At 38.3% G+C, this 72,089-nt stretch overlaps 1 pseudogene; it reads left to right on the plus strand.

Annotated features, from left to right (window-relative positions):
- Positions 1-4,014: 4,014 nt before the first annotated feature.
- Positions 4,015-32,081, plus strand: LOC122003602 (annotated as a pseudogene).
- The last annotated feature ends 40,008 nt before the right edge of the window (positions 32,082-72,089 follow it).

Consider the following 72,089-nt stretch of genomic DNA (forward strand, 5'->3'; position numbering starts at 1 on the left):
ACAGTCGTGCCCAGACTCGGGTCTGGTATGGTCCACGGCCGGTCATTACCACACGGCCCCGACTAGCTCCCTCTCGGGTAAGGCTACACGGTCGGTCAGGGCCACACAATCCAGACCTTCTAGCAGCTCTAGACTTTATCTAAGCTCTGCTTCGCTCCAAAACATGACTTAACAGTCGAAACAAATTAAGAATAGGTTTTTGGTTCGAGCAATGTGCATATAACAAAGTCTTTAGAAGCTATGAAAAGAGTAATGTATGTGCCTTAGGTTAGGGTTAAGAAGGGTGGTCGCTACATTAGTAGCACGAAATAATTCAACTTGATAAATATTCTCCTTTCTATTACCTATTAGCATGGAAGTGTTTAAGTTCACTATGCTTAATTAAACATTGAGATGAGTTTAAATTTAACTCTATATCTCCAATCATATAGTTGACTAACACTTTTAAGATTGAAGATCATTCCTTGTAACTAGTAAAACATTTTTAATCACAAATTATTAAGAAATTTTGATATATCCTATACCTATAACCTTAAAGTTCACCACTATTATCAAAAGAAATGATACTTTATTTTGCTCTTAAGTGATGAGAATTTTGATGAGTCTCCAATCATGTGCTTAGAGCATCCATTGTGGAGATATCTAAATTCTTTTCGATCCTTCATTTTCTTCTTTGGGCATTTTGTGTGGTAGTGTCCCATCTCACCACATGCGAAGCATCTAATGTGCTTTTTCTCCTTCTTCTTCCTACAACTCAAATTAGATTCTAAAGGAATTGAATTGAGTTTAGGAGTTATCTCTTTCTTACCCAATGGACACCTACTCTTGTAGTGCCTCTTCTCATTGCACCCGAAGTAAGTGATGTGATCCTTTGACTTCACTTAGGTGGAGGTGCTCGCAAGGTTGACTTCCAAGACTTCCTCTTCACTTGTCTTGGACTCTTCTTCAACCCTTGAGGATGTTGATGATACTTCCTTATCCTCCTTCTCCTCCTCTCCTTGAGTAATTGAACCCATTTCTTTGGGCTCTTCTTCTTCTTGTGTAGGCATAAGTTCTTCCCAAGGAACCTTCTTTATCTTGCTCCATAATTCGTTTGTGTTCTTGTATTCATCTACACAACTCATCACATTAGAAGGCAACATATCTATTAAGATTGATATTACCTTTGAATTTGCCTTTGCCTGTGACATTTGCTCTTCCATCCAATATCGCGGTTGGAGTTTCTTCCCTTTCTTATCTTTTGGGACTTCAAATGGTTCCTTGACGATTAGCATGGTGTCCTAATCTGTCTTGAAGAAATTCTTCATTTTCACCATATAAAAGGTGATGTCCCATAAGCTTCCTCCTTTATACTTCGACGGTTCAATCAAGTCAGCCATCTTCTTATAGTTGTTCTTCTTGGCGATTAGTTCGGTGAAGTGCGACCTTGGCTCTGATACCACTTGTTGGGGATCTTGTATATGGCCGGCTAAAAGGGAGGTTGAATAGATGACGCCCCCAAATCAATCGTTTCCTAGGTATTCATTAGTTACGTAGTGGAATAATACAAAAACAAATACTAATACAAAAGCTAAAGACAATAAGGGAAGAATAAGCAAACCAATACACGTCGATGTAACGTGGCTCGGAGATTAGAACTCCTACTCTATGACTGTCTGTAAGGTGGACGATCCCTTAATCCGTCAGTGGATTAATCCCCGACAAACTCCAGCTAACTCAAGTCTCCTTGTGGGTGGAGAAACCTCACCACAACACTCACCAAGACCTCTTGGATTATAAAGAACTCTTGAGCACATGTTGACTACTAATTAGGGTTAACCACCACTAATTTCGTCAACCTTAACCAAGCTTCCAAGCCTTGGTTATATAGGCCACGAGTTGGAAAACTCTGTCTACCAGTCAATTGGTGAAAGTGCTAGTCGACTGCCCTCTGTGGAGATTGGACTGTTACAACCCAACGGCTTAATACTAGTCGGCTGGTGAAAGTACCAGTCGACTGCTGTACACTGGTCGAGCAAACAGAAGCATTCTGTTCGCTCCCAGTCGACTGCCCAGTGGACTATACCAGTCGACTGCCCAGTCGACTATACCAGTCGACTGCCATTCAGTTGACTGGTACCTCGAGTACAGTCTCTCAGTACTTGGACCCTCACCCTTACAGCTCACTTGATTCTTCATTGCTACCTTGACCTCTTGCCTTCAAGCCTACTTCCTTTGGCTCTCATCCCTCGGATGCATTCAAGCCCGCGGCTCATCCCCAATGCCATCCTTCACGTATGCCTCGAAGTCGCTTCCCTTAGCCATTATCCTTGCTACTTTATCCATGGTCCCTCGGATGTTCCATCCTTCACCGGACCCGAAGCCATCAACCTGAGTCATATATGTATTATGCAAATATGCACAACTCAAATACACATATCAAATATAAGGGTGAACCTAGCTTAAACCTTTTACCCAAACACGAAAACATATGGTTGCACAGACCATTGGGATTGCTCTAATAGTATGTACATTCATGTTTGTTGTGTGTGCATGTGTGTCTGGTGCTATAGAGGTATCACGTTGATTAGACTTATGTTGTGTGTGCATATGAGTTTGGTGTGTACTATTAGAGATATCAGGTCGATTATACCTGTGTTATGTGTACGCTGGGTGTATACTGTTGGAGGTATTATATTGATTATGTTAGAGTAATCCCAATGGTCCATGCGACCATGTATTTTGGTGTTTGGGAAAAAGGTTTAAGTTAGGTTTACCCTTGTATTTGATATGTGTATATGAGTGTGCAGGTTTGCAAGGACAGTGAAGGATGAAGCATCTGAGGGACTATGGACAAGATAGCAAGGACAAGGGCCGAGGGAAGCGACTTCAAGACATATGTGAAGGATGACATTAGGGATGAGCCGCGAGCTTGAATGCATCTGAGGGATGAGAGCCAAAGGAAGTAGGCTTGAAGGCAAGAGGTCAAAGTTAAGAAGAAGAGTTAAGTGAGTATTGAGGGTCTGAGTGTGAGAGAAATGTACTCGGGAAGGGAAACCCTAAGTTTAGAGTTGTGCCAGTCGACTGGGGTGAGCACAAAGAGTTTTTATGCTCGAACGATAGGGACCAGTCGACTGGTGCAAGAACTAGTCGACTGGTAAAGAGTCGTTAGCCATGCACCAGTCGACTGGTGCAATGACCAATCGACTAGTAACAGTAAACAACCTTGTTGTTTCTTCCCAAGCTCTATAAGATGGAGCTTGGGATGGTTGGCCAAGGTGACGAAATTATACTTGGTTAAAACCTAGTAGTCAACTAGTTCTCAAGTACTTGTGTAATCCAAGAGGTCTTGTATGTGTTGTGGTGAGATTTCTCCACCTACAAGGAGACTTGAGAAAACTAAAGTTTGTCGAGGGCTAATCCACTGAAGGATTGAGGGATCGTCCACCTTACGGATAGCCGTGGAGTAGGAGCCCTAATTTTCAAACCAAGTTAAAGGAAACGTGTTAGCGGTTTGCTTGTTCTTTATTATTATCTTTAGCTTAGCTTTCATATTCATATTTGTATTCTTTGCATTCCGCTATGCTAATGAATACATATGGAGCAATCAATTGGGGGCACTGTCTATCCAACCCCCTTCTAGCCGGCCACAAGATCCCCAACAAGTGGTATCAGAGCCAAGGTCACACTTCACCGGACTAACCATCGAGAAGAGCAACACTTAAGAAGATGAACGACTTGATAGGACCGCCAAAGTATGAAGGAGGCTTATGGGACATCACCTTATGGGTGGTGAAAATGAAGAACTTCTTCGAGACAGATTGGGACACCATGATGGTAGTCGAGGAACCATTTGAAGTCCCAAAAGACAAGAAAGGGAAGAAACTCCGACCACACTATTGGATGGAAGAGCAAACCTCACGATTAAAGGCAAATGATAAGGTAATATCAATTTTGATAGATATTTTATCTTCTAATGTGATAAGTCATGTAAGTGAATACAAGAATGCCCATGAGTTATGAAGCAAGGTAAAGATGGTTTTAGGTGAAGAACTCAAGCCTACACACGAAGAGGAGAAATCTGAAGAAAGGAATGAAGTGGCTCAAATGGAGGAGGAGCAACCAGAAGATCACGTGTGTTCAACTTCCGAAGAGAAGAAGGATGAAGAAATGCCATCCACAAGTGTGGAAGAGGAAACATCCTCAAAGGTTGAAGAAGAAGCCAAGATGGATGAAGAAGAGGTCTTGGAAGCAGTCAACCTAGTGAGCATCTCCACCGAAGACAAGTCGAAAGACCACATCATTTGCTTCAGTTGCAATGAGAAGGAATACTACAAGAGTATGTGTCCATTGGGTAAGAAGAAGGTAACTCCTAAACTCATTCAAGTTAATTTAAACACTAATATGGGTTGTAGGAATGAAGAAGCCCAAAAGAGGAGGATGCATATTAGATGCTTTACATGTGGTAAGAAAGGACACTACCACAAAAAATGCCCAAGTAAGGGAGAGCTCAAAAAGTTGGAGCATTTGAAGAAATGGGAGAAGAAAAAGAGCTCAAGTCAAGGGGGAGCTTTAAGGGTAAGGGAGGTGTACCCTAATTTAAATAATAATTCAAATGTTTATTCTCCCATGCATGCTAAAAATAATTTTCATTATTTACCCATGTAAAATTTTGATTTTAGATATCATGATAGGAGTAGGGTAAATGTAAATCATAACCCTAGGAGACCTATGTATGATAGACCTAGACAAGTTAAATTCTCATTACCTAAGGAGAAGAAGGTAATGAAGAACCAAGGCATTAATTCCATGAAGGGGAGACACATGCCTAGGAAGGGTAAGTCTAGGAATGTCCAAGGTGGATATGTTGACTCTAGGTTTAAGAACCTAAAAAAGGAAAATCAAGCTTTGAAGGCAAAGCTTGATAAGTTAGAAAAATTTCTTAAGAGATTCAATGTTGGAACTAAGGGATTAGGTATGGTGCTGGGTTAGTCAAAGACCCTAGAATGATAGATCAGGTTTGGGATATTAATCTAGTTCCTCCAAGGCCAAGGAGAAATCATATGCTAGGGTGGTAAATGATAATGGCAAAGGAGAGTCATCCAAGGCCAAGGAAAAGAAATATGCTAGGGTTGCATATAAATATGAGAAGGATGTTATATCCAAGGTCAAGAAGATAAGAAAATATTCTAAGGGGTATAATTGTGGTTTAGCCACAATAGATGGGTCACCTAGGGAGGTGACTAAGGATAAAAGCTCTAGGGGGAGCTCAAAGAGCCAATTTGGGACCCATGACCAATGGATCTCAAGTGGGTATTGCTTGGGAGTCTAGAAGAGCCATGGAATGTGCCAAAGTGGTTTAGAGAAGGATTTGAGTCTCAAACCTAGGGGTTTGGCACACATGAGTTGTGTTTCATGCTTGGAAATATGACATTGGGGTCATATTGCATGATGATTAGTTTTGGATGTATAGATTGTTGGTCCCTTGGTGGCCGACAAGAGGGGAGGGGTGAATTACCCTGCAAAAACAAACTCAACCCTTTCTCGACTTATAGCTTAATGAAGAACACTTGTAATAAAAAGCTAAGAGACTAATTTCCGAGACAGAAACAAAAGGAGACTTACTTGATTTGTAATTAGAAGATTGCTAATCCAAGGAAAATGAAGCGCACTTTATGACGATCTCCTTTGGGTAGAGTAGCCTCTTACAACATTAACAGCTCACAAATGAAAGTAGAACAGAAAGAAATGAATTACAAGTTGTTGTATGAACTACTAAAATCATAGCTATATTTATAGCACTGTTTCGGACGCCTGGAAGGGTTCCAGGCGCCTAGAGTGGGATAGAATTCTATCCCCAACACGTCGATCAACGTACACGTCGATTCTGTTAAGAGTTGAGTTCTGGGCACCCGGACTCCGGGCGCCCGGACCCACAAAAGTCAACACAATTAACTTTTTTAGTCCAGGCACTCTGCTCCGGTTCTGCTCACCTCGACTTGGGTCTTCCACTCTGGTTCCGCTCACTTGAGTGATCTCGGCCATCCTGAATGGGGCTCACTCAAACCTAATTTCTGGCCTTCTCCTCGAGTAACCTTCCTCCTCGGCTTCTCGTCCCTCGAACGTCGCATACGTTCTTCTCATCCACCAGTATACTTTTCCGCGACACCTCGCCCCTTGGACGCACCGAGCTCGTCGGCTCTCTCTCATGTCATCCTTCTCACTAGCCGCGTCTTCCGCTCGACTTCTTATACTCCTAAGCTCCTGGACACTTAGATACATGGATTAAACTAAACATGACATAACTTAATTTGTTTGATCACATCAAAACAACCTTGGGGTTCCAACAATCTCCCCCTTTTTGATGTGAGCAACTCAAGTTAAGCTAGGGTAAACAAATATAATGTAAAAATAAATAATTTTGCAAATTAGTGCAAAAAAGATTTTACAATTTGAAATTTGAATAATTCCTCCCCCTAGACTTAATAATTCCTTCTCCCCCTTTGATCACATTAAAAAAATGGGGTATCACAATAGGTCTAAGGGTAATTCTGATGTTTGTGCAGAAAAATTTCAAGCAGAAAAAATTTTCTAAGTTTAAAGATAGAAGTTTTGTGCACTGTATAAAATAACTTAAAAAAAATTTAATTTTAACAGAAAAGAAATAAGTTTTAACAAAAATAATTTAAAATTTGAAAAAGTTTTTAAGTGAAGTTAAAAAATTTCAAGCAGAAAAAAAATTTCTAAGTTTAAAGATAGAATTTTTATGCACCGTATAAAATAACTTTAAAAAAAATTTAAGTTAAATAGAAAAAATAAGTTTTAACAAAAATAATTTAAATGAAGTTTGCAATTAAAGAAAAATTTCTAAGTGAAATTTGAAAAAGTTTTTAAATTTTTTTAACACATGTTAAACCTTTGACAAATATTGAAAGCATTGAATTTAATTAACTATTTCATGCTTATCAGTTTGTCAATTAAATATTTAATTCAGAAATTGACTTCCAGGCTGTGGCGAGGCACTAGACCTTCTTGGTTATTGGATCATCAACCATTTCTAGACAAAGTCTTTTAATGAATTCAAATATTTAATCTTCTATCTGAAAGCTCTAAGTCTAATTTCACTTTTTAATTTAAACAAATTTTTGGAACCCAATATAGGTTCCTTCCTACAGGGTTAATCAGGTATTTTCTAGGGATATAGGATTTTGTTACTTTTTTTATCTGACCTTTGTGAAATCTATAGTACCAGTTTAATCCTCTATAGTTTCTAAAAATAGAAATATTTGAACATGCATAATTTTTCAAGTTTTCTATTTCTTCTTTTAATTTAACATTTTCAAGTTTTACTTTTTCAAAATCTTCTAGCAGGCATTATTTTGCTAAAATTCTTTTTATTTCTAAGTTTTCAATTTTTAATTTATCATTTTTATTTTTTAACTTGTACATAGATTTTTCCATAAACTTAATACCAAAATAGAGTTGATCAGGAGGCTAGAGGCATACCTCACTTACGATATCATACTTGAAGCCTGACTCTCCCCCTGCTTCGCTGCATTCATCTGAAGTCGCTCCCCCTTCATCGATGCTGGCTTCTGAGGAGCTTTGCTCTTCATGACTTGCCATCAGTGTTAGTCCGACATATTCTTTTATTTTTGATTCTGATGATGAGCTGTCGTCCCAAGTAGCAGTTAGAGTCTTGTGCTTGTTTTTCTTGGACATCTTGCCTTTTTCCTTTTTGAGTTCTAGGCAGCCCTCTTTTAAGTGTCCTTCCTTTTAACACTAGTAGCATCGAACTCTTCTTTTATTTCTTGGATTTTTCCTATTTTGCATTTCTTTAAATTGGTTAGATCTAAAGAATTTTCTGAAATTCCTTACCATGTAAGCTTCTTGACCTTCTTCTGAGTCTGACTCGAGTTCATCCTTCTTGGTTGCATTTAGTGCCATAATCTAGGTTGATTCTTTTGTTGTACCTACACATCTAGTTTCATGTAATTCTAGAGTAGAAAAGAGTTCCTTTAGGGTACTTACCTCCAGGTCCTTTGAGATGTAGTAGGCGTCGATTATCGAGGTCCATTCTGGAGTCCTGGGAAAGGCTTGAGTGCGTAGCAAATTGAGTCCCGGTTGGTTACCATTTCACTGAGATTTTTGAGTCCGGTGATTAGTTCTTTGACCTTCACGTGTAGATCGGCTACCTTCTCACCTTTTTCCAGATGGATATTCGTCAGTTTATTCTGAAGTATGTCTTGTCTTGTGAGCTTGGCTTCGGATGCACCTTTGTAGAGTTTCAGGAATTTTTCCTAGAGTTCTTTGGCCGACGAGTAGCTCCTGATGCAGTTGACTTCTTGAGGCAGCAACACGCTCAGCAAGTGATATTCTGCTTGATTATTTACTACAGAATCATTTTATTCTTTCTTCATCCAAAGACTCTTCCTTCTCCTCTCCATTTTGATTCATAGGAGCTACAAAAACATACTTGATTATTAAACGAATCTCAAAGTCAGTTTTTAGAAATACCTCCATTTAGCATTTCTAGTGTGTGAAGTCTCTCTCGAATTTTGGTGGAACGATGCTTAGTCCGGCCATTGGTTTCTTTGCTTCGGTCGGTAGTTAGTCCTTTTGAAGTGTTCTTGCTCTAATACCACTTGTTGGTCCCTTGGTGGCCAAGAAGAGGGGAGGCGTGAATTACCCTGCAAAAACAAACTCAACCCTTTCTCGACTTATAGCTTAATGAAGAACACTTGTAATAAAAAACTAAGAGACTAATTTCAGAGACAGAAACACAAGGAGACTTACTTGATTTGTAATCAGAAGATTGCTAATCCAAGAAAAATGAAGCGCACTTTATGACGATCTCCTTCGAGCAGAGTAGCCTCTTACTACGTTAACAACTCACAAATGAAAGTAGAACAGAAAGAAATGAATTACAAGTTGTTGTCTAAACTACTGAAATCAGAGCTATATTTATAGCACTATTTTGGGCACCTGGAAGGGTTCTGGGCACCTGGAGTGGTATAGAATTCTATCCCCGTCACGTCGGTCAACGTATACGTCGATTCTGATAAGAGTTGAGTTCTGGGCGCCTGGAAGGGTTCCGGGAGCCACCCTTCCAAGCGCCCGAAATGGCTCCGAGTGCTCGGACCCACAAAAGTCAACATGGTTGACTTTTTTTATCCGGGCCCTTTGCTCCGGTTCTGCTTGTCTCGGTCTGGGTCTTTCACTCTGGTTCCACTCGCTTGGGTGATCTCGGCCATCCAGAATGGGGCTCACCCGAACCTAATTTTCGGTATTCTCCTCGAGCAGCCTTCCTCATCGAATTCTCATCCCTCGAACATCACATATGCTCTTCTCATCCACTGGTGTACTCTTCCGCAACACCTCATCCCTCGGACGCACCGAGCCTGTCGGCTATCTCCCGTGACGTCCTTCTCGCTAGCCGCGTCTTCCGCTCGACTTCCTGTGCTCCTAAGCTCCTGCACACTTAGACATAGGGATTAAACATAATAGGACCTAACTTAACTTATTTGATCACATCAAAATAATCTTGGGGTTCCAACATAGATGACATATAAACCAATGCCAGGGATGTATTGCGGTTTAGTATGGGCAAATACTTCAAGAGAAAGTTAAAACTAGGCCTTTAGGTCAAGGTTCAATTGAACCATTTAGATAGTTTTGGATTTTGTGTCAATCTTGGGATTTGAGATATATATATTTTTAAATGTATTTTTTCTAAGTAGGCATGGGCAAAACAGACCTCTATACAAAATTTGAGAATGTTTGGATGTCTGTGGAATTATTGGTGTATTTCTGAAATCAGATTCAGAATACTGAATTAGGCTAGAAATGGGTACCGGTCGACTGGTAACAGTGCTTTTCAACCACATAATGCTTTTGTGAGGTTGTATCGAAGAGGACATTCAACTGATGTTAGGGGTAGTCGACTGATACCAGACTTATACTATTTTTCAGCACTAATTTTGACCAGGTCAACTCTTATAGATGTATGAGATCCATGGCAGATAAATACATGAGTTTAGGGTCAGTTTGATGATCAAGATTTTGACAATTGGGATATTGTTGGAATTTTTTTTAATGTTAGGAAAAGGGGAAGAAGTAAGGTTTAGTTGGGAAAATCTTAAGTACTTTTGTGTAAAGGGAGCCTTGAGATAGGCTCTTAAATATCCCTATGGTAATATTCCTAGCTCAATGGGGAGTTTAGTGTTAGGATGTATACTAAAAGCCTAGCTTTTGGTATAAACATTTATCTAGAAATAAGAATCACATTGGTCAAATGTCTATATTTATGATAAATGTAGTTGTTCAATTAATTTATATTGTAGATAACATGGTGTGTGGTGTCACACACAGAAGATCAAGTTATCAGTACCTTATAAATTATAAACAGTAGCTCACGACCAAGATGGAAAGGAACAAACCATTAGAAGGTCGTAGTGTAATTAGGTATTAGTTTATCTTAACTATATAATTACACTAGTACACTTAGGGGGCGTTTGGTTCTCTCCTAGGAATCAGAATGGGAATGGGTATCATAGTATTATGGAATGAGAATAAGTATGAGCTTGGGTATCATTCTTAAAAATGATGTTTGGTTAGTTAAATATTTTCAATCGGAATGAACCTAAATTTCCTTTTTTACCCTTACAGGAAAATAAGAGAAAAAATTAGATGGGAGAGAAAGTTGAATGTGAGAGAAACCTATGATGAGAGAAAATGATGAGAGAGAAAGTGTGATGAGAGAGAAAGTGTGTTGGGAAAAAATAAAGAGGGAGAAAGTATGATCAGAGAAAATGAGGAGAGAGTACATGATAGGAGGGATTGAGAAGAGAAAAAATATGATGAGAGAGAAAGTGTGCTGAGAGAGAAAAAGTTATGGGAAAAATGAAGAGGGAGAAAGTATTATAAGAGAAAATGAAAGAGTGAGGAGAGAGAAAGTATGATGAGAGAGAAAGTGGGTTAAGAGAGAAAGAGTGATGAGAAAAAATGAAGAGAGAGAAAGTATGATGAGAGGAAATGAGATACTGAGGAGAGAGAAAGTATGTTGAGAGAGAAAGAGTGATGGAAAAAATGAAGAGAGAGAAAGTATTATGAGAGAAAATGAAAAGGCGAGGAGAGAGAAAGTGGGTTGAGAGAAAGAATGATGGAAAAAAATGAAGAGAGAGAAAGTGTGATGAGAGAAAATGTGAGACTGGGGAGAGAGAAAATATGATGAGAGAGAAAGTGTGCTGAGAGAAAAAGTGTGATTAGAGAAAATAAAAAGAGAGTGTGTGATGAGAGAGAATAAAGAGAGAGAAAGTGTGATGAGAGAAAATAAGGAGAGAGAGTATGCTAAGAGAGATTGAGAAGAGAGAAAGTATGATGAGAGAGAAAGTACGATGAGAGAGAAAGTATGATGAAAAATAAATAGAAAGTGTGTAATGGGAGAGAAAGTGTGATAGAAGAGAATGAAGAGAGAGAAAATAAGGAGAGAGAGTGTATGATGGGAGAGAATATAGAGAAAGAAAGTATCTTGAGAGAGAAAATGTGATGATAAAATAAGGAGAGAGAAAATATGATGAGAGAGAGTGTGTGAAATTAAAAAAAAATGAACAAATATACTAAGAGTATTTTTGTCTAAAACTTAATTCACATTCCTATTCCATCAAAACCCAAGGGAGGGGGTGAGTTTCATCCATATCCAAATTTTTGGGTTTCATTCCAAAATCTTGATTCCATTCCCATTAACCAAACACAAGGTTTGGGAATGAATCCATTCCCTCATTCCCAAACCCATAAACCAAACGCCACCTTAGAGTGTATTGAGTAGGACCATTAGAGGTCGTTTCTTTTATACTGACTTTATTATAAATGTAGTTGTTCAATTAATTTATATTGTAGATAACATAGTGTGTGGTGTCACACACAGAAGATCATGTTATCAGTACCTTATAAATTATAAACAGTAGCTCACGACCAAGATGGAAAGGAACAAACCATTAGAAGGTCGTAGTGTAATTAGGTATTGGTTTATCTTAACTATATAATTACACTAGTACACTTAGAGTGTATTGAGTAGGACCATTAGAGGTCGTTTCTTTTATACTGACTTTATAAAGGAACAAAGACCTCAGTTATTATGGAAGTGTGTGCTCTTAATCCTAATATAATAACAAGCACATATATTTGATATTTATTTCTTTAATTTATCAATGGGTGAGATTTAGTTCGATAAATCAATAAGCCCGATAAGTTGGGAAATGATATCACTTATAGTGTGTGTTGTTGATTATAGAAGGAAACTGTGTCCTAGTAATCTAGGTTGATAATGTCCCCAAGAGGAGCTCATAAAGATTGTCATGTTAAACCCTGCAGGTGGATTTAGTCCGACATGACGATAAGGTTGAGTGATACTACTCTTGGACTAAGATATTAATTAAGTGAGTTGTCAGTAACTCATTTAATTAGTGGACATTCGACATCTTAAACACAGGGGGACTAACACACTCATAATAAAAAGGAGCCCAAAATGTAATTTGGGATTGGTGCGGTAGTTCAATAATAGTTATTTAGTGGAATGAATTATTATTGATGAAATTAAGTTGTGTATTCGGGGCGAACACGGGAAGCTTAATTTCATCGGGAGACCAAAACCAATTCCTCCTCTCGGTCCCTATCGTAGCCTCTTGTATATAGAGATTTATACCCACCACATACCCACCTTCTTACCCATCCAATGGGGCCGGCCAAGCTAGCTTGGAACCCAAGTAGGGCCGGCCAAGACCAAATGGATGAGCCAAGTTGGTGGCCGGCCAAAGCTTGGGTCCCAAGCTTAGGTGGCCGACCACTAGAATATTAAAAAGGATTTTTATTAAAATTATTTCTTATGTGGATATCATGGTATTAAAAGAGAGTTTAAAAATAAAAAATTTCCTTTTATAGCTTTCTACAAAAGATTAAGAGAAGAGATTAATCTCTTTCCTTATTTGTAGATTAAAAGGATGGTTTTAATTTTTGGTAAAAACTTTCCTTATTTGTAAATCATCCACATGTTTAAAAGAGAGTTTAAAATTTGAAATCTTTCCTTATTTGTTGATTAAAAGGTGGATTTTATATTTTAAGAAAACTTTCCTTTTTAACCATGTTCATGATTTAAAAGAGAGTTTAAAAAATTAAATATTCTCTTTTATAAGTTTCTTCAAAAGATTAAGAAAAGATTTGATATCTTTCTTTATTTGTAGATTAAAAGAGGTTTTAATTTTTAGAGATAACTTTCTTTTTATCCACATGTTTAAAAGAAAGATTTTAATTTATAAAATTTCCTTTTTACTAACCATGAAGGGATTAAAAATTATTGGAGAAATTTTTATAAATTTCTGGAAATAAATTAGGAAGTTTTAATTCTTGTTTAATTAAAACTCTCCTTGATTTGGGGAAATAAGTGGCCGACCATGTTATAATGGAAAGAAAAATTATTTTTAATTAAATAAATTTTTTCTTTTCATGGTAAAAAGAATTAAGGAAGTTTTTATTTAAATTTCCTTATTTGCCAAGATCAAGGATTATAATGTTGGTGCAATATTCCCTAGGTCAAGGTTGACCTGGTTAACCAAGCCTGAGTCTTGGTTTGGGTTTCGATGTTTGACAATATATTGGGTTTAGATGATATGGACAATGCAGGTGCAGTTGTTCATTTGGGGAGATTGTTGATACAATTCCCGTTTGGTCAAAGTTGACCAGTTAAGATTGTGAAGGAAAGTCAAGTAGGTCAAGGTTGACTGGATACTTGACTGAAAGTCCTGGTGAGTGAAGCCAGGCAGAAGGAAGTCCTGGTGAGTGAAGCTAGGCGGGAGGAAAGTCCTAGTGAGTGAAGCTAGGCAATAGGGAAAATCCTGTTGAGTGAAGCCAGGTGAAAGACCTAGTGAGTGAAGCTAGGCAGGAGGAAAATCCTGGTGAGTGAAGCCAGGTGAAAGACCTAGTGAGTGAAGCTAGGCAATTGGGAAAGTCCTGGTGAGTGAAGCCAGGCAGGAGAAATCCAGAGGGGTCAAGGTTGACCAGACATCTAGTGAGAGTCCAAGTAGGTCAAAGGGATTGACCGGATACTTGGCACGAGAAAGAAAAGTCCAAGTAGGTCTTAGGGAGTGACCGGATACTTGGCAAGAAGAGAAAAGTCCAAGTGGGTCAAAGGGATTGACCAGATACTTGGTGAGAGAGTCCTAGCTGGTCAAGGGTGACCGGATGCTAGGTCTTATGTACCAACAAGTCATGGTTGACTAGATGTTGGTTTAGAGGGCTTTGGACTTGGTTTTGGGCAAAAACCAAGATCTGGATTGATCAGCCAATTGATCCAGCAGATCTGGATCGATCAGTGGATCGATCCAGAAGATCTGGATCGATCGGCCGATCGATCCGGTGAGTCCCCGCGAACAGAACCCCTCTGGATCGATCGGTGGATCGATCCAGAGGTCCCAATCGATCAGTGGATCGATTGGGACGCTGCTGCTTTGCGCGATAAGCGCTGGATCGATCCAGACATTTTTCCAGAGCACAGAGGTGCTCTGGATCGATCCGTGGATCGATCCAAAGCCTCCCCGATTGATTGGGAGCATTCCAATCGATCGGGATTCGACCATTAGCGTCGATTTAAGCCGCAGGCGTTCATTTCCTTCCCTAGAACTTCACGATTTCATCTCAGATCAACACAACGACTTCTCCACACTTCTCTCAAGCTCAGATCGCCAGTTCTTGAAGGTTCTTGGAGGTTTCCCAAGTCAAGAGGCGGATCAAAAGCAAGAAGAAGAAGTTAAGGTTAGGATTTTTATTGAACATCTTGTAAGCTTTTGCTTATTTTGTATTTCCCTTTCTTCTTCTTGTATTGAGAGTGTTGTAGGGCTTCTCCGCCTTTGGTAGTTACCATAAAGGAGTGTTATTCATAGTGGAGGGTGCGTGAGTAGGTGTGGATCCTTGGACTAGTCACCTCTTGTAAGGTGGATACCAAGTAAACCATCCGTGTTAGCGTTGTATGCTTTTGTTTCTTATATTTCCACTGCATATCTCTGAAGAAACGAGCAACACCGACGACGAGCACGCGAAGAGCTATTCACCCCCCCCTCTAGCTACTTTTCGGTCCTAACATATAAAAGAGGGGGTAGAGGTGTCTTCATGTGCGAACGACTCTATTATTCTTTTCCTCCCTCTCTCCTTGGTGGTCGGCCTCTTCCTCTTCTCTCTTCTCCTTCTTGTGGCCAAACCATCTTGTTCTCTTGGAGTCCTTGTGGTGGCCAGATCTAGCTTGGAGAAAAGGAGAGAAAGGAGGCTTCGCTCTTGCATCCCTTGGACCTTGGTGGTGGTGGTCGAACCTCATCCTTCCTTTGAGTCATGTGGTGGCCGAACCTTGCAAAGAAGAAGAAGGTGCCTTGGTGGTTCTCGTCTCCGAAGATCGTTGCCCACACAACGTCCGAGATTAGAAGAGGAATATGGTAGAAGATCAAGAGGTCATTATCTACTAAGTAAGGTATAACTAATATAGTTTTCCGCATCATGTTAGTTTTATCTTCATATAAAATACCAAATACAAGAGGCATGCGATTCTAGTATTTCGAATTAGTTTTCGATGTTGTGTTCTTTTATTTTTCTTTTCCTTGTGATTTGATTGTTCCTTTTGGTTGACCTAAAGTTATTTAAGGAAATTAAATATTAGCTTTCCTTAAAAGGTTTTGTCTAGGCGGTGGTGGTTGTTCTCATATCCAAGAAGGCCATGTGCCTCGCCATACAGTCCTGGAAGCTAATTTTGGAAATTAATATTTAATGGAATTAATAACCTAAGTGATTTGGATCGAACGTGTTAAGTTCCGCAGGAGATCCAAGTCTAAACCTAAAAGAACAAATAAATTAAACTTAGGATCAAACGTGTTAAGTTCCGCAGGCGATCCGAGTTTAATTTAAAAGAACACATGGTAGCTAGGAAAAGGTTCAGACCTTTGTACAAAATTTTTGTACAGTGGAACCATTAGGTTTTTTGAGTAGCAACCAACATTTAGGTGTAGGGGAGCTTTGGGATAGGTTTCAATGCATGTTTGCATTTTCCATTCGACGGTGTAAGTCCAAGCTGTACATCCTTGGCAACGTAAGTTCATTTGGCGGTGTAAGTCTAAGTTATGTAACCTTGGCAATATAAGTCCATTCGGTGATATAAGTCCAAGTTGTGTAGCCTTAGCAACATAAGTCCATTCGGCGGTGTAAGTCCAAGTGTGCAGCCTTGACAACATAAGTCCATTTATTTTTAGCATGTTTATTTGCTATTGTATTTTTCCTAACTTAAATGTATTGCCAAACATCAAAAAGGAGGAGATTGTTGAAACAATCTCAATGGTCCATATGATCATGTGTTTTAGTGTTTGGAAAAAGGGTTTAAGTTAGGTTCACCCTTGTATTTGATATGTATTTATGAGTGTGCAGGTTTGCAGGATACACATATGACTTAACTTGATGTCTTCGGATTCAGTGAAGGATGGAGCATCTGAGGGACCGTGGAGAAGGCAACAAGGACAAGAGCCGAGGGAAGCGACTTCGAGGCATACGCGAAGGATGACATTAGGGATGAGCCGCGGGCTTGAATGAATCTGAGGGACGAGGCAAGAGGTCAAAGCTGCAAAGAAGAGTCAAGTGAGTCGTGAGGGTCCGAGTGTGAGAGAAATGCATTCAAGAAGGAAAACCCTAGGTTTAGGGTTGTGCCAGTCGACTAGAACTGGGACCAGTCGACTGAGGGTGGGCACAGAGAGTTTCTGTGCCTAAAAGGCAGGGACCAGTCGACTGGTACAAGGACTAGTCGATTGGTAAAGAGTCATTGGCTAGGTACCAGTCGACTGGTGCAAAGACCAGTCGACTGGTAACGGTAAACAACCTTTCTGTTTCTTCCGAAGCTCTTTAAGATGGAGCTTGGGATAGCTGGCTAAGGTAACAAAATTAAACTTAGTTAAAGCCTAATTAGTAGTCAACTAGTTCTTAAGTGCTTGTGTAATCGAAGAGGTCTTAGTGAGTTTTGTGGTGAGGTTTCTCCACGAACAAGGAGACTTGAGATGGCCGGAGTTTGCTGGGTGCTAATCCACCAAAGGATTGAGGAATCGTTCACTTTACGGGTAGCCGTGGAGTAGGAGCCCTAATCTTTGAACCATGTTAAAGGAAATGTGTTAGTGGTTTGCTTGTTCTTTCTTATTGTCTTTAGTTTAGTTTTTGTATTCGTATTTGTATTCTTTGTATTCTACTGTGCTAATGAATACATAGGGAGCAATCGATTGGGGGCACCGTTTATCCAACCCCTTCTAGCCGGCCACAAGATCCCCAATAGATTATACCTGTGTTGTGTGTGCACATGTGTCTGGTGTTCTATTGGAGGTAATAAGTTGATTATACTCGTGTGGGGTGTGTACACATGTCTGGAATGTACCATTGGAGGAATCTAGTCAATTATGCCTATGTTGAGTGCTCACACAGGTCTAGTGTATACTATTGGAGGATCATGTTGATTATATTGTACTTATGTTAAGGGAGTTGTTGCATTGATGATCATTGTATCAGTGTCATGATTATTTACATCATGTTCATCATTGTACTAGTTGAATGTTGACAACTATTGCTCCCTTGTGGTATGAGCTAGTTTGATGACCATTGCTCCCATGTGGTACGAGCTACTTTGACGACCATTCCTCCCTCATAGTCGGAGCCAGTTGATAGTGATTGTTATACATTTGGACTTGTATATATCCTATCGACTAGGGCTCCCTCCCATTGTGGATTGAAGTAAGAGTTAGTCGACAGTGGTTGTTATACCCTAGGCTGCCCACGGATTATCTGTGGTAGAGTGTTCTTGCGTAGCCCGTAGTTAGATAGCTACAGCTTGTCTTCCCACGGGTTTTATGTGGTAAAGTGTTCTCATTCAGACAGGGACCCTGACATTTTAGACTGCTCACGGGTTAGCTGTGGTAGAGTGTTCTCGCGTAGTTCCTAGCTAGATAACTAAATGTCTTAGTTATTTGTATTTGCCTTTGGTGGAGCGTTGCTCCCACATATGTTGTATTGCTTGTGGTAGAGCATTGCTCCCACATATGTTGTATTGCTTGTGGTAAAGCGTTGCTTCCACATATATTGTATATCTTGTGGTGGAGCATTGCTCCCACATACAATGGATTGCTAGTTGTGGAGCGTTGCTCCCACATATGACGTATTCTTGTGATGGAGCGATGCTCTCACATTTGATGATCTATTACTGTTTATCATATATGGTTACATTGTCATATATATATATATATATATATATATATAGTCTAGGTGTTTTGAGCAGGGTTGTTGTTGATATCTAGTGAGATACTGATCATTATACTATTTGTGTTAGACCGGTACGGGTATGTACATTTGTTATGCCATAGATATATGATCATATTCTTATTTCCTACTGAGATTGTATATCTTTGATCGCCTTACACTTTTATCCATGTACTACTATATTCTTATTGCCCACTGAGTGATCCGCACTCACCACCCCTTGTACTAGTTTTTCTTTCGCCGGGTAATAAGTAGATGTTGGAGAAGTTGATTGGAGGATCCTGACTGTCAGTCCCACGTCACATCCGAGATCCATTTTTTGGTTATTTTACACTGTGCTATTTTGACTTTGTTTTTTGGACTTGGTGTGTAGTGATTCGACTTGCCTTTGGATTTGAGCCTTGTGGCCCCATTTATTCATTTTGAGTTTGTATTGTGATATAAGTCATGTCGACATACAGTTAGTGTTTTATCTTATGTAGTTTGTGTTTATACCAATCATATAGGCTATGTAGTTTTATTATCTTTCGCTGTATTTTCTATTTCAACTGTGTGGGTTGCCTATATAACTGTGTGGTTATGTTCTTTTTATTTTTAGTACAGCTGTGTAGGATGCTGAGTATATAATTGCATGGTTGTGTATGTTCCAGCTGTGTGGAATGTTGATTATTTCTTATGTGGCCTTGTGGTCTTGTATTCATGATTTATTTATCATTGCTATAGGGGAGATGCTGTCCGATTTTCGTCAGACAACCTTACCCTTAGGACGTGATAATTTATTAGTATCAGAGTCACAGGTTTACAAAGCCTGCTTTTCATGTTTTGGATTTTGTGATTTATTTTCTTAATGTGACATTTCGAGTTTTGGCACCAGGCAGCGGCAGGACATTTCCAAGCTATAAGAGATAAGGTTGTTCTAGTTGTTATCATACTAGTTATGTTCATTACCTTGTTTAGTTATGTTAGATTGTATAGTTATTTCTATACCTATCTGTTAGGTATCTATTTACCTGGTGTTGACATAGTGACACTTAGTGAGTCAGTCTTATTTTTAGTCATGGTCGATGATGACTACGAACACGATTAGTTGACACTTTGGAATTCGAACTTGATGCAGAGAATGTAGAATTTTCTGGGACACCAACTGATACCGAGTTGGGAAACAGGGGTCGGGTCTATCAATAAAATTATTGAAGATCAAAGTTTACAGTCTCAAGGGATTTCCCCTACCATATCACCAATATTACTAGCTTCTGCTATTATTAGTTGGGTGAGAGTTAGAGTTACATACTCTTGTTGGTTCAGTCAGTAGAGGATTGATTTACCCTTGTTGACTTGGACAGTAGAGGATTAATTTACTTATAATAGTTCGGTCTGTATAGGACCGACTTACTCTTTTTGGTTCGGTCAATAAAGGATCAACTTAGTCTATTTCATAGAGATTCCAAACCTTGGGTTCCTCGTGCTTGTTTAGATAACCTAGAAGGCACATTCGAGTACATTACTTGTACAGATGTAGGTAAGGATGATTTAACTCCATACCATCCATAGGGTTCGATCGTTACTTGGTGGACAATGCAGGGGATGACTTTCGAGGAAACAAAGTATCTGTTGTTGATGATTTCAAGATGCTCTAGAGAGATATAGATAGTATTTCTTTACCTCTTTCTGTATAGCTCATCATCAGGTGTTCTTAAACCTGAGAAGGAGGAATCAAAGTATAATGGTTAACATGGCGATGGTTTAACAAATCGCCTAACGTTGTTCCTTGGGAGATCTTGACTCATGGACCGATTGGATATGGTTAAATTTCCTCGATGGTGTATTGAGATATATAATCTGCAATGATGTGGAGAAGACAGAGTTATTTACTTATCACTTGTGAGATCATGACATTTCTTAGTGATAAGGTATAGAAGATGATTTTTGAGAGGCAAAGCATATTTGGTGTTGCTTTTTGAGATGCTATGGAGAGCTAGTATTTCTTTGCCTCCTTTTCTATTGCTCATTGCTAGAGGTTCCCGAACCTTAAGTAGAGTAATAGAAGTATAATGGGTTACAAGGCAATGGTTAGTCGACTCAACTAACATTATTTCCATCAAAAAGCTCCAGAACTTGACCATATGTTTATTTATCCAAGATCTTGAAGTCTATATGTCTGATCATAGTGTTTGACCTTTTGTCAACGTCTATTAGGGGATATTTAAGGGCATGATTATGAGAATTGTGGCGATACCTTCTTTATGGGTAGACTCTCATTCAAGAGGTTAAGTGACCATTTGGACTTTGTTATGGGATTATCTAGGACATGAAGAGGACATGATGTGATTTGGGTAATTATTTATCGGTTAACAAATCTACTCAGTTTCTACTGATCCATAGGATAGATTCTTTGGATTGAATAACATCTCTAAACTTCATGGTGTAGCTCTGAGTATCATACCGGATAGAGATCCATGATTCACATCACGGTTCTAGCAGAGTTTATAGCAGGCCATGAGTATAGAGCTCTATTTTGATACAGCTTTCTACTCTCGGCTAGATGGACAGTTTGAGTGCACTATACAGATGTTAGAGGATCTACTGATAATGTGCATTATGGACTTTGGAGGTAGTTGGTTTACCCACAATTAGCTAGGCAACTATGTGGGAGTAGTGGAAGTTGGGTGAACTCATAACCCACAGGGTCATCACTATCTACTTGGGAGTAGATCATCATGTAATTTTATAAGGGAACCTTAATCCCTTACGGTTGGAGATTTGTTTACAATATTAGGATGGAGTAGTCTTTAAGGGTGCTGCTTAGTTGTTACCCTCAGATGAGGATCCTTGAGTTAGATTAGTAAATTTAGGGACCAAATTTTTATTAGTGGGGGAGAATGTGATATATGTCAAATTAAATAATAAGTGTTATTGGAGAAATAAACTTATTGGATTTTTCAAGATTTTTTAGATTTTTTTCGGGATTTAAACAGAGTCTGTATACTTCATTTAAGGGGGTGAATCGAATAGGCTTAGAGAAAGCCCGTTTGAAATATTAATTAAGTTGGGAGTTGATTAATTCCATTAACCTAAAGTTTGGTTTAATTAACCTAGGTATTTAAATAGAAACCTAAGTCCTCCCCTTCATTATTGCTGATTCCCCCTTTCCCCTCCCGATCTCCGCCCCTAAGCCACCTCCGCCGGCTTCACTGCCATCGCCCGATCGTCGATCGGCCAGTATCGCCCGACACCGACCAGTGCCTGATCACTCGACACGAGCTTTTGAGAGAGCCTTCGATCTCCCGTGCCCTAGCCTCTCCTCGTTGGCCAATTTCCGTCTTCCTTTGTCACTATGCCGACGTGGCTCGCACTCGCGTGCGTCATCGACCATTGGGCGACGACGTCAACACCCACAAGGGTTGGACACCTCTGGCACAACTAACATGTCCATCGATGTGGGACACGATTGCACCAGGAGCGACAGGCAGCCCTCCTGCGGCCTGCTTGCACCACCACTGCTCCACAGCTAAGTGTTGGCACTGCTCGATCGATCTGTCATCCACAGCCGACCGTCTTCTTCTCATCATCGTCACCACCGGTTCCTTGTTAGCCACGAGCGTCGCCGCTGACTACAGTGAGGGCAACCATTTGTTTCCCTTTTCGGCTGGGTCAAGCTGTAGAACGAACCAGTCACTACTCCATCTCTTTGGTTCTTAATCCAATCGAGTCACTTCATCTTTGCTCCGGTCACAAGGCAACTCACCGTCGATCGCCTTAACCCTTGACCTAGAAGGTTGTTTGTTATTGCTATGCATCACTACTGAAGAAGAAGGGAAAGTCGGTGCTAGGGTAATGCACCCTTTTGACCTATTAGCTCTGCTCATTTAGTTTTGTTATGTTGCTATTAGATTTGAGGAACATTATAGAGGAGTTAGATCATCGATAATGATATTAATCTCGATTTGGTGGATTAGGTTGATCGGTTATGGTTGGAAGTTGATTTTTCCATGTTCATAGGATTAATTGGATTTGATTGATGATTCAGATGATTCAATTATGGTTTCTAATTGGACTTAGATTTAGGATAGCTATTTGGACGCATGATAGGATTTCTAACTTGTACTTTGTGTTATAGGACTTTGTTACAATACAAGCGTCTTGATGTGGGCATTGTTTATATCGATCTACGAAAAATGTGGGCACTTCTTTATTGGCCTCTATAGTTCTTTGAACTTAGTGTAGGATTGAAAAGCACTAGAGGGGGGGGGGGGTGAATAGCGCTCGTGACTTTTCCACTTGTTTCGACAGTTCGAGTAAAAACGCAGTGGAAATAAGAAATAAAGTTGAACAAAAACAAGCGCTAACACTTTTCTTTTACATGGTTCGGAGCCTGTGGTGACTCCTACTCCAAGCCCCACACTCGTTAAGTGTTTACTTTGGGCAATTTACTATCAATTCGAAAATTACAAGTATAATAATTGAAAGTATACCAACAACTACGAATAAGGAATTTCAAGCATCTGGTTGTCGGAGTTGTGTTACAGCTTCGTCAGATCATCTTTTGAGAAGCGCACAGTAGGAAGATTATGAAGGAGAAGTGTTTTTCAGCACCTGCTTGAGACTGGCTTAAATAGCCTGCTGAAGGCGCCTTCAGCCTCCATGGAAGGCGCCTCCAGCTGGGATATTTATCCCTTCCGTGTCGGAGACGAAAGCTTCCGAAGCCTACCTTATTTATCCATCCGAAGGCACCTTCAAGCTCCATAGAAGGTGCCTTCCATCCGTCATCCAAGGTTCCTTCAAGCTCCTTGAAGGCTCTTTCGCGTCTTGCTACCCAGAGCCTTCGCCTAAAGCACCCGAGGCACCTCCAACAGCCCCGGAGGCGCCTCAGACACTGTTCATCCGAGCCTTTTAAGTCCTTTTCGCTCCCTGAAAGATACGTTAGTCCAAAATACTAAACATACCCTGGAAAATAGAGTTAGCACAATAAAATATGAAATAATAAATTATTTTGACAGTCTTCGGACTGTCCGATTCTGACTTTGAGTTTCGTTGAAACTCTAGGTCGAATTGACGTCTACTGTTCCCTCATCGGGGAACGTGTCATCAGCTACTCCTCTTAGGAGGGTTTACCTTTTGCCAGATCAAATCTCTAGACCGACTGGACTTTTGCTTAGCGTCTGAGTCTTCAGGACTTTTCTGCTGGGCATCCGATCCCCGACCCGTCTAGTCTTCCACTTAGTTCGCGACCACCAGGATTTTCACCTAGAGTCCCCGACTCTAGACTTTCACCCAAAGTGCTCGACTTGCCAAGACTTTCCACCTAGGGTTACCGCCTCCTAGAGTTTTCCACCTGTCTAGAATCACTAAGATTTTTTCCTAAATACACTTAGGACTTTCCTGCACACTTGCTTCAACACATGTTAGATCACAAGACAACTTAACTTTAAACCTTTTGCCATTATCAAAACACAGGTTTGATCGTCTGATGCTATTCGCACCAACAATCTCCCTCTTTTTAATTATGGCAACACAATTCAAAGTTAAGTAAAATATATAGCAATAAGTATGAAAGAAAATGCATCTAGAGCAAGTTAATTTATTTGTTAGCTCCTCCTTATGTTTCTCCTTAATTTGTTCTTAGCTCTCCCTTAATTTTCTCTTTTTCTTAACTTTAGCTTCTCTCTCCTTTGGACATATATCAAAATATACTTTCGAGAGAGTTGGAAATACTTTTAAACAGACTAAGATTTTGAAAGTTTTGAAAAACACTGAGTTTGAAGAATAAAACACTTAGTCTATATTAAGCTTTATAACGCTTAGCTTAAAGAGATTTTGATAAAAGCTTAGTTAAGTACTTAGCTTTAGAAAGATAGAGAAGCTTAGTTTGAACTTTTAATAGAAGAGAGAAACGATTTTGAAATAAAACTTTAACTTTTCAAAGAAAAGAGCTTAACTTTAAAAAACTTTTAACTTTTCAAAGAAAAGAGCTTAACTTTAAAAAACTTTAACTTTTCAAAGAAAAGATTTTTTTTTACTTTTATTTTTTTTTTAATTTTTACTCCCCCTGGATTAATGAAAAAAAAAAATTAGTGTTCTAAAGTCTAAGAATGAGTGTTTTTAAAAAAACTTCAACATTAATATCTAACCTTTACCTACTAGCTGTTTTACTATGAGGTAGTAGCTTTCACTTGGTTAGTCAAATTAAGTAGGTATTCTAGTTAGTTTGACTAAGCTTGGATAACTTAATTTAATTAATTTGATTTTGGTATTTATTACCTAGACTTATGTCGATGCACAAACATAAGCATTCCGAAGTCCAGACAATACCCTATGCATCTTACACCATTCTAAGTATTTTTCATACACAAGCAAGGTAATCCTAGTGTGCTTGTGAGATGCTCTAGCTGAAACCTGGGGGTACATGTTTTCTAAGGGGAAAGTCCTAAACTATTTCCAAACTTTGAAAATACTAATAAAACTGGGAGTTTTGAAAATAATTTTCCTAGAATTTTAAAAGATGGTTTTGAAAAAACTTAATAAAAGGAGTGATTTTGACAAACTTTAAAATATATTCTATTGTACACATACCTAATTATCTTCTAAGTGTACTGAACTCAAGTTCAGGTAAGGGTTTTGTGAAAATGTCTGTTAGGTTTGATTTAGACTCAACATAGTCAAGTACAGTATCACCCCTAGCTGCATGCTCTCTTACAAAGTGATACTTAACTTTTATGTGTTTAGTCCTTGAGTGGTGTATTGGAATTTTAGTTAAGTTTATTGAACTTATGTTATCAATTAAGATTTTTATATTTTTATATTCTAGTTGATAATATTTTAAAGTATGTATCATCTATAATAGTTGAGATGCACATTCCCCCATGGTTATGTATTCTGCTTCAGTAGTGGATAAGGTAACATAATGTTGCTTTCTACTGGACTAACTTACTAGGCACTAACCTAGAAGTTGGCAGCTACCACTTGCACTTTTTCTATCTAGTTTGTATCAAGCATAGTCTGAATCAAAATACCCAACTAGGTCAGACGTGCTAGTCCTAGGTACCAAAGTCCTACCTTTAGGGTTCCCTTAATGTATCTGAGTATTCTTTTTATATTGGTTAAGTGTGATTCTTTTGCACATGATTGATACCTAGCATATATACCTACTGCAAATAAAATATCAGGTTAACTTGCAGTTAGGTATAATAGACTTTCTATTGCACTCCTATAATTTTTCAAATCTACAGGTTTTCTTTTAAGTCAGAGTCAATTTTAATATTAGTTTCCATTGGGGTATTTATATTTTTGAAATTTTCCATTTCAAACTTTTTAATTAATTCCTTAGCATATTTTATTTGAAAAATATAGATTCTCTCTTTTGTTTGTTTTATTTGTAAGCCTAAGAAAAAGTTAAGTTCTCCTACTAGGCTCATTTTCAAATTCATTTTCCATTATTTTATAAACTCTTTTAAAAAATTAGTATTGGTTGAGCAAACAATTATATCATCTATATAAATTTGAGCTATAAAAATACCTTTTTCTAAGGTTTTAACAAATAGTGTTTGGTCTATTTGTCCTTGGTTAAATCCCTTAGATATTAGGTATGTTGATAGACGTTCATACCAAGCCCTAGATGCTTGTTTCAGTCCATATAAGACTTTCTTTAACCTAAAGACATGGTTTGGGTGGTCTAACTCTTCAAATCCTCGGGGTTGATTTATATAAACTTCTTCTTTGATGAATCCATTTAAGAATGCAGATTTTACATCCATTTAGTATAACTTGAATCCTTTATATGCTGCATAGGCTAGCAACATCCTGATGGATTGAAGTCTAGACACAGGTACATAGGTTTCATTATAATCTAATCCTTCTATTTGGCCGAACCCCTTAGCTACTAATCTAGTCTTATTTCTTACTATTTCAGCTTTATCATCTAGTTTATTTCTGAATACCCACTTAGTTTCAATTATAGATTTATTTGTAGATTTAGGTACAAGTTCTCAGACTTGGTTTCTTTCAAATTGAGCTAGTTCTTCTTGCATTGCAATTATCTAGTTAGGGGTCAGGTAGGGCTTCTTCTATAGTTTTGGGTTCAATTTTAAAAATAAGGGATATTTGGCTTAGGTTTCTATATGATGATCTAGTTCGTACTCCTAGGGTTGGGTCACCCAAAATTTGGTCAGCTCGGTGATTAGATCTTATCCTAGATGGTCTTGTGTTAGGGTCAACACTTGGTTCTTCTGATTCACTAGGTTTAGGTCTAAATTGATTATCTTCTTCATCATCTATTTTTCTTATATTTTGATGATTACTTTCATTGATTAAATATGGCAAGTCATTTTCTTCATCAAAAATTACGTTGGTTGTTTCTTCAATTTTTTGGATATTTTTGTTATAGACTCTATAGGCTCTACTAGTTGTGGAGTACCCTAAAAATACACCAATTGTAGATTTTGATGTAAATTTACCTAAATAGTCTTTAGTGTTTAATATGTGTACTTTACATCACTTTTAGATAGTTTAGATTGGGTATTTTGTTATAATATATTTCATAAGGGGTTTTATTGTAAAATTTATTAATTAATATTCTGTTTTGAACATAACATGCTATATTTATTACTTCAGCCCAAAATTGGTTGCTTAGATTATATTCATTTAACATGGTTCTAGCAGCTTCTTGTAATGTTCTATTTTTTCATTCTACTAGTCCATTTTGTTGGGGAGTCCTAGGGCATGAAAACTCATGATTATATTCATTAATTTTACAAAATTCAGTAAATTTATTATTTTTAAATTCTCCTATATTGTCACTTCTAATTCTTTTAATTTTGGTATCTTTTTCATTTTATATTAATTTACAAAAATTATTAAAGATTTCAAAAGTTTCATCTTTAAATTTTAGAAATTCCACCTAAGTAAATCTTGAGTAATCATCAATTATTACCAAGCATTATTGGTTTCTTCTTAGTGATTTGGCTCCGTGTGAATCAAATAAGTCTAAATGTAGGAGCTCAAGTATTGAGTTGGTTCGATTTAACTTTGTTGGTTTGTGGGTTGACTTAGTTTGTTTACCTTGTTGATGATGTGCGTAGATTGTATACACTTGTTTAGCATATTTTGACGCACATTTGCATACTTTGTACATGCTTTGTCTACGTATTTTCATACTTTCAACTCTCCTTTTAGCATATTTACTCTTTCTGTTCGGAGATATGCTTTTGTGCATTTTCTGTACACAGGAGTCGAATTTGGTGAAGGTTTCATGTTCAAGGCCAAATCTGCAAGCGAAGCAAAGGAGGAAGGCACCATTCTTGTACCCCACACGACCCTGCCATGAGGGGTTACCCAGGCCGTGTGGAGATCCTTGGCCGTGTAGCTGCAACAGGAAAGGAAGATGGCTTGGCCATGTGAACCTCACACGGCCGTGTCAAGATTTGAAGCCAAATGGAGCTAGGTCGTGTACACCACACGACCATGTAAGATTTCCAGAGACTAGGGAGGCCCTGGCCGTGTACACCACACGACCGTGTAGGGTTTCCAGTGAGCAAGAAGGCTCTGGCCGTGTACACCATACGACCGTGCCAGGTTTCCAGAGGCGAAGGCAGTGCAGGCCGTGTAGATCTACACGACCGTGCAAGGGGAGTATTGGCAAAAGCAAGACACCACCGTGTCTCACACACGGCAGTGTGAGACAGGCAGAGAGGGGAGTGAGCCAGGCCGTGTCCCACACACGGCCAAGTCCTGGGGCCATGTGGCGCCCGAATTTCCCCCTCTATATAAAGGTTTCTTCTTCATTTCAAAGGGGATCTTTTCCCCTTTTGGGGGGAAACAAGATTTGGGGTGTTCCTTACCATTCTTGGAGGGATTTCCGGCGATCTAAGGGCAGATCTTCACCGAATCGACTCTAGGAAAGCAAGGATTGGATTCGAAGACGTTCTTCTTTGTAGATAAGTTTTCTTTCTCTCTTTTCTTGGATTTGAGGGATAAGAATGCTTGTAATCTTCTTTTCTTGGGGTTTTTTTCCTTGTTTTATGGAGTAGATTTCTTGTTCTAGGATGGAGGCACTACAAGAAAAACCCTCATAGACATCGGTGGAACAACAACAGTTTTGAGCAAAAACCGATGTCTTTTAATATTTTACACCAGTTTTTCCAAAAACCGGTGTCTATGAGAGCAGATTTTCGCTCATAGACATCGGTTTTTTAGCCGATGTCTATGAGCACCTTTTTTTTTGTTAATAGACATCGGTTTTAACACCAGTTTTTAAAATCCGGTGTTAATGAACCAAAAATAATAATTTAATTTTTCCACCAGCCAAAATTTACAACACTTGACAAAATTCCCTCCAAACCTAAATTAATATCGCGCCGCTTCTCTCAGTCTAAACCTAAACCTCCTGACCATCTCTCTCAGCCTCATTTCCCTCTTCCCCTTACTGCATCTCTTCCCCTTCTTGGATCTTGGATCGATGAGGAAGATCAAAACCACCTGCTTCTTCTCCACGCTCGCCGGCACGATTTGGCCGGGCCAGTCCGGCGGCTCCGGCCTCACCGGCACGGGGGCTCGGTTGAAGGCTCTTGCTTGCTCAACGACGGCGGCGAGCTCGTGTTGAGGCAAAAGGAAGCAGAAAACTCTGAGGAGCTCAATTCGACCTAAACTCTTTGCTTTCCCCGCCGTTAATAGGGCAGTTCCCTTCCTTAGTCGCCCGAGATTCCACTACGGAGGTGTTACTTGTTAGGGTTCCATTTCAATGTCTCCGTGGATCTGTTAGTTGATTTCTTCATTTGTCTTATTTGTTTATAATTTTCCTGGATTTTTGTTTCTGGCTCCTAATTTCCTGTGAATCTACCTTCATCTCATTTTGCAAACTCCTGGATTTTTTCATTTCGCCAGTTGATATGGTTGCTCGAACAGGAATGTAGGTTGATTCCTCTCGGCGGCGGCGACGACATGGCTGAAGGGAGTGATGCGAGGGCGTGGGAGGAGCTGATCCCCGATGCCCTGGGCCTCATCTTCCGCAACCTCCCTCTCCAAGAGATCCTCACCGTTATTCCTAGGGTCTGCAAATCGTGGTCGCGGGTAGTGTTGGGCCCCTACTGCTGGCAGGAAATCGACATCGACGAGTGGAGCCAGCACTGCAAGCCAGAGTAACTCGATAAAATGCTTCACATGCTCATAGATCGCAGCTGTGGCTCCTTCCGCAGGCTCAGTGTTTCCGGCCTCCATACCAAGTCCATGTTCACCTTAATTGCAGACCAGTATGTAGATCTCATCTCATCTCATTCAAGCTGATTAATACCCTTGAATTTAATAGCTTGCATCTGCTTAATGCATGGAGATAGCTTCGTTAAATGATGACTTAATTAGTATGCTTGTCGCTGTCACTCTCAATTATACAAATTGTTGATAAACAAACCAAGCTCGTGGTACAAAATGACAAAAGTTCTCATGAAGTTGTGCTTTATCTGGAGTCTTCCCTGTATCACCATGCAGAGTAACAGGGAGACGAACTGTTGGTAACAGTCGCCAGTGAAAATATTGAGTTTCTGGTCGCCTTCGTTTTGGAAATTTCATCTTTTTAATGAAGGTCTATTTTAGATTTGTCTTTGCCAACTACATACATCATGGTACCTTCATGTAGGAGTAACAACTAGAGGTGCAAAGGATAATCCACTTTTTATGCTTCCCTCGTACTGTTTTTTTTTTTAAAAGTTTGTTGATAAATTCCTCTCGCCAATTACCACACTGTAACTTACCATTCTAGATGACATCTCTCTGGTAAATTTGTTCTTTGTTTTGTTTGGAGGATAACACATTCATTCCTTGTTAGTAGGTCAATTTGAGTTTGGTGAGAACTTAGTCCTCTAAAAGATTTGGGTGAACTTTTGTTTCGATGACTGATCGTCACTATTGCTGTTCTTCTATCTGTCTAGTGCAGGTTCCCTTCAGAGGTTGGAGCTTCCAAGAAGTGAAATGAACGATGCCATTGTCAAACTTGTTGCACCAAGATTGTGCAATTTGACTTACTTGGATGTCAGCTACTGCTCAAAGATAGGTGCTTGTGCGATTGAAGCGTTTGGATCTCTCTCTTTCCGATCCCGATCACTACGCCCTCATCGCTTCCAATTCCTTCGTCAAGGTAAAAGCATCGCACTCTCGGTTCCGGTTCCGGTTCCTTCAGCGATGCGGCTGTGGAGCTGGGCTGTGAACTGGTACTCCCTCCCTCGAAGACGAATTAACTTCTACAACTTCATCTTCAATCAAGACATCATGAAACAAATATGTTGATTATTTCATGTGTTTGTAGGTGAAGAAGAGAATCGATTTAGTTTATGGAGGTGGAAGCGTGGGATTAATGGGGCTGATTTCTCAGACAGTTTATGATGGTGGATGCCATGTTCTTGGGTACTACTTACTTTTTTGTTTTTCATCTTCTTTTCTTCTCTTGCGCAGTTGTTAGAAGAAAATTCTAATTTGGCGTGCGCAGGGTGATTCCTAAAGCTCTTGTTCCAATTGAGGTATGGTTTTTAGCCTTCTTTCTCCCATCTTTTGTCCATAGACTATGTTTAATCTGCTATTCCTTCATGAATATATGCTTTCAAATGACTTAACTTGTTGAACTTTGTTGTTTCTTTTGTATTTTAGAGTAAGTTTTTCCAGAAGGCCTTTCAACAGTAAATGAATTTTGTGATCAGTTCATGAGTATATAAGCCTCTTTAGATGTACTTTTGCATCTATCTATATGTATATATATAATGGTAGGAACAAATAAAAAAAAACTCGAGTAGGATTTCATTGTGTAGAAAATTATGCTAAGTTAATTTACAGGTTTCATTTTATCAAAGGAATGATAATTTGTGGTATTTTCTATCCTGTTTTTGTTTCAGATTTCAGGGGAAACAGTAGGTGAGGTAAAGGTAGTTTCTAATATGCATGAGAGAAAAGCTGTGATGGCTAGACAAGCTGATGCATTCATTGCACTTCCTGGTAAGTGTTAAATAATTTCTCTTGTCATGTTTGCTTTTCTAACATCTACCTAGTTCCCGAAAATAATTCGCAATGTTATTGTAGGAGGATATGGAACAATGGAAGAGGTGATGGAGATGATAACATGGTCACAACTCGGAATTCATAATAAACCAGTGAGTTTGCATCTTTTTCACAAAACTTCTGGAAAATGTCTGTTCATGTAAACATTTCTTCCTTTTTTGACACAGGTTGGTTTGTTAAATGTTGATGGCTACTACAATTCCTTGCTCGAACTATTTGACAATGGTGTGAGAGAAGGTTTTATTAAGCCGGCTTCTAGGCACATCGTTATTTATTCTCCGAATGCAACTGAATTGCTTGCGAAAATGGAGGTTAGTTGTCTACTTGTCTCTATAATCTCAACCTTATTTTGTGGATGCGACTATAGTCACATTTTCCATCTGGTATTGAACAAAAACCATTATCTATTGGATATATGCTTGGTCGAGATTTAAACTCTTCACTGAAAATCTAACAGATGTTGTGAAGTGATACTTGAATGCAAAAGTTGACATCTATCAAAATTAAACATTGAAGAAACTATGGAGCACAAGCTTAGATGTTTTCCCCTACTAAGAAAAAGTTAATTTATTTTCTAAAATTTTGATTGCGAAACTTGAACTTGTCCATTGTTTCAAGTTGCAACTATACACTCCCTTGCACCAAGAGGTTGTTCCGAGGTAGAGCTGGGAGGTTGTGAATTTATGACTATATCTAGGGATCAAATTCGTTTGCTGTTGTTTTCAATAAGTTTCAGTATCACATATTATTCTTTCCTTCAGTCTGTTTCTGGGGAACCTCATGGCTCTAAAAATTTTTCATCAAGAATTGCAATCCCTTGTGACATTCTCAGTAAATGCAATATCAGTGTCTTATTATTATTGCAAGAAATGATCAAAATTTGTTTCTCCATTTGATCTTGTCCTCATGGATAGGGTGTTCTAAATTGGATAAAACTATGATGCTTTTGGAAAAGCAGTCTATAAAGCAACAGTGGATGTGTAAACATGTTTCCCTTCTAACTTTTGATGATCTGAAGAGTTAAAATTGAACAGCTCTACTGGAGACTACATCTTAAAAACTAAAACAAGAAAGAAATATTGCAACTAATTTAACAGTAGAAGGTTCATCATTGTTGATAGTGTATGTTTTTCTAATGCAAGTCTGCGTAAATTATAATTTGATTAAATTATGAATAATGAACAAAAGGTTTTGGGTCAGGGGAGATGACAAGTTGCTGTTTTTTAGTTAGTGAATGGTTAGATGGAAGCAAGTGGGATATTATTGTAAAACCATGCACTAAACTGGTGAGGGATGTTCTACTTGTTAGTTAATGAATGCTTCAGGTTTAGGTACTTATTTGAAACAATTAACAACTGGTGCTCTACTCCAGTTAATTCATGGCTGGACAACAGAGTTTTGTCCAGCCAAAAAAACTATAATCAATAATCAACTAATTATTAGTTTAGTCTCATTAATTATTGCATGTTATTTTAAGGACGCTTACCAATTAAAATTGCCAACTGCTGGCTGAATTGGTATTCTTCAACAATGAAGCATTACTTTTTATTATTGCACTATCATAATAAAAACAACTCGTTAAGAAAAAAAGCAATAATAATAGGGCAATATTTGTGAGGTCTTTTGAACATTGTTATTTAGTATGAGCATTTGTCTAATAAAAAAGTATGATATAACTAACAAGATATAATATTTGTGGATATTTAAAAAGACTGATTAAGAAATAGATACCTTAATCGCAGTGAGCTCAGTGAGGTCGAATATTTGGATCAGGCCTATAAGCAGCATTAGATAATCACTATCTGCATACATCATCATTGAACGAATCTATAACGTCCAATGGGTGTGTATATTTTGAAATATTCATTCCTTGGATATACCGAACTATCATATCACCTTCACAAGTATGGAAAATACACTTGCTAGATTTAAATACAAAATGGTTTCTGCATGTCCGTGAGATGAAAAAAAAAGTGTGTTTACTATTTAATATTCTCTTCAGGGAGGTATGGACGACTGGAAGAAGTTGCAGGCCTTGTGGAGTTCTTGGCCCTTAGTCCTACATCGAGTTACATTGAATGGACCCAAAAGGAAGCTCTAACTTGCTGTTTTAGGTGCTGAACTAAGGAGGCAGCTGCCTTCTTGCCGCATTCCTTGCTGCTGTGGTTGGTAGCAGAAATCACAGAAAATAGGGGGCTTAGTGCAGGATATTCAGGATACCAAGATGGCATCAGAGGTAGTACAATAAATAGTATATCTCTTCATCAGAGGTAGCTTTGTTCTTCTATGCTTCCTTCACTGGATTTGTTGTGTAGTCATATTTCTTTGTTTAACCATTATCATGCCTAGTAAGTTGTTGTATGATGCTGTCGGTTCTTATCAATCTGTACACTTGAATTAGAAGGAGCAAATTATCTATGTTATATTCTAAGCAGCATATACTAAGTGTCATATATGAAAGTTTTAGATTCTATGTTATATTCGTTATCTTTCACAGCAGCCTTTAAAAACTCAGTATTCTATTTTATTTGATACATGTACACATTTGTTTTAGTTATTTGACATATGGTGGATTTATGTGTTTTTACAGTTTACAAATCTCAAGTACTCCAGAGTTGAAATTGATGAAGTGCGGTTCGAGTGGGCTGAATGCATGCTAGATTACATTTGAAGTGCGGTTCTACCTTGATGTGTTAAAAGAATGTTCTACCTTGATTTTGATATCTATTAGCTAGCTTTTGATGTAAAAAGAATGTTTGGGTATTTTATGGATACTCTTGTAAGAAGATTATTTATATAATTTGTGAATATTTGTGTATTTTATGGATATTGTTGAATGAAGAATATTTGTATAATTTGTGAATATTTGTGTATTTTTTTTATTATTGTCGGTTTTTCATTGTTTCGGAAATAAAATTTGTACTGTTAAAAAATATACATATTACATCGGTTTTCCACCGCTGCAAGACCGGTGTTATTAACTAATATTACATCGGTCATTTACCGCTGCCAAAACTGGTGTTATTAACATACAATATTACATCGGTTTTACACCGTTGATGAAACGGTGTCGTTAAGTGATACTACACCGGTTAATAACCGATTCGAAGACCGGTGTCGTTAAGTGATACTACACCGGTTTTAACCCGATGTCTAAAATGACAGACTGTTAACATCGGCTTCATAGACATCGGTCGAAAATGAAATAGACACCGGTGGAAAACCGATGTCTATGAGGGTTTTTGTTGTAGTGAGGGAGTATTTGTAATGGAGATTTGATGTAAACTCTTGTGGATTTGCGTAATTCCTATTTCTATGATTTTGCCCTGTTTGTATCTATTCTTTCTTGTGTGGATTGTTGTGGTTAGGGCTTAATTACCATGCTTGATTGAATGTTTGAATATCTTGTGAATCTTGTAGAGGTAATTCCTCATTTGATTTTCTGAGGGACGTTCGTGATAGGAACATGCCCGTGTAAGGATGTTTGAGGGGTAATCTTGATGGGGAAATTAGGTATTTCAAGAGGGTGGGGTAGATTGTATGTGTTTATGTATTATGTCTTGATGCGGTTGAGAAGTGATGAATTCTATGTTGATTTTCTGAGGGGCGCACGTGACAGGCAAGCCCGTGTAAGGACAACATAGATTCATTTCTAATTGATCACGTTTAGATATATTTCAGTCCTAGACCGGTTGTCTATTGCAAGAGGGAACCAGCAACCTTCTACAAATGATGGGCAATTGAGGAATAAGATTTAGTAGATCGTCTACATTGAAGAAAGTTACAAAGAAACCAAAATTCCTAGAATATACCTTTATCGTCACCCTTATTCTTGTTTCTTATTCTTTCATTTCTTTGTTTACATTTCACAGACATTCTTAGCTTTTGAAAACCATTTAATTAGTTGTTTAGCTAATTCGTATTGAGACATCTTTAGTGCTTATTCCAGTCCCTGTGGATTCAATATCTTTTATTATTACTTACGACATTTCCGTACACTTGCGAAGGTCAACAGTTGACAAGCATTACAAATTGAATTTTCTAAATTTTTAATTTGGGTAAACCTTTAACTAAGCCATTTTAACTCATTTTTGAAATGAGTTTGATATGAGTGTGATCCAGTCTTCTGTGCCATAACTTAGTTTCTTCTTGTTGTGTCAGTAGACACTTTAGTGAGGAGGTTAGTAAGTCAATTGTATAAACATTATTTTTCTTAATTCCCTTAAGTGTAATTTCTAGGTATTCAACACTTCTAATTACACACTCAGAATTGGAAAAGGTAACTAAATAACTAGAGTCACATAGTTAACTTATGCTAAGTAAGTTAAAGTTAAATTTATCAACTAATAGGACTTTTTAAATAATAAAATTGGAACTTAGTTCGATATTACCTGTTCCGATTACCTTAAGTTTTTCGTCGTTACCGAATGCAACTGACTCTAAGTTTTTGAGTTTTAGTTTAGTGAACTTTAATCTGTCTCTAGTCATGTGTCTGGAGCATCCACTATCCAACATCCATTGGTTGAAATCATTATGTTCCTACATATAAAGTATTTGATTCGGATCCAATTTTGACGGATTAAAAGATAGTTTGATTAAATTCAGCTCCTTAATTTTCCATTTCACCCAGTCTAGATTGTCAATCATGTTATACCTATGGGTGATTGTGAGATGGTTAATTTTTTGTTTATCTTAAGTTGATTTGATTTGAGTTTGGTTTAAATTAAATTTAATTAAGTTTGAGTTTAATTTAAATTAGTTTAGATGTAAATTTAAGTTCAAGTTAGTTTAATTTTAATTTAATTTTAAGTTAGTTTAATTTTAATTTAATTTAGTTGTCAACTAATTTAAACCTAGATTCATCTCATCCTTTTTCTAGGTTATCAATCAGGGAACCTTATTTGTTTCGTGAGATGGTTAATTTTATCTTTCTTTATATTAAGATCTAAGGATTTATTCACATTTGAGTTAAACTAAGGTTTAACAGTTAGTTAACTAAATATTCATTTCAATAATTGGCTTCGAGGCTATGCGAGACACTAGGCCTTCTTGGGTATAAGATCATCCACTACTTCTAGACAAAACTTTTTAAAGAAATTAAATATTTAATTTCCTTTTTAAAAATCCTAGGTCAAACTACTCAAGTGTGAATCAAGCCTAAGTCCTTATCTATCCTAATCTAAGCATGAATAATAGAAAGCAGAAAAAGAACATATATCAAACAAGTTTATTTAATGAATATGATTTTTCTATTGGCTCCCTCTGGATCATAGCCTCGATTATGCTTATCAAGGTAATGGATTTGATCCTTGGGGATCCAATATTGACCAAGTCCAACTTGATTAATCAAGTTAGACTTGGGGACCCATGTTTGGACTATTCTCCTATTTGTTCGATTCATAGGTGATAAATACGATTTCAATTTATGCTTAGCCTTGTATCCAAGTCTGGATCGATTGTATATGACTCTTTGTTTTCCAAGAATCAGATCAAGATTCTTGGAACCCAAAGTGAACCATTCCAATGTATCCTTCAGTTCCTTGACTTGACTTTTCAGATTGAAATTTTCTTCCTCGAGTTTTTGGACTTGAGTTAAAGTTCCAATCTGAATTGATTCTGTCAAGGAGCTTGGGATAGTCACTTCCTTGAGGACTTTGACCTCCTCTTGGAGCGATTTGACCAGGAGGTTGAACTTGGCTAACTTTCTTGATAGGTAAGAAATCAAGTTATGCTATCTAATTAAAGAGATACTTACATTAGTTTGGGAACCTTCTGAACTGGATACGAATCTGTGGCTTCGCTTGGACTTATCTTCTGATTCTGTCTCGGACTCGGAGTCGACGACTTGCTCTCGGGCTGAAAGTGAGAGAAAACTTGTTTGTTTGACATCTTCATCGGAGTCTTCTGATGATAATTCATCCCATGTTGCTTGTAGTCCTTCTTTCTTTGTTGCTTCTTCACTTCCTTTTGATTTGGACAATTCGCCTTGATATATCCCTTCTTGTTGCATCCATAGCAGGTGACTTCAAACTTGGTTTTGGAGCTTGGGCTTGGTTGCGTCGTCTTTGACTGAATCACCTTCTTGATTTCCCATTTTGTGAAGCCCTTCTTTTTATTATACAATTTTCATACAAGATTGACTAGTTCGACAGTAATCTTGTTGTCATCCTCTAAGTCTGACTCGTATTCAGGTTTGGGTTTGGTTCGATGCTTGACTTTTGGTTCCTTTGTTATGTTTATATCTGCAACAAGAGCAATACTTTTCTCGGCCGAGGGTGTATTAGTCTGTTCATGTAATTTGAATTCAGAAAATAATTCATCTAATTTGATTAAGGACAGATTCTTGGAAACTTTGTAAGCATCTACCATGGATGCCCACAACGTATTCCTCGAAAATGCATTGAGTGCATACTTGATGACGTCGCGATTCTCCACCTTTTGTCCGATTGTGTGGAGCTCATTGAGAAGATCTTGGATGCGTGTATGCAGTTGACTCGCTGATTCACTATCATGTATTTTTATGTTATATAATTTATTTAAAATAAGATCTCTTTTACTTACCTTAGTATCAGAGGTCCCTTCGTGCAGCTTGATTAATTTCTCCCACAAGTCTTTGGCGCTTGAGAAGGGGCATATTTAGTTTAACACTTCTTTTGTTAAGCCTCATTGGAGAGTGCATGTCGCTTTGACATTGGCCTTTATCTTCTTCATCAGATTTGTGTCCCAGTTCTCGCATGATACTGGTTTTCCAGTGCCGTCAAGAGGGAGCACGAGGCCAGTTTGGATGATTATCCACATCTCGACTTACGTCTTGAGGTGGTACTCCATTTGGCTCTTCCAATAGTCGAAGTCTTCGCCGGATAAGAGGGGAGGGCGTGCAGTGCTATACCCTTCTTGGTGGGCCATTTAGGAAAAGTCTCTTGCAAAGACAAAAATGATAAAACTTGTTCCAAGACTTAGCCATAGATTAGTAGTGCTGGAGAAGATAAAATAAGAGTGTTTCACAAATTTTGAGAAAATAATAATAATAAAATAATATTAAAAAAATATTATGACAAATTTTGTTAAATGCAATGTTTTACCAATTCTAACTAATGGTGAAAATTTGAGAATGGATTTTTTTTTAAATTAGGAGGGAAGAAAATGAAAGGCGTAAGAATTTATTTTTACCAAAAATGAACGAAAAAGCTATGAAAAAATGCTCGAATGGTAGTTGTACCTTGAGAGCAGCCCTGCTTTGATACCAATTGTAAGATCGAAAAGCACTAGGGGGTGAATAGCGCTCGTGGTTTTTTCACTCGTTTTGACAGTTCGAGTAAAAAAAACAATGAAAATAAGAAATAAAGTAGAAGCAAAATAAGCGCTAACACTTTTCTTTTACTTGGTTCGAAGCCTGTGACGATTCCTAATCCAAGCTCCACACTCGTTGAGTTGGGCAATTCACTATCAATCCATAAATTACAAGTACAATAATTGAAAGTATATCGACAACTACAAATAAGGAATTTTGGGCTTTCGGTTGTCGGAGTTGTGTTACAGCTTCGTCGAATCGTCTTTTGAGCAGCGCACAATAGAAAGATTGTGAAGAAGAAGCGTTTTTCTATACCCGCTTGAGACTGGCTTAAATAGCCTACTGAAGGCGCCTTCAGCCTCCATGGAAGGCACCTCCAGTGGGGATTTTTATCCCTTCTGCGTCAGAGATGATAGCTTCTGAAGCCTGCGTTGTTTATCCATCTGAAGGCGCCTTCAAGCTCCATGGAAGACACCTTCCATCTAGCATTGAAGATTAATTTAAGTTAGTAATTAAGTCAAAAATTAAGTTAACATAGGTTAGAAAACTAATTGAGATAAAAATTTAAGAAGAGTAGTAGTAATAAAACTTAGTTGAAAGTATTCATCTATTATTGGTCCTTAACTGTCTAACCTTTAGTTACTAACTAACTATCAGAAGATACCAGTGTTTACCTGGTTAGTCAAATCAAGTATTTATGTTTAATTAGATATTTACTGAAAAATGACTACTTGATTTGATCAATATTCTGTTATATTTTCGTTTAGACTTATGTTGATGCATTGATATAAGCATCTGAAGTCTAGGCAAAATGCCTACTCATCTCACACCATTCTCTATTTATACATACATAATCAGGGTAACCTAGTGTGTTTATGAGATGCTCAATTCCTAGATCTATAGGATCATGCTTTCTAGGGGTTTGATCTAGGCTAAGGTCAAAATAAATTTTCAAAAAACTAACAAAATAGGATTTTTTTAGAAAATATAAGTAAATAATTTTTTTTTTGGAATTTTAAAAATTATCCAAATAAATATTCTCCCTTTAGTCTAAGATTTTCAGACACAAATATCTTTAAGCTTATTGGCACAAAATTTTAATAAATTAATTATTTGATTTCAATTTAATTATTTAGATTTAATTTACTTTTCAAATTATCCTTATTCATCTCACCAGTCTAAAATTTTCAAACAAGAGGGATCCTATGGTTTTGTGAGATGAGTTAAATTGAACTTTAGGATTTGGTTTAACTTTGTATTAAATTCAAGTTTAGCTTTGGGTTCAACAAAAATACATTCTTCGGATAAATTTCTGGGCTATGGTGAGTCACCTGGATATCATTAGAGTAACCATGCCTTCAAGATTTTACAAATAATCCTATCCATTGAACTAATAACAAAACTTTGGTCTAACTAGCTAGGATTGGTAGAGGGTAGCTTCAGTTAGTTCCACTAAGCCAAATGCACCAGGTCGAAGTCATATCTTCCTAAACATGCATAGACAGAGCTTCCCTAACTTACTATCATTGAAAACTTCTCTAGTGCTATTTTTCAAGTTAAACTTTTATCATCATTTGATTTAATTCTAATTAGCTAGCTGGGTAAACTAATATTTTAGAGGTGCCAACGAATTTGGAGCCTCGCCATGAATTATTCCGATCCTGTTACGATGAGTATGAGGTAGTTGTGGTGCTTCTGATCTTTGACATCCGATTCTTCTGAAGATGATTCGTCCCACGTCACCTTGAGTGACATTTTCTTTCTGGTTGCTTTGGATTTGTCATCTTTCACCTTTGGGCACTCGTACTTGTGGTGTCCTTTATTGTTACACCCGTAGCATGTGATCTTTGTCTTCGTGTCATTTGACTTGATTACCTTTTGCAGGTCCTTCTTTAAGAAGTTGTTCTTTCTTCTTGTGAACATTTTTCTGACCATGTTCACAAGTTGTTCTTCTTCGTCTTCTGAGTTAGATTCATATTTTGGCTCTAGTTTGTTATTATATTTGACTTCTTTTGAGGGACCTGCAAAAAGAGCAACACCTTTCTTGACCTATTTTGAGTTAGTCTATTCATGGAGTTCAAGTTCACAAAATAATTCATCGAGTTTTAATTTAGATAAGTTCCTTGAAATTTTATAAGCATCCACGATAGATGCCCACAGTGCATTTCGAGGAAACGCGTTTAGAGCATACCTTATCAAGTCTCGATTCTCCATTTGATGACCGATAGTATGAAGCCCATTGAGGATGTCCTTTATCCTTGCATGAAGTTGGCTCACAGATTCTCCTTCTGCATTTTTATGTTAAATAATTTATTTAAATAAAGGTACCTTTTTGTTAGCTTCGCGTCGTTGGTTCCCTTGTGTAGTTCAATAAGTTTGTCCCACAACTCCTTCACACTTTCGTGTGGGCCGACGTGGTTTACCTCCTCCTTTGTTAGCTCGCATTGGATTGTGTTGAGAGACTTGAAGTTGATTTGGGTCTTCTTCTTCATTTCCGGATTCCAATTTTCCAGGTCCATTGGAATTCCGACATTGTCAACGAGAGCCTTGTAGCCTTTGGTGACGCTGAACCATTGATTGAAGTTGATCTTCAAATATACCTCCATCCGCTTCTTCCAGTATGGTAAGTCATCACCATTAAAGAGGGGAGGACGGATAGTGTTGTATCCCTCATTTTGGGCCATGAGCCTTGCGCATAGACAGAAAAAGAGAAAAAATGGTCTCAAGACTAGGTCTTGGATTAGCAGTGTGGGAGAAAAATTAAAATATTAATACTGAACTGGTGTTGCACCAATTCAGATTAGTTTGCAACAAAAAAGAAAATTATCCAAAGAGGTAATTGTACCAATTTGGATTATATCAAAAAAGCTCAAAACAAAAAAAACTAGAAAGAAAAAATATCACCCCCTTTGCCTGATTGGTGGTTGCACTAATTCAAAGCAGTACCTGCTCTGACACCTCTTGTAGGATCGGAAAGATGCTAGAGGGGGTGAATAGCAATCATCGAAAATTTAATTTTAAAAATAGAAATGTAGTGGGAAAATAAAGAGCAATACTAACATGACCAAGTTTTTACTTGGTTCGGAACCTTCGGCGACTCCTACTCCAAGGCCCGCACTCATCGAGTGCTTTCGTTGGACAATCTACTAATAGTTCAAAATTGGTTACAAGTTTCAAGTACAAGAACTATATAAAAATAATTACCAATAATAAAAAACTAATTAAAACTTAAGTCCAGTTGTCGGTGGAGCCTAGCAGCGTTACGGGAGCCTTCTCAGAGCACCGAGCACTAGAGAAGATCGTTGTAGTTGTTGTCTTTAAACTCTGGGTTGAAGGCCTTTATATAGGTCCCCTCCGGGTGCCTGGAACCCCTCCGAGCACCTGGACCACGTGGCTCGGCCAACCAATGCGCTCCACGTCAGCTTGTGGATGAAGTTTCGGGTCTGAACGCCTGGACTGTGTCCAGGGGCTCGGACTGCCTGGGCGCTCATGGCCCCGCCTAGGCCAGCCTGCTCCGGGAGCCCGGACTCCTTCAGGTCGCCCAAACCCTTTTTCTTTAGCATCCTTCTCCTTGCAAGAAAAGGTTAGTTCGGGCAATAAAAATTATATCTACCCTGCAAAACAGAGTTAGCATAATATAGAAGATAGGGTAGTAATTAGATCCTATCCCCTCGAGACCAGAATCTAGTCAAGATCTCAACTTAGATTTCCCAAATTGATCTAAGTTGGATCGACGCCTACAGTTCCCTCAACGGGAAACGCATCCTCACTATATCTCTCCCCCAGTTGGTTACTTTAACTTACCAACTGCAGTCTCTTGACTTGCCTCTGACCCACCAGGTCTTCCCGCCAGTTGTTAGGTCCACAGACCCAACTTGACTTTGACAGATTTTCAGGTCCCGCGGATCCAACCAGACTTCCCGCCAGATATGGGGCCCCGTGGACCTATCTGGACTTCGCACCAACTATCGGGCCCCGTAAACCTAACTGGATTTAGATTGGTATCAGGTCCTTCAGACCAGTCAATTATTGGTGCAATATCCCCTAGGTCAAGATTGACCAGGTTGACTAAGCTTGAGTCTTGATGTTTAGGTTTCGATGTTTGACAATATATGGAGATTGTTGGTACAATCGTCTGATTGGGGAGATTATTAGTGCAATTCCCCTCTGGCAAGGTTTGACCAGTTTGATGTAAAGAGGAGTCAAGTAGGTCAAGGTTGACCGGATACTTGATTGGGAAAGTCCAAACTAGAGGTTAGGCAAAGGCAAGTCCAACAGGAAGGTTGGCAGGAGAAAAATCCAAGTAGGTCAATATTGTAGGATCGAAAAGAATTTCGATATCTCCACAATTGCATGATATTGTCCACTTTGGGCCTAAGTCCTCATGGTTTTGCTCGTGGCCTCTCCCCAAAAGGTCTCATGCCAATGGAGATATCTTTTCTCTTATAAACCCATGATCTTTCCCATGTGTTTTCAATATGGGACTATGTTTGTAACCTTACAACCCCAACAAGTATTAACCGGACACTTGGCAGTGAAAGTCCTGGTGAGTGAAGCCAAGCAGTGGGAAATCCTAGTGAGTGAAGCCATGTGAAAGACCTGGTGAGTGAAGTCGGGTAGATTGAAAGTCTTGGTGAGTGAAGACAGGCAGATGGAAAGTCCCGGTGAGTGAAGCCAGACAGTGGGAAAATCCTGGTGAGTGAAGCTAGGTGAAAATCATAGTGAGTGAAACTAAGTGAAAGTCCTAATGAGTGAAGCCAAACACATGGGAAATCCTGATGAGTAAAGACAGGTGAAAGACCTAGTGAGTGAAGCCAGGTAGATTGAAAGTCCTGGTGTGTGAAGCCAGGCAGATGGGAAGTCTTGGTGAGTAAAGCCAAGAAGATGAAAAATTCTAGTGAGTGAAGCTAGGTGAAAGTCTTGGCGAGTGAAACCAGGAACGTGAAAATTCAGGTGGGTCAAGGTTGACCGGACACCTGGTGTTGGGAAGTCTAAGTAGGTCAAAGGAGTGACCAGATACTTGGCACAAGGAAATCCAAATGGATCAAGGGTAACCGGACATCTGGTGGAAGGAAGTCCAAGTGGGTTATAGAGGACCAAACACTTGACACGATACGATAAGTCCATGTGGGTCAAGGTTAACCAGACACTTGGCACGAGGAGAAAAGTCCAAGTGGGTCAAAAGATTGATCGGACACATGGTGAAGAAGTCCCAGTAGGTCAAGGTTGATCGGATATTAGGCATGAGGAGTCCCAATAGGTCAAGGTTGATTGGATGTTGGGTTTAGGAGCCCTAGACTTAACTCGGGCAATGATCAAATTGGACCAAGCCCAATCGATCAGCTAATCGATTGGGCACAATGCTGCGACAAACAACAACCCAATCGATCAACGGATCGATTGGGAAGCGATGTCACGAGCACAGAACGATCCCTAATCAATTAGCCGATTGATTGGGCGCCACCAATTGATCGTTGTGTAGGAAGTGAGCGATGGATGGCTATGATTGCGTGGATATGACGTGACAATCGATTGGGAGTAAGCCCAATCGATTAGGAGCCCTATAAGTGCCGAATATAAAGCCATTGCACGCTTTCTTCTTCGCAAGCATTCTCCCAATCTTTATACATTTTCTCCTTGCTACTATTCATCGGACTTCATGCGTGAAAGACAAGTTCTATTGCACTTTCCAGCTAGTCCAGAGGCATCTTCATCAACAAGAGATCAAGCAAGAAGAGGTTTTTGCTTTGTATACTTTTGTATTTACTTCTTACTTAGAGTTGTATCTTGTTATGTGAGTTTATACGAGGTTTCCCCACCTCCTTAGTTAATGAAAATGAGTATTTTCATAGTGGAGAGAATGTCATGTATGGATCCTTAGATTAGTCATCTCTTCTTAAGGTGCATACCAAGTAAATCATTTGTGTTAGCGTTACTTGAGTGTTTTCCACTGCAACAACATCATCAAAGCAAGCAAACAAAGCGCAACGAGCTATTCACCCCCACTCCCCTCTAGCTACAAATCAACCCTAACAAGTGGTATCAGAACAAGGTTGCTCTTCATTAGAATCATCGCCGGAAAGGGCAACAAGCTAGAGGGAGAAGAAGCTGAAGTAAATTTCAACAAGTCAAAGACTTCATCAAAGGCTCAACTTCAAGATGGAATTCAGAGATGGACTCATATTCGATATATGGGTGCATCCACCATTCACAATGACAAGCTTCGATTCTTGGAAATCAAGAATCAAAAATTTCTTCATGATGGAGATAGAACAATGGTTTGTTTTAATGGAAGGCTTTAAAGCTCCAAGGGATTCAAAAGTCAAAATTCTCAAGAAAAGCAAATGAAGCCAAGAGCAAATTCAAAGAAGCGAGGCCAATGATAAAGTGACCAAAGTATTGGTCAACATATTGTCGAGCAACATTTTGAAGCAAATAGGAGAATTTGAAGATGTCAAGGAGCTATGGAGAAAATTGGCCAAGTTTCATGAAGAACCCCCCATTGCACCAAACCAAGAGAAATTCAAAGAGGGCGACTCATTGAAGCAAGGCCAAGAGGAAGAGCATTCTGAAGTTGAGAGATGCTCAACTCTTGAAGAGGAAGTCCAAGAAGCTTCATCCTCAACGAGGTACAACGAAAAGGGAAAAGAGGGAGCATACTCTTTGTTCAATGGGCAAGAGGATGAAGATGAAGAGGCCTCCACCTCTAGGATTGAGGGGGAGCGTCATTCCTTGACATTGGATCAAAAAGAAGCTTATACCTCCGAGTCAATGAAGAAGAAGATGGTGCCACCTCCACAAGTCAAGAAAAATCAAATGGAGGATCATGTGTCATCCCTACAAGAAAAGAAGGTATAACAATTTCAATTGTTAATAATAAAAATCATATCATTTGCTTTGAGTGTAGGGAAAGAGAGCACTATAAAAGCAAGTGCCCCAAGTTGACCAAGAAAAGGGGTCAAGTGGCACCAAATGCTAAGGAGAAGCTTAAGGAGGTCGGCCCTGTGACAAAGAAGAGCAAGGAGCATGTTGTGTGTTTCTTGTGCCATCAAAAAGGACATTATCAAAGCCAATATCCAAAGGGTAAGAAACCGACCAAAGTCAAAGGAGGAAGCACAAGTCAAGGGAGAGCTTTCAAGGTAAAATCCAAGGTATCATTTATTGAACCAATTCCTTTGACACATGATAAAAAGCATGCTAGAAATAATTTATATCATTTCAATGCTATTTATCATGAAAATAGGAAGCATGATAGAATTAAGGAAAATTATGTAGCTTATCATGCTAAAATCACTCAATCTAAGGCTAGAAAAATAGACAACAACTTAGGCAATAACTCTAAGGATTCTAGGTACATGCCTAAGAGAAATAAAAATAAAAGTTTTAATGAAAAATCTAAGGTTGTGGTGTTATGGTAGGAAAATCAAGTCTTGAGGTCAAGACTTGATAAATTAGAGAAGACCCTTAAAAAATTGACAAATGAAAAACAAGGGTCCAAAAACAAAAACCCAGGTTTAGATAAACAAGAGTCATCCTATGGCCTTAGAGGTTTGGGATACAAACCTAAAGCTAAGAAGGATATAACTTCATACCATAGAGTTCCATATAGTTATGGAACTAACTCTAGGTCCAGAGGTCAAGTCAAAGATACAAGGAAAGTTATCCCTAGAAGTATTTTTTCCAAGATCAATGTGACTAAGACTTCTAAGAAGTCTAAGAAAGTCACAAGGGAAGCAATCCCTAGAGTTAACCTAGAGGAGGTGACCAAGGCTTCTAAGAAGCCTAGAAAGTGTTGGTTAGTCCTAGGAAGATCGTACCGGTTCCACTGTACAAAAATTTTGTACAAGTGTCGAACCTTTCCTAAATAACCTATTGTGTTCTTTAGAAGTTAAATTAGGAATCGCAAACGGAACTTAACATTATTGATTCCAAATTTAATTTATCTGTTCTTAATGGTTTAGACTTGGATCGCAAGTGAAACTTAACACTATTGATTCAAATCCACTTACGTTATAAATTTAATTAAATATTAATTTTCAAAATTGGCTTCCAGGTTAAACATGGAGAGGCAAAATGCCTTCTTGGATATGAGAGCAACCACCACTTCCTAGACAAAGCCTTTTAAGGAAAGCTAATATTTAATTTCCTTATATAACTCTAGGTTTAACCAAAAAGAACAATCAAATCACAAATTTGAAAAAAACAAAAAACATAAACTTGAATAACAAATCCGAAAAACTAGAATCTATTACCTCTTATGTTTGGAATTCTAACAAAGAAAAATAACTAGCATGATGCGGAAGAAAATGAGTAGTTATACCTTTTCTTTGCAAGCTAATGACCTCAAGATCTTCTGTCGTATTCCTCACCTCGCCTTGGACGTCGTGTGGGTGACGATCCTCCAAGATGAACACCACCCAAAAGAGCTTCTCCTCCTTCTAGTATTCGGCCACCACCACTAAAGAGAAAAAGAGAGCAAAGGGAGAAGAGAGGGAGAGAGGGCCGGCCACTTGAGGATCACCAAGCAAGAGAATAAGAGTTGTGTTCTCATGATGCCTCCTCACCCCTTCTTTTATATTACTTGCCCAAGGTAAATAAGGGAAGAATTTTTACAAAAATTAAAATCTTCCTCTTGTTTTTCCTTTTTCCTTTTTTATTTTTCCTTTTCTTTCCTCTTGATTGAATCAATCACCAAATCATTGATTTGGTTTGATTTTATTTGGCCGACCCCTTGGTTGGGCACCAAGCAAGGGTGGTCGACCCCTTAAAGAGAAAGAAAAATATTTTTTATAAAATTTTATAAAAGAAGAAAACCTCTTATAAATTTTACAAGCTCTCTTTCTAAAAGTGAATGTTAAAAAAGGAAAGTTTTAAAATTAAAGCCATGTTTTAAAATTTAAAACTTCTCTTCAAAAAATTTCCTTTTTTAACATGCTTACAAAAATAGAAAATTTTAATTTAAAACATCTCTTCCTTTTTTCTAAAACCACGAAAATGGTTAAAAAAGGAAAGTTTTAAAACTTTTAAAACTCTCTATTAAACCATGTGGCCTAATTCAAATAAGGAAAGTTTTTAAAATTAAAATCTCTCTTTTAAAACTTATAGTTTTCTACAAAGAGAAGATTTTAAAAATTCAAAACACTCCTCTTATTTGAATTAATTATGGTCGGCCCCTATGTAACGACCCGCCTTCTATTCCCTGACCATTACTAAAGACATATGCGGAAGCTGGACTAATTAAAATTTTACTAAACTACTGACATTTCTTGGTTCTATACATGCTAAGGGAGGTAAACTAACTACTCATAACATGTTTTACCTTCCCATGGCCAAGGAACTGAACTTAGACACTCCCCCACTGACACCAGACCTCCCAATCGATCCATGGATCAATTGGAATAATCGGATCGATCCAGTGATCGATCCAGCCGGCTACTGTATGCGGGACATAGGTTGGATCGATCCAGTGATCGATCCAGCACGCTACTGTGCTCGGGACGATATTCTGGATTGATCGGCTGATCGATCCAAATTGGCTAATCGATCCAGTGATCGATTCCAGAGCCTTCTGTTCGCGACAGAAATTGCTGGATCGATCGGCTGATCGATCCAGAAGCCTACTGTTCGTGGAACAACTGGCCCGATCGATCAACTGATCGATTGGAAACTCTCGAATCGATCAGCTGATCGATTCGAGTTTCTGATTTCGACCAATTGTCTGATTTCAGCACTTGCTCGTGCCAAACTACTTATAACATTTCTAAACTAAATGCCAAACATCCTAACATCACAAAAATAGTATTCTAAACATGATAGGATGCTTGATTATCTAGTTCATAACATTTATCATGCTAAGGTGCAAAATAACAAAATGCTAAAAGGTTCTAGTGCTTAAACAAGCTTGCTGAAATTCCCTAAGATCTCTATTCCAAGTTCCATCCACACACATCTTCATCGCATTGTCCTCCAGCCTCCGCTAGTCCATCTTTCCTTTACCTTTATCTGCAGTATAAGGAAAAAGTATCTGTAAGCTTTCGCTTAGTAAGAAACCAACTACCTCACTAAAACATGCAACGATGCAAACATGCTTTTAAAGAATGCTATTTGAAAACATGTACTGGCATGGCATACTATGGTTGCAAGCATAAACTGAAATAACTGAACATGCATACTGAACATGGCATTGCAACTAATCATATGAATCAATAAAGATCACTGAACTGAACATATAATAGACTAAACTGTAGCTAAACTGATACTTAATTCCAACTCAACTAACATAACTAATTTGAGCTTTGAAAACTAATTCATAATAAGTGAAAATACATAATCATGTTGTTTGGGCCCGGCAACTGTACTTGCTGTGCGCGCATCCCTAGCTAGACCCGGGTTTGCAAGTCCCGAATTTAGTAGGGTTTGTAAGTCCAGAAGCCTACTGTTCGTGGAACAACTGGCCCGATCGATCAACTGATCGATTGGAAACTCTCGAATCGATCAGCTGATCGATTCGAGTTTCTGATTTCGACCAATTGTCTGATTTCAGCACTTGCTCGTGCCAAACTACTTATAACATTTCTAAACTAAATGCCAAACATCCTAACATCACAAAAATAGTATTCTAAACATGATAGGATGCTTGATTATCTAGTTCATAACATTTATCATGCTAAGGTGCAAAATAACAAAATGCTAAAAGGTTCTAGTGCTTAAACAAGCTTGCTGAAATTCCCTAAGATCTCTATTCCAAGTTCCATCCACACACATCTTCATCGCATTGTCCTCCAGCCTCCGCTAGTCCATCTTTCCTTTACCTTTATCTACAGTATAAGGAAAAAGTATCTGTAAGCTTTCGCTTAGTAAGAAACCAACTACCTCACTAAAACATGCAACGATGCAAACATGCTTTTAAAGAATGCTATTTGAAAACATGTACTGGCATGGCATACTATGGTTGCAAGCATAAACTGAAATAACTGAACATGCATACTGAACATGGCATTGCAACTAATCATATGAATCAATAAAGATCACTGAACTGAACATATAATAGGCTAAACTGTAGCTAAACTGATACTTAATTCCAACTCAACTAACATAACTAATTTGAGCTTTGAAAACTAATTCATAATAAGTGAAAATACATAATCATGTTGTTTGGGCCCGGCAACTGTACTTGCTGTGCGCGCATCCCTAGCTAGACCCGGGTTTGCAAGTCCCGAATTTAGTAGGGTTTGTAAGTCCAGAAGCCTACTGTTCGTGGAACAACTGGCCCGATCGATCAACTGATCGATTGGAAACTCTCGAATCGATCAGCTAATCGATTCGAGTTTCTGATTTCGACCAATTGTCTGATTTCAGCACTTGCTCGTGCCAAACTACTTATAACATTTCTAAACTAAATGCCAAACATCCTAACATCACAAAAATAGTATTCTAAACATGATAGGATGCTTGATTATCTAGTTCATAACATTTATCATGCTAAGGTGCAAAATAACAAAATGCTAAAAGGTTCTAGTGCTTAAACAAGCTTGCTGAAATTCCCTAAGATCTCTATTCCAAGTTCCATCCACACACATCTTCATCGCATTGTCCTCCAGCCTCCGCTAGTCCATCTTTCCTTTACCTTTATCTACAGTATAAGGAAAAAGTATCTGTAAGCTTTCGCTTAGTAAGAAACCAACTACCTCACTAAAACATGCAACGATGCAAACATGCTTTTAAAGAATGCTATTTGAAAACATGTACTGGCATGGCATACTATGGTTGCAAGCATAAACTGAAATAACTGAACATGCATACTGAACATGGCATTGCAACTAATCATATGAATCAATAAAGATCACTGAACTGAACATATAATAGGCTAAACTGTAGCTAAACTGATACTTAATTCCAACTCAACTAACATAACTAATTTGAGCTTTGAAAACTAATTCATAATAAGTGAAAATACATAATCATGTTGTTTGGGCCCGGCAACTGTACTTGCTGTGCGCGCATCCCTAGCTAGACCCGGGTTTGCAAGTCCCGAATTTAGTAGGGTTAACTAGGTTATCTAAACCTAGGGACGACTGTGGGAGTCCAACCCAATGGATATCTGATCCAGTACAGTGCCACTGAAAATAAAATACTGAATATAGCTAACTGTTTTAACTTGTTGTTTCTAGGTTATCTGAACCTAGAGGCGACTGTGGGAGCCCACCCATTGGACCGTAGTCCCATATAAGCTAGAATAAACTGATTTACTGATTTAGATGCTTCTAATGCATTCAACTGAACTGTTAAAATGCCTAATTTGCATTTTTACTTAACTAGCTAATTTATCGAACACCTAGTGTGCTTTAACTCCCCTCTCTATTAGGGAGACTACCATTAGGCACCCAACAGCATCTAAACCTCCAACTGAAGGGGAAAAGATGTGTCCGGCCCATCTAAAGGTACTCACTAAATCCCTAAACCTGCGAGGAGGGTTAAATACACCCTATATGTCGAAAAATCTACATATAACTAAACTAGAGCATAGAAACCAAACGGAAGCTACTTATACTGCAGGTGAGGGGTTTCTTAGCTTGTGTGCTAGATTTCTTACAAATCTAATCGCTAGAAATTCCGGTGGAGACGACTTCTCGACGATTCGCTCGTGTCCACGTGCTCTACTCGCGGAGGGGAACGTCCTTGTGCTGAAATCGTCGCCGGAAAGTGACCTTGGGACCCTAGGGAGAGAACCCTAGGTCTCCTTGTGGTTGGCGCCGAGAGAGGGAGGAGAAGAGGGGATTGGCGTGAGTTAGGGTGAGGAGAAGAAAGTTGCCGAACCAACCTCTAAAATAAACCAAACCAACCTATGTTTTCCTATTTATATTAAGTGGGTATTTTGGCCCAACTCAATTATAAATATATTTGATTCTCCTTTCTCTCAGCACGGCCCTGCTGGGTTCGCCGGTTACTAAGGCTAACTAAAGGTTTAACGGACCCGAGAGGTCCCGGGTTCGATTCCCGCTAAAGCCTTTTTATTCTTCTAATTAGTTTTGCTACTTCCGCTACTCGGAAAATTCCGGAAAAATATCTAAAAATTCCAGAAAAATCATAGAATATTCCTAAAATAGTTTTGAGAATTTTCGGGCGTTACAATCCCCCATACCTTATAAAAAGTTCGTCCTCGAACTTAGAATAATTCTGGGTATTTCTGTCTCCCAAGTTGCCTCTTCTGCTGTGTGACTGTGCCAAATGACTTTGACTAATGGTACTTCCTTGTTCCGCAATTTCTTAACTGCTCGGTCTATTATCTGAATAGGCCGACTATCATAGCTGAGGTCTTCGCGGATCTGTACCGACTGGGGCTCAATCACCTGGGTGGCATCTGGGGTATGCTTCTTCAGCATAGAGACATGAAATACGTTGTGGACAGCTGACATTTCCTGGGGTAGCTCTAGCTCATATGCTACCTTGCCCACTCTTCTACTGATAAGGTATGGTCCCACATATCTGGGACTAAGCTTGCCCTTCTTCCCAAAACGCATCACTCCCTTCATGGGAGCTACTCTGAGGAACACTGAATCCCCAACTGAAAACTCTAAGGGTCTGCGCCGTGTATCAGCATAGCTCTTCTGGCGGCTCTGAGCTGTCTCTATCCTCTGGCGGATCTGCTGTATAGCTGCTGTGGTATCTGCTACTAGATCTGTCTGAAGCTCTAGTTCTTTCTGTTCACCACTCTCATACCAGCAGATTGGAGATCTACACCTCCGCCCATAGAGAGCCTCATAAGGTGTCATGCCGATAGTGGCCTGATAGCTGTTGTTGTATGCAAATTCTGCTAAGCTCAGATATTTGCACCAACTTCCCTTGAAGTCTAGGGCACACGCTCGGAGCATATCTTCGAGTACCTGATTTACTCGCTCTATCTGCGGATGGAATGCTGTGCTGAACTTTAACTTCGTGCCCAATGCTGACTGTACACACTCCCAGAAGTGTGATGTAAATCTGCTGTCTCTGTCTGAAATAATGGTACGTGGGACTCCATGAAGTCTGACGATCTCCTGGAGATACAACTGAGCTAGCTTCTCCATGGAGTAGGATATCTTGATAGCTAAAAAGTGGGCTGATTTAGTCAACCTGTCGACTATTACCCAGATGGCATCCAAACCATTTGTGGTTCTGGGTAGTCCCACTATGAAGTCCATAGAGATATCCTCCCACTTCCATTCTGGAATCTGTATAGGCTGCAGAACTCCTCCTGGTCGCTGATGTTCTGCCTTGACCCTCTGACAGGTGAGGCAGATGCTAACATATCTGGCGATGTCTCGCTTCATCCCGGGCCACCAAAAACATTTCTTCAGGTCTTGATACATTTTGGTGGAACCTGGATGCATCGCATAGGGAGTCTTGTGAGCCTCATCTAAAATCTGTCTCCGTAGCTCCTCCTGATCTGGAACACAGAGTCTGTCACCAAAATACAACACCCCGCTATCTGAATTCTCTACTTTCTGAATCTGCTAGCCCTTGCTTGATTTTCTGAATTTCAGGGTCCTGCTCCTGAGCTGACTGAACATCATCAAGCAAGGTAGACTCTAAGGTCATAGTAGAGAGCTATCCAACGATGAGTTCAAGACCAAAATCTACGATCTCCTTCTGTAGAGGCGGTGACATGGCTGTAAGAGATAATAAGGTAGCACTGGATTTTCTGCTAAGTGCGTCGACTACCTTATTGGCTTTCCCTGGATGGTAGAGGATGTCTATATCGTAGTCTTTGACTAGCTCAAGCCATCTGCGCTGTCTCATGTTCAGATCCTTCTGAGTGAAGAAGTACTTCAGACTCTGATGATCTGTATACACTCTGCACTGAGCTCCATATAAGTAATGTCTCTAAATTTTGAGAGCGAACACTACTGCTGCGAGCTCAAGGTCATGAGTAGGGTAATTCTTCTCATAATCCTTGAGTTGTCTGGAGGCATAGGCGATCACCTTGCCGTTTTGCATCAGCACTGCTCCTAGTCCCAGCTTAGAGGCATCACTATAGATGTCAAAGCTGCTGGTGTTGTCTGGTAGAGCCAAAATGGGAGCACTGGTCAATCTCCTTTTCGGCTGCTCTCCTGATCCTCTATCCACCGATACTTTACATTCTTTACGGTAAGAGGCATGTGGGAGGCTATCCTGGAGAAGTCCTCTACAAACTTTCTGTAATATCCTGCTAATCCCAAAAAGCTCCTGATTTCGCTGGCGTTCTTAGGTCTCTTCCAGTTACTCACTGCTTCTATCTTGCTGGGATCTACCATGATACCATCCTTTGAGATGATGTGAAGGACACCTGATCTAACCAAAATTCACATTTCGTGAACTTGGCGTATAGCTGGTGCTGCTGAAGGGTCTGCAATACTAGTTTCAGGTGCTCTGAATGTTCTTCCTAAGTTCCTAAATAGATAAGAATGTCATCGATAAACACAATAACAAACTTATCTAAATACTCCCTGAATACTCTGTTCATGAGATCCATGAATGTAGCTGGAGCATTGGTCACGCCAAAGGGCATGACTACGAACTCGTAGTGTCCGTATCTAGTTCTGAATGTTGTCTTGGGTATATCCCCTTCTTTAACCTTCACCTGATGATAACCTGATCTGAGATCTATATTAGAGAACACTGCTGCTCCCTTCAGCTGGTCGAACAGGTCATCGATTCTGGGAAAGGGATACCTGTTCTTGATCGTGACTTGGTTCAGTGATCTGTAGTCTATGCACAGTCGCATGCTTCCATCTTTCTTCTTCACGAACAATACAGGTGCTCCCCACGGCGAGTGACTCGGGCGTATGAAACCCTTGTCAAGCAGCTCCTGTAGTTGCTCATGAAGTTCTTTTAGTTCTGCTGGAGCCATGCGATAAGGTGCTTTGGAGATAGGATTTGTACCGGGGATGAGTTCTATCTCAAATTCGATCTCCCTGTCTGGTGCTAGGCCTGGTAACTCTTCAGGGAAGACTGCTGGGTAGTCACATACGACTCAGACCTCTGCTAGCTGTTGGTCCTTGTCCTGACTGGTACTGACTACGTGTGCTAAGAACCCCGTACATCCTGAATCCATTAACCTCTGTGCCTTCATAGCTGAGAGAAACTTCTTGGCTTTTCTCTTTGGTTCTCCGCTGTATTCAAACTGCACTGCCTCTTCAGGTTGGAAGACAACTTTCTGTTTACGGCACTCTATGGTAGCACCATATTTGATCTGAAAGTCCATTCCAAAGATAACGTCATAGTCGATCATCTCTAGCACTATCAGATCACAAAAGAGCTCTCTGTCTGCTATAATGACCGGCACTGCTCTGATCCAGTGCGTGGATGCCATGATCTCTCCTGAAGGTAATGCCGTCAAAAACTGACCACTGAGTACTTCTGAGGGTATTTCTAATTTTTCAGAGAACATCCTGGCTATATATGAATGGGTCGCCCCAGTATCAAATAGAACAGTAGCACTATACTGAAAAATGCTAATCTGACCTGTGACAACTGTCGAGGTATTGGCTACGTCCTCTCTGGTGAGTGAGTAGATCCTCGCATTCGCCATCGCTGGAGGGGCTTCTAATCTGCCCTGGCTGATAAGTGGACCTTCTAGAGCGGCCTGCATCTGATATAACTGAGCTGGCTGGCCTGCATACTAAATCTGCTGTGGCTAAGGAAGACCGGTCTTATTTGGGCACTGCTTGGCCATGTGCCCTTCTTGTCCACATTCAAAGCATCCTCGTGTGCCCTTGCGACAAACCCCTGGGTGGAATTTCCCACAAGTAGCACACTTTGGATAGCTGGGTCGCTTGCTAGATGGTCCTCCTTTTGGGTCACTCCCTGATTTGTGCTTGCTGTTGGAGTTCCCTTTCCAGTTAGAGCTGTGGCCTTGTTGTTTTTGAGTGTGAGAGTTTCCTTGGCCTTTGGACTCTGAGGAGACTTGCTTCTGCTGCTTTATGCTGTTCTGGTAATGCTCTGTGGTCAAGGCACTGCTCACTAACTCCTCTGTGGTTTGTGGCCTATGTATGCCACCAGCCACGTTCACTGCTATCTCTGGCCTCAGCATCTTGAGCATCAACCAGATTCGTTCCTTCTCTGTGCTGACCAGCTCTGGGCATAGACGAGCCAACCTGTTGAATTTCTTCACGACTTCCTCAACTGAAAGGTTGCCCTGACGAAACTCGGTGAACTCGTCGTAGTGGCAGTTTGTAACCCGTATGTGAAAGAACTCCTCGAAGAATTCTTTCTCGAAGTCAGCCCATGACATCTAGTTCACTGGGCGCTTCGTTCTGATTCTTTTCCACCACATGCGTGCGTCTCCTCAGGCGGAAGGAGGCACACTTCACCTTCTCGTGTTACGGCTTGGTCCGGAAGCTCCATCGTGCTCTCCGGTGTTTTGAACCGGCTTGTGCATCCCATGGTTCACTAGTGCTGAGAAGTTCTCTGCTTGACCCGCGCCACTGGATCGGATAGGCTTCCTTTCTTGGCTCATCTCTGGGACTCTGGTGCTGGTCTTGGTGTGGGTTGAGTGGTGGAACCTCTAAGACTTTGGAGTCGTCAGATTCATAGTGGGAGTGTTCTACTGATTAGCCTTTAAGGTGGCTATTTCTTGTTGCTGTTCTGCTAATCGAGCCACTAATGCTGTAAGGTCAGGAGGAGGCAGTAAACTGCATGCCTCTTGCTGGGGCTCAGTAGCTAGTGCCCTTCTAGCTGGGCGTCCTCGTGCCATTGCTAAAGACGTAGAGGATAGAACATGAATAACTATTACAATCATAATTGTATAACTATCGTTATCATGTTATATACTATCACATACTATCATGCAGCAGTTTATTTATAAACATGAACTATAACAAGGAAACAGAAAGCATAAATAAAGTAGAGGTATTCTTACTTGGAAGCTGCAGGTACAATGCTGATGTGTGTGTAGGAAGTATGGAACACTGCTCTGATACCACTCTGTAACGACCCGCCTTCTACTAACTGAGCTGTAAGGCCGATCGCTACAGTTATGCTGTGCTAAACTATTCCCTGACCATTACTAAAGACATATGCGGAAGCTGGACTAATTAAAATTTTACTAAACTACTGACATTTTTTGGTTCTATACATGCTAAGGGAGGTAAACTAACTACTCATAACATGTTTTACCTTCCCATGGCCAAGGAACTGAACTTAGACACTCCCCCACTGACACCAGACCTCCCAATCGATCCATGGATCGATTGGAATAGTCGGATCGATCCAGTGATCGATCCAGTCGGCTACTGTATGCGGGGCATAGGTTGGATCGATCTAGTGATCGATCCAGCACGCTACTGTGCTCGGGACGATATCCTGGATCGATCGGCTGATCGATCCAAATTGGCCAATCGATCCAGTGATCGATTCTAGAGCCTTCTGTTCGCGACAGAAATTGCTGGATCGATCGGCTGATCGATCCAGAAGCCTACTGTTCGTGGAACAACTGGCCCGATCGATCAACTGATCGATTGGAAACCCTCGAATCGATCAGCTGATCGATTCGAGTTTCTGATTTCGACAAATTGTCTGATTTCAGCACTTGCTCGTGCCAAACTACTTATAACATTTCTAAACTAAATGCCAAACATCCTAACATCACAAAAATAGTATTCTAAACATGATAGGATGCTTGATTAACTAGTTCATAACATTTATCATGCTAAGGTGCAAAATAACAAAATGCTAAAAGGTTCTAGTGCTTAAACAAGCTTGCTGAAATTCCCTAAGATCTCTATTCCAAGTTCCATCCACACACATCTTCATCGCATTGTCCTCCAGCCTCCGCTAGTCCATCTTTCCTTTACCTTTATCTGCAGTATAAGGAAAAAGTATCTGTAAGCTTAGTAAGAAACCAACTACCTCACTAAAACATGCAACGATGCAAACATGCTTTTAAAGAATGCTATTTGAAAACATGTACTGGCATGGCATACTATGGTTGCAAGCATAAACTGAAATAACTGAACATGCATACTGAACATGGCATTGCAACTAATCATATGAATCAATAAAGATCACTGAACTGAACATATAATAGGCTAAACTGTAGCTAAACTGATACTTAATTCCAACTCAACTAACATAACTAATTTGAGCTTTGAAAACTAATTCATAATAAGTGAAAATACATAATCATGCTGTTTGGGCCCGACTTGCTGTGCGCGCATCCCTAGCTAGACCCGGGTTTGCAAGTCCCGAATTTAGTAGGGTTAACTAGGTTATCTAAACCTAGGGACGACTGTGGGAGTCCAACCCAATGGATATCTGATCCAGTACAGTGCCACTGAAAATAAAATACTGAATATAGCTAACTGTTTTAACTTACTGTTTCTAGGTTATCTGAACCTAGAGCTAGGTTGTCTGAACCTAGAGGCGACTGTGGGAGCCCACCCATTGGATCGTAGTCCCATATAAGCTAGAATAAACTGATTTACTGATTTAGATGCTTCTAATGCATTCAACTGAACTGTTAAAATGCCTAATTTGCATTTTTTACTTAACTAGCTAATTTATCGAACACCTAGTGTGCTTTAACTCCCCTCTCTATTAGGGAGACTACCATTAGGCACCCAACAGCATCTAAACCTCCAACTGAAGGGGAAAAGATGTGTCCGGCCCATCTAAAGGTACTCACTAAATCCCTAAACCTGCGAGGAGGGTTAAATACACCCTATATGTCGAAAAATCTACATATAACTAAACTAGAGCATAGAAACCAAACGGAAGCTACTTATACTGCAGGTGAGCGGTTTCTTACCTTGTGTGCTAGATTTCTTACAATTCTAATCGCTAGAAATTCCGGTGGAGACGACTTCTCGACGATTCACTCGTGTCCACGTGCTCTACTCGCGGAGGGGAACGCCCTTGTGCTGAAATCGTCGCCGGAAAGTGACCTTGGGACCCTATGGAGAGAACCCTAGGTCTCCTTGTGGTTGGCGCCGAGAGAGGGAGGAGAAGAGGGGATTGGCGTGAGTTAGGGTGAGGAGAAGAAAGTTGCCGAACCAACCTCTAAAATAAACCAAACCAACCTATGTTTTCCTATTTATATTAAGTGGGTATTTTGGCCCAACTCAATTATAAATATATTTGATTCTCCTTTCTCTCAGCACGGCCCTGCTGGGTTCGCCGGTTACTAAGGCTAACTAAAGGTTTAACGGACCCGAGAGGTCCCGGGTTCGATTCCCGCTAAAGCCTTTTTATTCTTCTAATTAGTTTTGCTACTTCCGCTACTCGGAAAATTCCGGAAAAATATCTAAAAATTCCAGAAAAATCATAGAATATTCCTAAAATAGTTTTGAGAATTTTCGGGCATTACACCCTACTTGCTTGATCACCAAGCAAGAGGGTTGGCCCTCTTAAGGAGATGGTGGTCGGCCATTGCTTGGTCACCAAGCAATGGGCCAACATCCTTCTTGGACACCAAAAAGGGCTTTTATTTAGATGGACTTGAGGCACTAATGAGGCTACGACAGGGACCTAGAGGAGAAATTGATTTTGGCCTTCTTATGAGCTTGAGTATCCCGTGTTCGCCCCAAACACACAACTCAAGTTCATCAATAATAACTCATTCCACTAGAGAGTTATTGTTGCACTACCACACCAATCCCAAATTACATTTATGGGCTCCTTCTTATCATGAGTTTGTTAGTTTCCCTGTGTTTAAGATAACGAATGCCCACTAATTAAGTAAGTTACTGATAACTCAATTAATATCTAAGTCCAAGAGTAGTACCACTCAACCTCATTGTCATGTCGGACTAAGTCCACCTGCAGGTTTTAACATGACAATCCTTATGAGCTCCTCTTGGGGACATTCTCAACCTAGATTACTACGACACAGTTTCCTTCTATAATCAACAACACACACTCTAAGTAATATCATTTCCCAACTTATCAGGCCTATTGATTTATCAAACTAAATCTCACCCTTTGATAAGTTAAAGAAATAAATACTAAATATATATGCTTGTTATTATATTAGGATTAAGAGTACACACTTCCATAATAATTAAGGTATAGTTCTTTTATTATGTTAGTATAAAAGAACTTACCTAAAATAGTCCTACTCAATACACTTAGAGTGTACTAGTGTAATTTATTAGTCAAGATAAACTAATACTTAATTACACTACAACTTTACCAATGGTTTGTTCCTTTCCATCTTAGTCATGAGCAACTGTTTATAATTTATAAAGAGCTGATAACATGATCTTTTGTGTGTGACACCATACACTATGTTATCTATTTTATAAATTAATTGAACAACTATATTTAACAAATAAATATAGACATTTGACCAATGTGATTCTTTTATTTCAAAAATAAATATTTACAAAAGTTAGGCTTTTAGTATACACTCTAACAATCTCCCACTTATACTAAAAGACTAAGCTGCCATATCTGCTGTCATACATCTGATTCTCATCCCCTCCACATGCCGATCAAAAGCTTTCGCTGGAAGGGCCTTAGTGAAAGGATCTACCAGGTTATCTGCTGATGCAATCTTAGCGACAACAACTTCTCCTCGCTTGACGATGTCTCGTATCAGGTGGTACTTGCGCTCTATATGTTTACTTTCCTTATAGGCTCGTGGTTCCTTCGAGTTTGCAATTGAACCACTATTATCACAATAAATTGTGATGATTTTGGGCAAACCAGGAATCACATCTAAGTCAATTAGAAAGTTCCTGAGCCATACAGCTTCTTTAGCAGCCTCAGAGGCCGCCACATACTCAGCTTCCATGGTTAAGTCTGAAACGCATTTCTGCTTAACACTCCTCTATGCAATGGCTCCACCTCCTAAAGTAAACACATAGACTGATGTAGACTTACTGTTGTCCCTATCTGATTGGAAATCTGAATCCGTGTAATCCACAGGGAACAAATCGTCTGCTTGGTAAACTAGCATATAATCTCTAGTCCTTCTAAGGTACTTCAATATATGCTTTACAGTAGTCCAATGTCCTTATTCAGGGTTACTCTGATATCTGCTAACCATGCCCACGATAAAACATATATCAGGTCTCGTACAAAGCATTGCATACATTAGGCTTCCCACAGCCGAAGCATAAGGAACTGCCTTCATGTCCTCTATCTTCTTTGATGTCTTCGGAGACATCTCTTTAGATAAAGCTACTCCATGCCTAAAAGGTAAGAAACCTTTCTTGGAGTTCTGCATGCTAAAACGAGCAAGGATTCTATCTATATATGAAGCTTGATATAGGCACAACATCCTTTTCTTACGATCCCTTATGACTTTGATCCCAAGGATGTGTGCACATTCTCCTAAGTCCTTCATATCGAATTGTTTGGATAACCATACCCTTACGTCCGATAACACTTTGACATTGTTGCCAATTAATAAAATATCATCTACGTATAGTACAAGAAATATCACCATGTTTCTGTTACACTTCTTGTATACACAAGACTCATCCGGACACTGAATAAATCCATATGACTGGATTACTTCGTTAAACCGGATGTTCCAAGATCTTGAAGCTTGCTTCAGTCCATAAATGGACTGATTCAGCTTGCACACTAGATGCTCTTTGCCTTTCTCAATGAATCCCTCTGGTTGCTTCATATGATGTTTTCTTCGAGACTTCCGTTAAGGAAAGCTGTCTTGACATCTATTTGCCAAATCTCATAATCCATATGAGCAGTAATGGATAAGAGTATCCGGATAGACTTTAACATAGCTACCGACGGAAATGTCTCCTCATAGTCGATTCCCTGTTTCTGAGTGTACCCTTTCGCAACAAGCCTTGCCTTGAAGGTTTCTACCTTCTCGTCTGTCCCTCTTTTCCTTTTGTAGATCCACTTGCGTCCAACGGCTTTTACACCATCTGGTGGTTCTACAAGCTCCCAGACCTTATTAGAATACATAGATTCTATTTCATAATTCATTTCCTTTTGCCAAGATACTGCATCTTTATCTTGGAGTGCTTCGTCATATGACCGGGGATCTGGTTCATGTTTACACGGGATCAAATCCGAAGATTCTCCCAAAAACATGAATCTCTCAGGTTGCCTCACAACCCTCCCACTATGATAACCATGATTTTGGCTATATTATCTTGATTTATAATGCATGTTTTAAATGATATTTTCATAGCTTAAAGTCATATTTATTCTACATTTCATAATTTCATTTTATCTTGGACTTAATTGCAAATTGACTTATTATCATGGTATTTTGTGCTAATATTTGATTCTTATTTTGTAGGCATCAAAAGGGTCATGGACCCGATCAGATTGGACCACACTTGGGCTCAAATCTAGGGCTAAACAAAGCGATCAAGCCATGGAGCGTTTTGGACCATCCATTGAAGATCAAGCAGATCTGGGCCATCCGTTGAAGATATGGTCAATCCAACCTAATGAGAGCACATCTCAGCCGTTGATGAAGATCTAGAGCTTTCTATTCCGATTTGAGACATCTCCACTGTTGATCAAGCTTGAATTAATCTGGACCGTCCGATTAGATTTGAAACCGATATATAAGCTTTGAGAAGATAAAGTGAAGCTTGGGCTCGGCGATCTCGCGATTTTATACTATAGTGTTCTTCTTCCTTCTTTAACAACGCCGAAGCTCCCATTCCCAATTCCAGATCCGCGAGCTAGAGTTCTTCACCGATGGTGATTCCTGAGCTCCAGTGATCTTCGTCCGATGTCACAGAGAGCAGTCGAGGGTGTTTCCCAGTCTGCAGTGCTGGTTCTGTTCCGCCTCAATCCAGATAGAGGGTGTTTCCCAGATCTGGATTTCCATCAGCATCGGAGCTCTCGAGGGTCTTTCCCAGAAGCTTCGATCACATTTCCGTTTATCCATTCCATCAGCAACTCCACATTGATCTGATCAATCAATTGAAGTCGCAAATTCCAGAACTCAGCGATGTTTCTTCGTGCGTTGAAAATGTTGGTGTGGTTAACACTAACGATTTAACCCAGGTTTTGATGAATGACAAATCAGGTTAAGTTAGTCTGTTGTTGTCTAACACTCTGATCGAGTGTGCAGGAGAAGTCCAGACAGGTCGAAGGGCTGACCGGATGTCTGGCACGAAGCCCAGCTAGGTCGACGGGCTGACTGGATAGCTGGCGAGAAGTCCAAGCGGGTCGACGGGCTGACCGGACGCTTGGCGAGAAGTCCAGCTAGGTCGACGGGCTGACCGGATAGCTGGCGAGAAGTCCAGACGGGTCGAAGGGCTGACCGGACGTCTGGCAGGTAAGTAAGGTAAGTCACTGGAGGGGAGTGACTGCGAGGACGCGTTCCCGAGAAGGGAACATTAGGCGTCGATCCGGCTTAGATCCATTTCGGATATCTAAGTCGAGATCGTGACTAGATTTCAGTCTCGGAAAGACGGAATCTAAGTCATACTCTGTTTTGCTAAGTCATACTTCTTATACTGAACTCATAAACTGTGCTAACACTTTATTTTGCAGGATCTATTTGTCTCGGACTAACCTTGTTTTGTAGGAAAGTTGTTCGTTGGAAAAAGGTGGTCTGGGCGCCCGGAGGTCCGAGCGCCCGGGAGGCACCCGGGCGCCCTGGAGGCACCCAGGAGGCAAAAATTATCCTGATCGCGCGTCGCCACTTGGAGCTCACTGGTTGGACTTGCCACGTCTCACCAGGGCGCCCGGAAGGGATCCAGGGCGCCCCGAGCTTCATATAAAAGATGGGGCGGAGGCAGAGCTTAAAACATATCTCAGAACTCTTAGACTGCTTGCTCTGCTTCTCTGCGCTCCGACGACGCTAACAAAGCTCCGACAACGTGCTCTTGTCCTTGTGGTTTTCTTTCTGTCGGTATAGCTTTGTTTTAATTTTCATTAGCATTCATTGTACTGTTTTTGTAATCATTATTTCGAATTGCTAGTGAATTGCCCAACAAAAGTACTCACGGAGTACGGGCCTTCGAGTAGGAGTCGTCACAGGCTCCGAATGAAGTAAAAATTATTATGTCTATTGTTTTTAAATTCCGCTGTGTTTAACTCTCTTTAACACTATTTTTTTAAATCGATATTCACCCCCCCTCTATCGACGTTTCACGATCCAACAAGTGGTATCAGAGCAGGTACCGCTCTGATTTGGTGCAACCACCAATCAAGCAAAGGGGGGTCGTTTGAAAGAAAAAAAATTAGATATTGTTTGTCTTTTAAATAAAACCTTACGCCTTTCGTTTTTTCCCTCCAAAATGGTTTTTAAAAAATACATCGCCATCTTTTCACCATTGTTTAGTATTTAAAAAATATTACATTTTCAAAATTTTGAAATAATATTTTTTTTTATTTTATTAATATTTTATTAATATTTTTTCCAAAAATAGTGAAATATATTTTTTTTTTTTGCACTGCTAATCCAAGTCCAAGTCTTGGGATTTTTTTTTCTGTTTCTCTGTGTGCAAGAAAAATGACTCTTCAAGAAGGATGGAACCCCCATGAACCACCACCATACGATCAAGATTTCAACTATTGGAAGCGATTAATGAAATGCTTCTTAGGAAGCATAAACTTTGATTATTGGCTGATATTGAGAAAACCTTCTCAGAACTCAGAAGTAAACATAAATGTAAGTAAAATCATTTGTAATGTTTTACCTAACAATGTTTTATGCAGAGTAAAAAAGTACAAAGATGCACATGAGCTTTGGACCCAATTGATCAAACTTCACGAGGAGCTCGAGGATCAAGTAAAAATCGAATCCGAACTCGGGTTAGATCCAATCGAAAAGCCTACTGAATTAGGGGTTGCGCTCAAGGTTAGTGATATTTACCAAAATACCCTTGCTAATAGTAGTTTAAAAAATATGAGCATTGATCTGGTTATTTCTGAAAATATATGTGAAAATAATGTAGTTGACTATAATTGCAAAAATACCCCTAGGATATTATATGATAAAACAAATCCAATTAATTTAAAAAATTCAAACTTGAACCTAAACAAATCTAAAAACTCAAATGATAGAGATGACAAGGTCAATATTGATTTAGATAAAATTAATAAATTATTTAATAATCTAGACAATATTAATCTAGAAAATCCTATCCAAACCCAAGATAATTTAATTAATAAAAAATTAAATTTTAATGATAAGAATAATCTAATAAATTCCACTAATTATATCAACTTAAAAAATAAAGAAAATATAAGAATAAAATCAAACACTTTGATAAAATCAAAACTAAATTTAAAAAAATTATAATTAAATGTTAAAAATGACATATTAAATAAAGATAATCTGAAAAATTCAAAATTAACAATGAGTAAAAGGTTAAAAGATAAACCTTTAAGGAAATATAATTCAAACAATTTAATTAATTCAAATTTAAAAATGAATAAAAACTTAAACTTTAAAAATAAACTATTAAAGTAAGATAATTCAATTAACCTAATAAAAGTGAAATTGAAAGAAAATTTAAATATTAAATACATTCTCTTAAAGAAAGATAATTTAACTAATTTAATTAATTCAAAATTAAAAACTTGAATCTAAATTACAAATTAAACATTAAATTTTAACCAAAACGTAACTATAATAAACCCAGAACTAAAAACTAAATTAATGGCCAATAATTCAGGGGGAGGGTCCAGAATAGCCGGCACCTCCAAAACTAACCTACCCGACAGGGTAACCCTAACCAACCTACCCGAAAAGGGTAACCCCAACCAACCTACCCGACAGGGTAATTAGAACTAGTTAAAGAGGGTTCAAGTTTAACTTGAATCATGGTACTGGTGAAGTTTTTTGATGATAGTACGTTGGGGAAGCTTGGGCATCGCATGTCTAGAAAGATATGGCTTCAATCTGGTGCATTTGGCCAAGTGGAATCGACCGAAGCTACCTTTAAATAGATCCTAACTAGTTAGACCAAGGTTTAGTACGAAGCTCCGTGGATAGGACTATTCGGAAAACCTTGAAAGGTTGGTTACTTCTAATGACGTCCAAGTGACTCACCAAGCTTAGAAGTTTATCCGAATAATGCATATCTGTTGAGACCAAAGCTAAACCTGAATCTAACACAAGTTAAACCAAACTCTGTAATTAAATCTAATTCATCTCACAAAATTATAAAATTCCCTGATTGATAATCTAGATCAGGTGAGATGAATAAGGATTAAATTAATTAATTTTCAAACTAAATTAAAATTAATTAAAATTAAATTTTGAATTTCAAATTAAAATTATATTTCAAATTTCAAATTAAATTAAAATTAACTAAAATTAAATTTTTAATTTCAAATTAAATTAAAATAAAATTATGAATTTCAAATTAAAATTAAATTTCAAATTAAATTAAAATTAATTAAAATTAAACTTTGAATTTCAAATTAAAATTAAATTTCAAATTTCAAATTAAATTTCGAATGTCAAATTAAATTAAATTAAAATTAAAATTTTCAAAAATCTATTTAAAAAATTAAACTTAATTTTTTTTAACTTAAAAATTTATTTTAAAACTTAATTTTTTTTAACTTAAAAATTTATTATTTTAACTTAAAAATTTATTTTAACGTAATTATTTTTAAAAAAAAACCTTTTAAAAAAAATTCTTTTAAAAGTTATTTTAAAAACTTTTAAAATTTATTTTAAAAATTCTTGAAAAGCTATTTTAAAAATTCTTTAAAAATTATTTTTTTTAAAAAAAAATCTTTTAAAAATTATTTTAAAAACTTTTAAAATTTATTTTAAAAATTCTTGAAAAACTATTTTAAAAATTCTTTAAAAATTATTTTAAATAAATTCTTTAAAAACTATTTTAAAAAAATTCTTTAAAAACTATTTTAAAAATTCTTTAAAAACTATTTTAAAAAAAAAATCATTTAAAAAATTATTTAAAAACTCTTTTAAAAAATTATTTTAAAAATCTTTTAAAAATTATTTTTAAAACTCATTTAAAAATTATTTTAATAATTCATTTAAAATTTTTTTTAAAAAACTCTTTTAAAAATTATTTTTTTTAAAAAAAATATTTTTAAAATCATTTTAACTTAAAAAATTATTTTAAAAATTATTTTAACATAAAAATTATTTTAACTTAAAAATTAAATTTAAAATTATTTTAAAAACTTTTAAAAATCATTTTAAAAAAAACTATTTTAAAAATTGTTTTAAAACTATTTTAAAAATTATGTATCATTTTGAAAAATTCTTCTTATTTTTTCACTATAATTAAATTCTGTTAACTTAAAAAAATAGTAATAATAATAAATTATTTCTATAGATTATTTTCACTTTAAAAATTATTATTTTGACTTTAAACTCATTTTTAATCTTAAACATCATTTTAACCTTAAAATTATTTGTTAATTTAACTTAACTGAAAATTAAATCTTAAATTAAAACTTAATATTGAAATTACAATTAAAATTAAAAATTTTAACTTAAACTTAAATTAACCACTTATATTAATTTAAATTTAAAATCAAAACTGAATCAAACGTATGTTAATTGACATAAAACATATTATAAAAATCATTTTAAATTCATTTTAAATGTTGTTTTAGAAATCCCTTTAAAAAAATTAAATAAATAAATAAAAATAATTATTATTATTATAACTAACACTTTCATTGACCAACCCAATCAGGTAATATGAAATTTAAATTATTTCACTAAGTATTAAATTATTAAATCAAGTAAAAACTAATCAATAAATTATTGATAATGCTTAACTGTTATTGAATTAATAAAATCTTATCTTTTTTAACCTTAAACTAAAGTTAAGCGCCTGAATCTAAAATTAATTAATAATTGATTAATCAAATTCAAATAAACAGTTATACCAAGGATACAGAGATAATAATATAATTGTTACTAAATTAGACAAATGTGTTAGAGCTTTTGAAATTTAACACAACCAAACCTTAATATTACTTAAGGGAGAGATATTAAATTAAGGGGAGTAACCAATTCAGGGGGAGGTTCAATTGTTTCTTTTTAAATCCCCTAGAAAAATTAATAAATTAAAGGAGAGTAATAAATTAAAGGAGTATAAAATTCAAGGGGAGAAATAAAACTACTTTAGTTTTCCAAATTGAATTTTAAACTTAATTTTGAAAATCAAAGTTTAAAAACAACTTGTTTAAAATTGTGAAAAAATTTTTAAAATCACAAACTTTTTATCCTTTTTACTTAGTCATTGAAAACTGAACTTTTCAAGTATTTTAAACCATGGTTTTGAAACTAGTACTTTTGAACTTTGAAAATTTGATTTTGGAAAACAAATTTTACAAAAACATTCTAAAAATATGATCTTGCTTTTACCAAACTCCTTTGAAAACTAAAAGTAAAGATTTAAATTTAATTTAACTTCACTTTGAAAATTGTCCTGAATCTAGTTCTTAAAATTTGATTGTACTTAATTTTGACAATTTGATTTGAAAGTTAAATTTTACAAAAATTAGTTTTTAAAAAAAATTTACGTTGTTATTGAAAATTGTGGAAATTAGATTTTTCAAAACTTAAGTTTACAAACTAAGCTTCTCAAAATCATTTTCCTTAATTTTGAAAATTGAATCTTTTATAAACTTAGTGTTGAAAAATAAATTTCAATCAGTTTTGAAAAATAAATTTCAATCAGTTTTGAAAAATAGATTTTTCAAACTTAGTTTTGGAATTTTGATTTTGAAAACTTATGTTTGAAAAGCGTTTCAAAATTGAAACTTGTTTTGAAAATTTAAACTTGATCTTGAAATTTAGACCTTATACACTTATGTTTGAAAATTAGACTATCTAAACTTAGCTATTTTTCTAAAATCTAAAAGCTAATGCTTTAAACAAGTTTTCAAAAGTTCAAACTTCCCTAAGTTAACTTGACATCTTTTCTTACAATTTCCTACTTTGTCTGAAGTCTGTATTTTTGCTTACTTGACATTTGTTCTTTTGATGAATGACAAAGGGGGAGGGTTAGGTGGTTAAGTTAGCTAAACCAGAATTGAAAATACAAACTAACTTAAAAACCCTTTAAATGCTTGTTTTTTTCTTGCATATGTTTTCACTAACTTAACCAGGTTGTCATTCCATCAAAAAGGGGGAGATTGTTGGTATGGTTAGCACTAACGATTTAACCCAGGTTTTGATGAATGACAAATCAGGTTAAGTTAGTCTGTTGTTGTCTAACACTCTGATCGAGTGTGCAGGAGAAGTCCAGACAGGTCGACGGGCTGACCGGATGTCTGGCACGAACCCCAGCTAGGTCGACGGGCTGACCGGATAGCTGGCGAGAAGTCCAAGTGGGTCGACGGGCTGACCGGACGCTTGGCGAGAAGTCCAGCTAGGTCGACGGGATGATTGGCGGGTCGAAGGGCTGACCAGACGTCTGGCAGGTAAGTAAGGTAAGTCACTGGAGGGGAGTGACTGCGAGGACGCGTTCCCGAGAAGGGAACATTAGGCGTCGATCCGGCTTAGATCCATTTCGGATATCTAAGTCGAGATCGTGACTAGATTCCGGTCTCGGAAAGACAGAATCTAAGTCATACTCTGTTTTGCTAAGTCATACTTCTTATACTGAACTCATAAACTGTGCTAACACTTTATTTTGCAGGATCTATTTGTCTCGGACTAACCTTGTTTTGTAGGAAAGTTGTTCACTGGAAAAAGGTGGTCTGGGCGACCGGAGGTCCGGGCACCCGGGAGGCACCCGGGCGCCCTGGAGGCAAAAATTATCCTGATCGCGCGTCGCCACTTGGAGCTCGCTGGTTGGACTTGCCACGTCTCACCAGGGCACCCGGAAGGGATCCAAGGCGCCCCGAGCTTCATATAAAAGATGGGGCGGAGGCAGAGCTTAAAACATATCTTAGAACTCTTAGACTGCTTGCTCTGCTGCTCTGCGCTCCGACGACGCTAACAAAGCTTCGACAACGTGCTCTTGTCCTTGTGGTTTTCTTTTTGTCGGTATAGCTTTATTTTAATTTTCATTAGCATTCATTGTACTATTTTTGTAATCATTATTTCGAATTGCTAGTGAATTGCCCAACGAAAGTACTCACGGAGTACGGGCTTTCGAGTAGGAGTCGTCACAGGCTCCGAACGAAGTAAAAATTATTGTGTCTATTGTTTTTAAATTCCGTTGCATTTAACTCTCTTTAACACTATTTTTTTAAATCGATATTCCCCCCCCCCCCCCCCCCTCTATCAACGTTTCACGATCCAACAGAAAACTCCAGCCGATTGTGAGATCGAGGGTGTTTCCCAGATGCTGTGAGGAGTCGGCTTGATTAGTTGGAAGCTTGGTTTTTCGCTGTTGGTTGCTCGAAGGATGTTTTCCAGAGGTAACTCTATTTCACAGCAGAGTGGAGAAGATTGCTATGGGATTTGGGTTTGTGGAATGCTAGGGTTTTATTTTCTTTGCCTTTCTTGCAATTAGTTTAAATTGTCCACATACTTGCTCATATCTTATGATCTGATTTACCTTTCAGCAATTCTATTTCTGATTTACTGCTTTGCAAACCCATGTTTGATTTCTAATTATAATCCTGATTTACTTTGAACTTCTACAATTCTAACCAGTGTTTAGCTTTAACTTAGTTTACAACCTAGGTTTTGATTTGAATTAGGTGTTCTGATTACAAAAGGATTGTTGAGTTTCAATTCGAGAAGTTGGAAGAACCTTTAGTTCTATTCATTAGGTTTGTTGTGATTGTAATGAAGTTTAATTGTTGGATACTCTAACTTTGTGGTTGCAGGTTCCAACTATTATGACATTTAGATATTGTGTGTAATTGGATACTCTAACTTTGTGGTTGCAGGCTCCAACTATTATGCCATTTAGATTTTACATATATCAATCCTATATTCCATAAAGGAATGTACATGTATTCTAGATCGAACAAAAAATAAAATTCTAAAAATAATACAGCTCCTGCTGTATTTGATACATATAATCATGCACACAAAATAATGCCCTTGACATGTTCAAGGGTCCAATCACACACAATATCTAAATGTCATAATAGTTGGAGCATGCAACCACAAAGTTAGCACATCCTACTATTAAACTTCATTACAATCACAACAAACCTAAGATCATTACAATCAGACATGGGTTTGCAAAGCAGTAAATCAGAAATAGAATTGCTGAAAGGTAAATCAGATCATAAGATCTGAGCAAGTATGTGGACAATTTAAACTAATTGCAAGAAAGGCAAAGAAAACAAAACCCTAGCATTCCACAAACCCAAATCCCGTAGCAATCTTCTCCACTCTGCTGTGAAACAGAGTTACCTCTGGAAAACATCCTTCGAGCAACCAACAGCGAAAAACCAAGCTTCCAATTAATCCAGCCGACTCCTCACAACATCTGGGAAACACCCTCGATCTCACAATCGGCTGGAGTTTTCAACGCACGAAGAAACAGCGCTGAGTTCTGGAATTTGCGACTTCAATTGATTGATCAGATCAATGTGGAGTTGCTGATGGAATGGATAAACGGAAATGTGATCGAAGTTTCTGGGAAACACCCTCGAGAGCTCCGATGCTGATGGAAATCCAGATCTGGGAAACACCCTCGATCTGGATTGCAACGGAATAGAACCAGCACTGCAGACTGGGAAACACCCTCGACTACTCTCTGTGACCTCGGACGAAGATCGCCGGAGCTCAGGAATCGCCGCCGGTGAAGAACTCTAGCTCGTGGATCTAGAATTGGGAATGGGAGCTTCGGCATCACTGAAGAAGGAAGAAGAACACTATAGTATAAAATCGCGAGATCGCCGAGCCCAAGCTTCACTTTATCTTCTCAAAGCTTATATATCGGTTTCAAATCTAATCGGACGGTCCAGATTAATTCAAGCTTGATCAACGATGGAGATGTCTCAGATCGGAATAGAAAGCTCTAGATCTTCATCAACGGCTGAGATGTGCTTCTCATTAGGTTGGATTGACCATATCTTCAACGGATGGCCCAGATCTACTTGATCTTCAATGGATGGTCCAAAACACTCCAAGGCTTGATCGCTTCGTTTAGCCCTAGATTTGAACCCAAGTGTGGTCCAATCTGATCGGGTCCATGACCCTTTTGATACCTACAAAATAAGAATCAAATATTAGCACCAAATACCATGATAATAAGTCAATTTACAATTAAGTCCAAGATAAAATGAAATTATGAAATGTAGAGTAAATATGAATTTAAGCTATGAAAATATCATTTAAAACATGCATTATAATCAAGATAATATAGCCAAAATCATGGTTATCAAATCCCCCACACTTAATCTTGGACGTCCTATTCAAGTCAAGAAAACTAAAAATCATCTCCACAAAAATCCCCTAGCAATACCTAGAAGATAGTAAAAGGTAATTAACTAAGGTCATCTTAAAGATCACAAACAATCATGAATACAATCCAAACAATAATCAGTAGGTATGGTGGTTTCAATCCAATTGAAAAATTAAGCAAGATGCAATCTCACAAGGTATTTACCTATTCTAGCTCTCACACTCAAACATGTACAAGTGGAGCTC

Source organism: Zingiber officinale, chromosome 1A, assembly GCF_018446385.1.
Source record: "Zingiber officinale cultivar Zhangliang chromosome 1A, Zo_v1.1, whole genome shotgun sequence".
NCBI lineage: Eukaryota > Viridiplantae > Streptophyta > Magnoliopsida > Zingiberales > Zingiberaceae > Zingiber > Zingiber officinale.